Raw genomic sequence first — 72,089 nt, 5'->3', positions numbered from 1 at the left:
TTGTAACACCCCGGGCAAAAAGAATGCTCGAAAGACCCTGCTGAACCGAAACGGAGGATGGATTCCTAATTTGCCGTGGTTGTCTCGTGTGGTTGCCGGTCTGGCAAGCGCCCCGCAGTGATGACAGGCCCCTTTGTGTGTGCGACCAAGGACAGAGCCCTATCCACGAACTCTCCAACTGTAGCGGAGAACGCTTTCCGCGAACCAAACAGGACCCGCACGTTGCCGCCAGAGGAGGCAAGCCCGTGAAAACTCACCTGGGTTAGAAGGAATCCGCCGCTAATCCCCAACCAGACTCAGTGCATGTCACGTGACGTTGACGTGAGCAAGATCCCGCCTACAATTTTAGTGAGTCTATTGAAGGGGCCCCGCAATGTACTTTTTCAATTCAGTCATTCTCGTCTTTTCATCTTTCACCAACCATTGAATAAACAGTGCAGGTTTCGCACTAGAAATCGTCTCGTCCCTACCTGGTCGCCATGCTGTACCGGACGCCTGAAGGCCGTCGACAACGCCGCTACCCAATAGTAACGCCGATCGAGGTTCGAGAAACAGGCGTTGCAACAACGGGTTGGCAGCGACGGGATACGCTACCATGGAGACCCCAACTTTGGACGACATCTAAGAGATCGTCTCCTCTTCGTCCTGGTGATAACATTCGGAAGAAAGGTTTCAGGATTCATGACTGCATATGGTGGGTGCACGGCTTTTCTTCCCTAAGATATCACTTGGCTTTACGTATTCTTTTTGGGGGAAGTACAGAACGGTGATTTTTCTTTAACCGTGGACGGAAGTTTTGAGTACGGCGAGGTTGTTACACAGTGAAGAGTTAGCAGCACTAAGGGTAGCCATGAACTTGAAGGCACAAAAGAAGCCGGAATTGTTTAGCTTGGCCAGAGAATTGGGCCTCCAAATTGCCGGATCAAAGACAAAGCCGCAGATCATTGAGGCGATCGCAGCGAACGGGGCAGACGATGATGACCTGAAGGAATGCCTAAAGCACACTGCGGATGAGGAGGAAGAGCGTAAGCGTCTACACAAAAAAGAAGAGCGCGACCGTGTTGCACGCGACGCACTCTAAATGAGGCGCCTGGATATTGAGTTTCTGAAGGCTCAAAATACCAGACCTAGCAGAGAGGCACGAGAAAGTGAGCGCAGAATGACAGACTTGATGGCACCCTACACTATAGTAGGGGACATAGGTCTTTTTCTGGTGCAGCTTGAGCGCACGTGCGAGACGGCAAAATTCACGAGAAACACGTGGCCGCAACGCTTGCTTATGTTGCTGCCACGTGAGGTAGCTGATATCATTGACTGCATGGGGCAAGAAGAAGCAAAGGACTCGATAAAGTCAAAGTGAATCTGCTTAAAAAGTATAGATTGTCAGCAGAAGCATTCAGGCGAAAATTCAGGCAGGTCGAGGAGACCAAAAGTGAGTCATACTCAGATTTCGGATACACCTTGGAGGTAAACCTGAAAGAACGGCTCAGAGAAGAGGGTGCACACGGCGACGCCGAAAAGTCAATGCAGTGTGTTGCTTTAGAACAGTTCTACCACCGGCTACCAGAAAACATCAAGTATTGGGTTCAAGATAGGCCAGGCGGGGATACTATCACGAGAGCGGCCGATCTCTCTGAGGAGTACGTAACTCGCCGTCCGTTCAAAGGCAACGAAGCTCCTAAGAAGGAGATCAATAAATACAGACCCGGCAAGCCAGAACTATGGTGAAAGTCGAGTCAGTATAAATCTAAGGAAAGGACGGATTCGGTGAAAATTGGGGACAAGAACAGCAAGGAAAAGGGGCAGTCACCCGAACAGAGGGCGGAAAGGCAAAAGAAAAAACTTTCGAGGCAAAGAAACCAGTAGTTTGCTACAACTGCCAGCAAACGGGGCATATCTCCGTGGGGTGCAAAAATCCCAAACTAGTGTTGATGCCACTAACTAGTAACGAGGAAAATCTGAAATTGCTAGAGCCGTACCTTCGAGATCTCGTGGTAAACGGCAAACCGTGTCGGGCAGCCACAATGGACGTGGTGCACCCGTAATACGTAGATGAAGGCCAGTTCACGGGAGAATGTTCTTGGATAATGCAAGCCGTAGAGGCTTCCAGTGTTTGTCTCCCTGTGGCAAAGATTCGTATCGAAGGCCCTTTTGGAGTGCTGGACACTGAAGCCGTCGTCTTGTCACATCTCCCGCCACAGTATCCATAGTTGTTTTCTAACAAATCTCAGGATTTGCTCCGACGCAGGGGAATCTGGTTTAGTGAAGGAATAGTGCAAGCCTTAACTCGTTCCAAGGCAAAGGAGCTCGCGGGCAAGGTCGTACACGAATGTCCAGAGGTGGAGGAAACAGGTTTGACAGGATTCGTCAACTAGCGCCAAACAGGACAGCCTTATAGGGGATATTGCGGAAAGTACACTAGCTAATGAAAAGGTCAGAAAAGCACCGGAGCCTGAAATGTCTCCAGAGGCAGAATACAGAAGAAAGTTATTGAATGTAAGCCCTGCCACATTGATTGCTGAGCAGGAAAAAGTTTCCACCCTGCTTAACCATAAGGCCAGACGCGAAAAAAAGGTGTGGCCAAACAGAACGTAAAGTTCCTCAAGAAGGCAGGCGTCCTCTATAGAAATTACGCCAGTTTAAAGGGAGTGCAATTCGACCAACTCGTGGTGCCGCATCCCTATCGTGAGCAGCTCCTGCATCTGGTTCACGGGGGCTTTTGGACAGGGCATCTGGACATTTAGAAAACAAAAGACCGCTTACTGCAGGAATTTTACTGGCCCGGCTGCTTTCGAGAAGTAGACGTATTTGTAAGAAGCTGCGACACATGCCAACGGATAGGCAAGCCCGGAGATAAGGCTAAAACGCCAATGAGACTTGCTCCCATTATCACGGAGCCATTTCGCAGGCTCATAATAGACACAGTGGGACCACTTCCTGCAGCGCAGTCTGGCTATCGACATATTCTCACTGTACTATGACCCGCAACGAAATTTCCAGAGGCAGTGCCCCTCAAAGAACTAAGCTCGGTGGAGATCGTTGACGCGCTTTTGTCTATCTTCGCCCGAGTAGGTTTTCTCGCAGAAATCCAGTCAGATCATGGATCCGTCTTTACGAGCGCACTGACCTCGACGTTTCTGGAAAGCTGCGGTATTAAAATCATTCATAGCTCAGTGTACCACCCGCAGCCAAACGCGGTAGAGAAAGTCCACTCCGTCATGAAACGGCTTTTGCGAGCCCTTTGTTATGAGCCCAAAGCCGATTGGGAGGTTTGTTTGCCTGCGGCAATGTTCGCGCTTCGAACTGCACCGCACGAGTCAACAGGGTTTTCATCTTCAGAGCCCGTTTACGGTCGCTGTCTTCGGTCCCCTCTTCGTATTGTTCGAGAAGCCTGGGAAGGGCGGGCGGACGATCCCTCGGTTTTGGTATGCGTGCTAGAGCTGTTAGACTGACTGCACACATTTCAAAAATTAGCAGGGCAGGAAATGCGCAGGGCCCAAAGCAATGCTAAGCGATATTATGACAGGACCGCTCGAACGCGACGCTCTGAAGTTGGGGAAAAGGTAACGATTCTGAAACCCTAATTGAAAAACAATCTACGGTTTCAATGAAAAGGACTGGTTGACATAACTCAGAAATTATCTGAAACAAACTACGTAATCGTGGTACCCAGAAACTGAAGGACACCACAGGTGTATCACAGCTATCTACTTAAACCCTACCGGCAGAGGGAGGCCATTGTGAGCATGTCCCTTAACGAACCTGAGGAGATGCCTGCCAACTTTCCGGAGTTAACATCAATCATCATCATCGTCATCATCAGCCTGGCTACGCCCACTACAGGGCCAAGGTCTCTCCCATACTTCTCCAACTACCCCGGTCATGTGCCAATTGTGGCCATGTTGTCCCCGCAAACTTCTTAAGCTCATCCGGCCACCTAACTTCCTCCCGCCCCCTGCTACGCTTCCATTCTCTTGGAATCCACTCCGTAACCATTAATGACCATCGGTTATCTTCCCTCCTCATTACATGTCCTGCCCATGCCCTCATTTCTCTTTCTTGATTTCAACTAGGATGTCATTAACTCGCGTTTGTTCCCTCCCCCAATCTGCTATTTTCTTATCCCTTAACGTTACACCCATCATTCTTCTTTCCATAGCTCGTTGCGTCGTCCTCGGTTTAAGTAGAACCCTTTTCGTAAGTCCCCAGGTTTCTGCCCCGTAGGTGAGTACTGTAAGACACAGCTGTTATACACTTTTCTCTTGAGGGATAATGGCAACCTGCTGTTCATGAAGTGAGAATGCCTGCCAAACGCACCCCAGCCCATTCTTATTCTTCTGATTATCTCAGTCTCATGATCCGGATCCGCGGTCACTACCTGTCCTAAGTAGATGTATTCCCTTACCATTTCCAGTGCATCGCTACCTATCGTAAACTGCTGTTCTCTTCGGAGGCTGTTAAATATTACTTGAGTTTTCTGCAGATTAATTTTTAGACCCACCCTTCTACTTTGCCTGTCCAGGTCAGTGAGCATGCATTGCTATTGGTCCCCTGACTTACTAAGTAAGGCAACATCATCAGCGAATCGCAAGTTACCAAGGTGTTCTCCATTAACTCTTATCCCCAATTCTTCCCAATCCAGGTCTCTGAATGCCTCCTGTAAACACACTGTGAATAGCATTGGAGAGATCGTATCTCCCTGCCAGACGCCTTTGTTTATTGGGATTTTGTTGCTTTCTTTATGGAGGACTACGGTGGCTGTGGAGCCGCTATGGATATCTTTCAGTATTTTTACATAGGCCTTGCCTACACCCTGATTCCGTAATGCCCCCATGACTGGGGAGGTTTCGACTGAATCAAACACTTCTCAAAAAGCTATATCAATCAAAAAGCTATATATAAGGGTTGGTTATATTCAGCGCATTTCTCTATCAGCTGATTGATAGTGTGAATATGGTCTATTGCTGAGGACCTTTTACGAAATCCTGCCTAGTCCTTTGGTTGACAGAAGTCTAAGGTGTTCCTGATTCTATTTGCGATTACCTTAGTAAAACCTCTGTAGGCAACGGACAGTAAGCTGATCGGTCTATAATTTTTCAAGTCTTTGGCGTCCCCTTTCTTATGGATTAGGATTATGTTGGCGTTCTTCCAAGATTCCGGTACGCTCGAGGTCATGAGGCATTTCGTATACAAGGTGGCCAGTTTTTCTAGATCTATCTGCCCACCATCCTTCAACGAATCTGCTGTTACCTGATCCTCCCCAGCTGCCTTCCCCCTTTGCATAGCTCCCAAGGCGTTCTTTACTTCTTCCGGCATTACTTGAGGGATTTCAAATTCCTCTAGACTATTCTCTCTCACATTATCTTCGTGGGTGTCACTGGTACTGTATAAATCTCTATAGAACTCCTCAGCCACTTGAACTATATCATCCATATTAGTAATGATATTGCTGTCTTTGTCTCTTAACCCATACATCTGATTCTTGCCTGTTCCTAGTTTCTTCTTCACTGCTTTTAGGCTTCCTCCGTTCCTGAGAGCATGTTCAATTCTATCCATATTATACTTCCTTATGTCAGCTGTGTTACGCTTGTTGATTAACTTGGAAAGTTCTGCCAGTTCTGTTCTAGCTGTAGGGTTAGAGGCTTTCATACATTGGCGTTTCTTAATCAGATCTTTCCTCTCCTGCGTTTGCTTACTGGTATCCTGTCTAATGAAGTTACCACCGACTTCTATTGCACACTCCTTAATGATGCCCATAATATTGTCGTTCATTGCTTCAACACTAAGGTCCTCTCCCTGAGTTATAGCCGAATATCTGTTCTGTAGCTTGATCCGGGATTGCTCTATTTTCCCTCTTGCCGCTAACTCATTGATTGGCTTCGTATGTAACAATTTCTTCCGTTCCCTCCTCAAGTTTCGAGTTCTTACCATTATATGGTCACTGCAGCACACCTTGTCGAGCACGTCCACATCATGTATGTTGCCAGGGTTAGCGCAGAATATGAGGTCTATTTCATTTGTAGTCTCGCCATTCGGGCTCCTCCCCGTCCACTTTCGGCTAGCCCGCTTGCGGAAGAAGGTATTCATTATCCGCATATTATTCTGTTCCTCAAGCTCTACTAATAACTCTCCTCTGCTATTCCTAGAGCCTATGCCATATTTCCTCACCGACTTGTCTCCAACCTGCTTCTTGCCTACCCTGGCATTGAGGTCGCCCACCAGTATAGTGCATTTCGTTTTGACTTTACCCATCGCCGATTCCAAGTCTTCATAGAAGCTTTCGACTTCCTGGTCATCATGACTGGATGTAGGGGCGTAGACCTGGACGACCTTCAATTTGTAACTCTTATTAAGTTTCACAACAAGAACTGCCACCTTCTCGTTAATGCTATGGAATTCCTGTATGTTACCAGCTATATCCTTATTAATCAGGAATCCGACTCCTAGTTCTCGTCTCTCCGCTAAGCCCCGGTAGCACAGGACGTGCCCGCTTTTTAGCATTGTATATGCTTCTTTTGTCCTCCTAACCTCACTGAGCCCTAGTATATCCCACTTACTGAACGCTAATTCCTCCAATAGCACTGCTAGACTCGCCTCAATAGATAACGTTCTAGTGTTAAACGTTGCCAGGTTCAGATTCCAATGGCGGCCTGTCCGGACCCAGAGATTCTGAGCACCCTCTGCTGCGTCACACGTCTGACCACCGCCGTGGTCAGTTGCTTCGCAGCTGCTGGAGACTGAGGGCCGGGCTTTGATTGTTGTATTCATATAGGCGGTTGTGGCCAAGTACTGCACCAGGATGGCCAATCCCACTCTGGTGAGGAAGTGCGTCACCGGTTCTGGTCACCGGGATCAGGCCGCACTCCAGGCCTGTCTATGCAATTTTATCAACACGCGGAATTTTTTTATCCGGTGGAAAATTGCGCAGTACCGGTATTCCAACCACGGTTATCTTGCACGCGAGGCGCATGCTCTACGTCTACGCCACCGCTGCATGCCCTTAACATCAACAACAGGGGCAAAAGATATTCACGAGACCATTGACAAGCTAGTAGAGCAGGCATAGTTGAATCCCAATCAAAGGGCTGTACTGAGGGAACTCGTGTTTGAATTGAAAGACATATCTTCAGACACACCTGGCAGGACCACTGCGATCGTTCACGATATCGAGTTAACCTCATCGGACCCAGTTCGTTCGAAAGCTTATAGCGTTTCACCTCGTCAACGTCAAGTCATGGCCGCTGAAGTAGACAAGATATTAGAGCTAGGTGTAATCGAGCCAGGAGTGAGGGATTATACCTCGCCTCTTATCTTGGTTGAGGTCCTACGAAAGGAGCCGCGACCATGTATCGACTACCACCGGCTCAACTTAATCACGAAGGACCAGACCTACAGAATACAACATATCGAGGAAAGGCTTGAGAAAGTGAGCAGTGCTAATTTCAACTCTACGCTCGATTTAGTCAAGAGGGTAGTGGCAGATTCCTTTGACCGAGAGGGCAAGCAGGCTTGCGGCCTTTATTTCCCCGATGGGAACATTTTGGCCGAATGTCCTAAGCGTTGAAGTGAAGAATGCTCCCTATTGCTTCTCTAGCCTTATAGACCAGGTACTACGGGGAATGGAGGACTTTGCACTTCCGTATCTCGATGACGTGACAATCTTTTCTTCATCGTGGGCGTTGGGCTGCTGAGCACGAGGTCGCGGGATCGAATCCCGGCGACGGCGGCCGCATTTCGATGGGGGCGAAATGCGAAAACACCCGTGTACTTAGATTTAGGTGCACGTTAAAGAACCCCAGGTGGCCGAAATTTCCGGAGTCCTCCACTACGGCGTGCCTTATAATCAGAAAGTGGTTTTGGCACGTAAAACCCCATAATATTTTTTTCATCGTGGGCGGACCATATGCAACACCTGCGAACCGTTTGGTGTCGTCTACGGGAGGCCAACTTAACTGTCAAGGCTCACAAGTGCCAATTCGGGCGCGCGGAGGTAGCTTATCTAGGTCATGTAATAGGGCAAGGCCATCGTCGGCCTTCCGAGGTTAAACTGACCGCAATAGACAACTTCCCGCAATCACGCACCAAGTGGAACATCAGGTCATTCCTTGGCTTGGCAGGTTATTACCAAACATATATCCCGCGTTATTCCGAGATTGCAAGTTCTTTAACAGATGCTCTCAGAAATACAGAACCGCAAACGGTAAAGTGGGATGACTCAAAAGAAAAGGGTTTTAGTATGTTGAAGAAAGCACTAATGAGTCAGCCAGTGTTGAACGTGCCCGACTACTCTAAGCCATTCATTCTTCAGTGTGATGCCAGCGACAGGGATATGGGGATGGTGCTTTGCAAAAGAGAGATGATGAAACAAACACCCCGTACTGTACGCCAGTAGAAAGCTTTCAGTTCGTGAGGAAGCATACAGTGCATCAGAAAAGGAAAGCGCCTGCGTAGTATGGGCAGCTCACAAGCTAGCTTGCTATATCGCTGGTTCAAGGTTCACTATAGAGAGTGACCACTGTTGGCTCACATGGCTGCAGTCCATGCTTGGCTCTTCAACAGTGCACCTTCAATATTCGCTACAAGAAGGGTAAACTTGACGGCAATGCCGACGGTCTGAGTTGTTGCCCCTAGAGTAGCAAAAGCCTCATGCTCACTCTCGTTTCCGTGGCATTATTACGTTGGTATTTTTTCATACGTTTTCTTTATTATCGCTAAGTTGCTGTCGATTGTTAGCTCATTTTAGTAACCACGTCTTAACGCTTTCAAAAAATGGCTGGTTTCAGTGTTTAGGGGCCGAAGACGCGCGAATGGGATGGAAAAGCAATAGCGTGTTTTCTTCTTCTTTTTGTAAAGCCTGGTGTTCTTGGGGAAGGGTGGCCATGTGCTCGCTTACTTTGTGGCTGTGGGTCGGGCACTGTTCTGGAGTGATTGCTTGCCCAAACAGGAGACGAAAAGCTGCGAGACCGGTTTGCAAGTCCAGTTTCACCGGACCGGACCAGGGAGAAAAGGCACACGAGCGCCACGAGGACTGACGAACGACTCCCAGGAATCTACCAGCTACGAACCAAGGTTTCGTCACCCCTCAGGGAAATTCTGCTGCTGAAACGCCGATCTCTCGCCTAGTGGCTGCTGGCCCCTACGTGTCGGGATGTTCCCCCCCCGACCCCCCCCCCCCCGCCGGAGATGCTGTTAGGGTCGGCGTGTAACACCCCGGGCAAAAAGGATTCTCGAAAGACCCTGCTCAACCGAAACGGAGGATGTATTCCTAATTTGCCATGGCAGTCTCGTGTGGTTGCCGGTCTGGCAGGCGCCCCACAGTGATGACAGGCCCCTTTGTGTGTGCGACCAAGGGGAGAACCCCTTTCCACGAACTGTCCAACTCTAGGGGAGAACGCTTTCCGCGAACCAAACAGGACCCACGGGTTGCCACCAGAGGAGGCAAGCCCGTGAAACTGACCTAGAAGAAGGGGTCCGCCGCCTATAGTACATATCACATGACGTTGACGTGAGCAAGATCCCGCTTACAATTTTAGTGGGCCTATACAAGCGGCCCCCACAATGTACTTTTTCAATTCATTCACTCTCTTATTTTCATCTTTCACGAACCATTGAATAAACAGTGCAAGTTTCACACTAGAAATCGTCTCGTCCCTACCTGGTCGCCATGCTCCACCGGACGCCTGCAACCCACCGACAGCGCCACGCTACCCAAAAGAAACGCCGGTCCAGGTTCGAGAAACAGGCGTCGCAACACGTCCTTGAAGTTTATCAACAATGGCGCACAATAACGCTTCAAGCAAACACTTCTCGCTGGGTGTTGCGTGTACTACGCAGACAAACAGGAGTGGTGCCCGTAAGTTAACGCTTGACATCAACTCACCACTCTCGTACTGGACTAAACGCTGAAGAAATTAAACATTTGCTCTCAACATCACCGGTAATTATCATCAATCAAAGTAAACAGCGCAGAAAGCTTCGCTTACGTCTATTCTCACAGTGTGTGTGATCCGCATAAATTTGACTCGCTCCCCTCAATACACCACGAAATGATCCGGAAAACACGTTCTGCTTAAATCGCAATATGCTGTACACAGAGTCTTTTGAGGCTGGTCGCCGTATCTTGGAAGTCCACCACGAAGTATTATTGGTGATTGCGCTGGGCTACGAGTATATATAAGCTGGATTTCCGATGAGCGATGGGGAAAAGTATGCATAACGTTATTTATTTAGGCTTAATTCCAATGCTGCCAGTCTTACTTCGAGCTCATATGCGGATAATACATGATTGTTTAAGACATACACAGAAAGAAGAATACAGAAAGCTCGAAGTACACAAATATGTTGAAAAGAGACCGTATCCAATACAATGAACATAGAAATGCCAATTATGGCGTATTAATAATATGTCCGGTCCGCTTCAGGCTCGGTTTACATAAATCTGCACAAGGAATAATTTTGCCTGCTTTTCTGGTTGTTGGTGCTTTTCTGTTGTGTATCTAAGTCCCTGCTGCGCAGCAGGCAATATCAATACATTTCTTGCGCCAAATTCAACAGTGTTAAGCAAAATAAGTGTATAGTATAACAAAACACAATAAATTTGGCTATACAAGTATAAACTGAAAGTCTGGCTCAATACAGATGACCAACTATAGTTTTCTAATGAGTTCTTACATCTTCTAACAACGTAACTAGAGAAGGTTACGACACTGTGTTAGTTATTACGGCATCCAGATGGTTACACTCTCGAACTACACAAGAGAATAAAGAAAATTTTAAGGTACTTTGTTTTTTTGAAAACTCTTTCAAGGCATAGGAGTATCTGTGGCGTGCCATGCTGGATTAAGGAGGCAATTTGTGCTGATGCATTGATTTCACACCTTGCTGTGTAGTATTTTCAGTCCCGTGTTGTGCAGTTCTTATTTGGCAGGAATTTTAGGCAAGCTTCCTTTTCTCGAAGTGCTAAGTCCTGAGTGTGTTAGATGATGAAGATAGGTGAATATTTAATACGGCTATATATTTTGTGAATAAACCTAATGTCCTTTCCCTGAACGGTTTCCGGTTTTGCTTTGTTATCACTGTAAAAAATTTCCGTCACTACACGGAGGATTTCTGTCATTACACGGAAGAATCGCAGGTAAAAATACGGTAAGTATGTCGTATTTCCAAAATACGGCAAAAGCTGTCGTTAATATAAGGGAATGCTCCGCGTGTAAATTTTTAAGGGCATTTCACTATAATAATACAATGGCTACACTGTTTTGCACGAAGCAGGCAGAATTCCGTATTTTTGTTATGCGAACATCCGTATTTTTGCGAGGAAAACTATACACGCTGTCTGAATGAGCGCTTGTACTCACAAAGTTTCATCTAACAATATTTTATTAAACACGCAAACTGTACGTATTACGAAGATACGTACAACATATGAGCTAGCCTTCTACCAAAAGCTGCAATAACAGATTGTACAAATATATATATACGCATCCTCTATACCAGTCACAGTTTGCCGCGCATACGAGCCCTGTAACTCTGATCATATTCGCAGATATATGCGTGTGTTTCCAATGTTCTCAAATTAAGCGCTTTGTAGTTAATAATTCAGCCTATATGTCTAAGTGAACGAAGAGCAGTGGGCATACGTGCGAATTAATGTAAACAAACTTGCGGCACTCAGATGCTGGTGCACTGGAAATGGCATTGGGGCTCTACGCCAAAAATTGTGTGCACTATAAGTCAGTACCGAAACGCAGGGAGTGGTATAATGACCGTAACTGCGTTTACATTTAGCAACAAACGGTCTTGAAGGGAACTGGTGGCCTATAGATCCAAGTACAACGGCTGGATGAAATTTTCGAAGGCGGGAGCAATTAACCCAATAGTGAAAGGGCTTTGCTAATGTAGTTGGTTTAACTCATTCGCATAATGATTCCAGAATATCTCGTCTCTGTCAATAACTATCCATTCACTGAGACACAACGATTACACATAATCTTCCCTTTTCATGTGTTGTCAATTCTTGCGTTAAGATGTAATCGAAACATTTAGCGCTTCATCTTGAAACAAGTATGGACAGCTGGGCTAGTTGGTTATGATTAGCATTGTGAAACATAGTTCCAGCGCACAATTGAACAAGGACGAGGAGAGAAAGACAACACGAACGACAACATACGCCGTTTCTCGCACAAGCCAGCATGCAAGGCGTTTTTCGAGCGAACACGCGTGTTGCGCAAATATAGCGATCAGAAACACCGGGAAATATTTGAAGCGTGTTGTATCTCCAATGAAAACGATTACTGTGTCAGTGCTCCTTCTGTTGCACTAGGGACAAAAGAACTTGATTATCTCATGGCAAACGGGTGTGTCGAATCAGCTAGGTAGGGCGGGAGATGAACAAGATTGTACTGAGTGATTACTTTTTATTTTTATTTTTGTTTTGACACCTCTGATGACCTTTGCCTAGACCAAGGAAATATTTTTTAGTGGTCCTGCGCACTAGCAGTCCCCCACCCCCTCCCCTTGTGAACATAAAGCCCTGTTTCCCATGAATAAACCGGCGCTCGTGTTGTCTTTCTCTCCTCGTCCTTGTTCAATTGTGCGCTGGAACTATGTTTCACAATGCTAATCTTGAAACAAGACCGGTGTGCGCGCACCGTCTTGTACGGCAGAATAAAAATCGCGAACTTGCACCGACATGTGTGGAAACTACGGGAAGGTGACTGAAGATGAAGGACCTCGTACCGTGCTAGTACTGTGTGTACTGTCAAAAAGAAAAAAAAAAGGAAAGAAAGAACGCCCAGTGCCGAGTTTGCGTAATCATTCCAGCTTTATTTCTTTTTGACCCAGCATGCAACACCATTTGTTCCATGTGCTTTATCCATGGGTAAATGTTATGACATAACTCATGATTTACCCGTTCATTGCATGCACCAATCAGCCCAAATTGGCACTATACTAGAGCTTATTGACGCATCGCAGTGCACTGCTTTGCACTACATTGCAACACTGGGGTTTGCTATCCCAAGTACCAAACCGTCTGGTTGACCTCCCTGCCTTTCTTCTTCTTGGATTCTTTATCCCTTTGTATAAAATGCACTACCTAGTGGGAGAGAAAGCTCTCTCCTCTTTCAGAATTCAATTATTCGTCAAGCAATTATTTTGCTGTTCCAGCAACTAGAGCACAAATGCGAAACCGAAACCGATTCTGTTTTGTTCTTTGTGCTCACAGAGCGCGGCACCAGGAGGCAGAGTGCGCTGCGCTTGCGTAGTGTCCCTGTACATGTTCCTGCAGGGAGCAGAGTTGCTCATAAGTCCGCAATTACGTTCCAGCTATGGGGTGAAGCCGCTCCTCGCGCGCGCAGGAGGCAAATGCCGCGCGGGGTTCCATTTGCTTTTTTTTTTTCCTTCTGGTCGCGAGCTACATGCGGAAATTGTTCACAAGCGCTGAGCAAGATGAAAGTTTTTTAATGTAGGCTACGCTCGAACAATTTGCGTAGCCGAATGGGGGTAGGGGGCAGGGTTCAAACCCTAAGAAATTTTTAGTTTGTATGTGCATATCTACACGCACATATACAAACACACGCGGAACGTACGTATAGGGGGGTCCTCCCCCGAAATAAAATCCTGACTACACCCGTGGCTCGAATAGCTTAAAAGTTTGCGTGCAAACGCGCAGTACCTTGCAACAAAAAGCAGTGCAATGTTTTTCAGCATGCATATGAAGTTTTCTCGCCGAGGCTGGAAAGCAAGAAATGTTTTAAAGGGTGCTTAAAGAAAGTTTCACAGGCGTAAGGTGGACAATTATGTGAGGTTACTTTGGCTGTCAAAACCAGCCGATTTATGGTTAAGGCTATCGTGCCTGCAGTTATGTCAGTAACCGTTAAGAGAGCGTCGTTTATGACTAACCGTCGTTCACAGCAGCTGCACGTTTTCGGTATATGCGCTGCACACACGCAGATTTAAACGCACTTTATAGGTTCACATGCTCACATTTTACGCAAAGTTTATTTTATTATTCTTTAATACCGCAGACTAAACAGCTGCTGCGTACCAGCAAATATGCAAGTAGAAAAATATTCAAGATGCAGGAGCTCCTAGTTCAAATTTATTTCGTACAAGGGAATCGATGTCCGATGGCTTCTGGCAGCAGGACGAGAGTGTAGGTTCTTGGAGCCTCGGGGGGGGCAGAATTCAAGGCAACTTGAAAGGCAACAAGCTATTATGAGTAACAACAAGTTATTTTTATTGCACTAATCACATCAAGATGGGCAAACTTGCAAAGTAATTGGACATGCCATCAGAGCAGCGCAAGGACCCATGGATCTCTTCGCTTATTGACTTCCTGTCTAGCCAGTCGCCAGAGCCAATTTCTCGGACGCTCCGTCTTCAAGCCGCGCACTTCATCATTCAGGATAACCTGCTGTACCGCCGCAACTACAATTCGGGCGGTCGCAAGTGGTTGCTTGTTATACCCCGACACTTGCGCCCTGACATCTGCGCCACGTTCCACGACTATCCCCAATGCGGCCACGGTGGTGTCTTAAAGACATACTCTTGCCTCCAGCTTCGGTACTACTGGCGCGCTATGTACCGCTTCGTTCACCAGTACGTCCGGTCCTGCCTCATATGCCAACGACGCAAGACGCCACCTCAACGTGCCACCGGCCCCTTGCAACCTTTACCATGCCCCGCGCGCGCGTTCGACCGCGTCGGCATTGACCTATACGGTCCGCTTCCCAACACTCCAAGCGGCAACCGCTGGGTTATTGTTGCTATCGACCACCTCACGCGGTACGCCGAAACTTCAGCCCTAGCATCTGCCACAGCAAAAGACGTCGCCAGTTTTATCCTTCAAAACCTGATTTTACGCCATGGAGCACCTCGAGAATTACTGAGCGACCGCGGTCGCGTTTTTCTCTCAGACGTCATTTCAGCATTGCTAAAGGAGTGTCGCATCATTCACCGCACTACCACGGCATATCATTTACCAAAGCAAAACGTACATTTCCAGCTAGTTTGATTGAACCACAAGTTTTTGTTCCACTGGCTGATATTTACAGCTCACAAGCTAGCATACATACAATTCATGCCGCGGGCAAATTGTATCTGCTAGTACTTATTCTGTTTTGAACACACTTTTCTAGACCCACATAGTCAGACCAATCATACCAGCAAAACAACGAATTGGGCCAGTTGGTAACTTAACATTCTTGGCGTATATGTGCAGCGCGACACAGACGTGTCGTTCATTCATTGTACCGCGTCTTTGTCGCGCTGCACACATACGCCAAAGATCGTACAAGTGGACAACCTCTCTTACCAGGCGTACCCATCTCAACATTAACACGGGTGTTGCTCGAAATAAATGTTGCTTTACGCGTAAACAAGGCGAACTCGCCTATCATATCCTTGTCCCCTCTCGGAGCCTGCTGGTCTCGGCCCATACGCAATAGCCATACCAGTGACCGGCGCACGTCTGTCCGTCCAGATGCCACGGTGTAAAAAACCTTGCCACCTTACGTGCCGTTTCGTGCACTACACCCAGTCATACTGGAATGCATGTGTCAAATGATGTATTTGGTATCACTTCATCAAGGTCCTTGATTTAATAGCATCGAATACGTATCTGTAATCCGCAGTCCATGAATGAAACGCACGCTCGATGGTCCGCTGATTGCAATGTCGATGGCACTGACGGAAACGACGAGTCGGCGTCGTGCCCGTAAAGTTGGCTTCTCAGCGGTGCAGTTAAACATTTGACTTAATTTTGCACCACGTGATAGCGCTAGGCGCATAGCGGTGCGAGCGGCGCCGGAAAAGTTATGCACAACTCTGCTCCCTGCGGGAGCATATAGAGGAACACTACGCTTCTGATCTAAGGAGCTGCAGGCAAAGCTGCAGATGTGTAGTCAGCCAGCTTTTATCGTTTCATGTTGTAAAAATTGTTATTTTACCGTAAAAATGTCTTCATTTCTACTTAAGAGTGGAGCAAGGCCCAAAGGAAGAGAGATTGATGCATCGGGAACGAAGAACAGAGGCGATGGATGGTTACGCTGCTTGAGTCTCGGCATGTTCGAATTCGCAAAGTTTCGGATTTGTCGCTGTGTGGTACATGCTTGTGTGCTCTTCATGTGCCGTCATAGCGCGAGGATATTTGCGCTGAATGTGTTTCACTTTTTCTTCAAAGCCGCACGCATCGAAGAAGTTGTCCTGTGTTCAGGTACCACGTATGCGCTTGGACACGCGATAGCCTGCTCTCGAACTGATGTTCAACAGTCTACGCGGGCTCGTAACTTGCTCATGAGGTAAGCCCATTTTAATTTTATTTCGTTTGCCTTACGTGGGTGTTAAAATGATGCGTGGTAAGCCGTCGTCGCGAACCGAAATATTGTTTCAAAAGGCCACTAAGAAGTGCCTTAGGGCAAAAATGACGCATGAATGGGGAAAAAGATCACCTATCTTTTCAGATCGATTTCAATAGTAGCGCGATGGGCTCGCTCGATCGCGATCGAAATTTTCCGTGTGACACTTCTAACCTCTTGCTCTCTTGCGTTAAAGGCGTAGAATAAAACTGCATTCAGTTGCGCACTTGTATTGACACTTGTACTAGCTTGAGAAAATACTGTATCCGATACAGCAAGAACTTCTGTTAGAATAAGAAACTAAACGTTCGAGATAATAGTAGTGACTCACTTCGTGTGCTCTTTACTTTCTTGCTTGCATGTAAGCTTTTATTGTAGTGACCAAAAAAAAGGTTATTTGCTCTGGCTGCTCTGCTGTGTGTTTCCTTGGCGCAACTGCTCGCGGTGCAGCAAGACGTTTTGCTTCGAAAGATGTCTGGGCAGTCAAGGCGTTCGTGTCATAAGCAAGCTGTAAATGTTTTATCACTTGCAAAAAAATTTGGACATACAAGAAACGCGGATGCAATCGTCATAGACTGTATTTTACGAATAATTCAGTTCTATTACTACATCGGAGAATAGATATGCAGGGAAATCAGATTGTATTGATACTCAGCACGAACAAGGTAACTTATCATTACTATTGAATCATTTTGTTTTACTGAAAAACTAGTTGCTGTTGTCCTGCTGGAGCTGATAAGAGGTCTGTTGCCTGCAATTGGTCCATCTCTCTCATATTATCGCAGTATTGTTGCTCTCAAAGTGAGCGGATTTTTTTTCTTTCAGCATTTTGCTACTTGAATTATGACCATCTACTTAGCTGTGTAGGTGTTCACTGTTAGTGACATTGGAGTGCTGGTGGACAAGCACCCCTTCGCCATTGCAACACATATGACAGAGTGCAGCTGTGGCAGTATGCGAAGGTGTTGATATGTAAGCCAAATTAGGTTCTCTGAGTTAATGTGTCTATATATTGATGTCAATCGATTGTGGTCTAGCAGGCAAGAATGCTAAACAAGGAGAAGTAATTTTAATTTGCGCTTGTTAAGTTGTGCAAACAAATCAATTGAGCTGGCAAACATGAAATGGGACATTTCTACTACAATGGTGCAGTCCTGAATAGCTTTACAGTAAAGTGATAGCACTATAATTTTTCTATAAAGCATCCAGCAAGGTTCAGCATTGTAGGAAGCTGGCATAAACAGAGGTCGATTTGCTGTGAACTTCAAATGAGGTGTTCCTGTTGAGGTGACTACATAAAATTTGTGCTTTAGTTCTACTCTTGTATGAGGCAGACATAGATGGGAAAATTTATTTGTTTTGGACAATGGCAGAAATGCACGGGTAATACTTCTATACATAGACATTACATCGCTATTGTTTAACCAAGTGGTGCCCTGCGTGCTAAAATTTACAGGGCTCTGATTGAATAATGTCACCTTTTCTTGTAACATTAAGGCAGCGCCTTTTATGTTGTGAGAGATCACTTTATTGCGTACCATAATAGTGGGGTAGTTGCGCTAAATGTATTTGACTTCGTCTATAAAACCCTGCTCACTGGTGCATCATGAAAATTTATCATGTGAAACATGTCATGCAGCTTACCAATTTGCATGAATATAATGCAAGATTTCTTTTCGATATTTTCTGGCTTCGGAATGCACTTCACGTTATATTCTTCGCGACACGACTACAGTGCAGTTTTCTCTGTTTATATTTTCTGGTACTTCAAACTGCGGCGAGCTAAACAACTGGGCAGCAATACTGGAATCGCTACCGCGTGTAGAGCTGTATTCAAACACACACCAAGAAACACGGCTTTGCCTTGTTTGACTGTGTCACGGGCACTTCTGAAGTACTGTCTGTCCAATAACCTTGGTGGCATGAAAGCGCCGTCCACTTCTATTCGTTGCTTTCTGTTTCATTGTGGAATCACACAGCATTATAAACGTAATATACATGTTCTTTTTCTAAGAGGTCCATAGTCCACCTCTTGTGTTATATTTGCAGTCATTATTTATGTGCAGATGACCAGTGCTCCAAGTTCCATTTTATCGCAAAGTAAGCTACTAGTACCTACACAATTCTGTATAGCAGAAAACCAAAGGCGAACCGCCAAGCATTACCAAGCAGTAGCCTCAGTGCAGTGTCAAGTAGACAGATTTTATTGTTCATGCTGAGGCGCACAGCGTACCTCTTTATTACTTGCTGAACAATTAAGCTGTGTGAAAATGTACATTTATGTAGCTTCCACCATATGCTATTGGCCATTGCTCCTGCCCTCAGCAAATGTGGAAGATTATCACGGCTTTCTTTTTATAACTCATTTTTCTTATAGCAGTGGGATTATTGCATGTGTAAGTAGGAAGCTAATCACACAGGCAATCAAAAGCCAACAATGAGTAAATTTGGAACATTTATTGTGCAGTTTGATGACTAAGAATAAGTATAAATACACGATAAACAATTGACAATTAATTTTACTTGACACAGGGCTAAAGCATGCAGTAACCATACTGTATGCTCATACAGTGTCACGTAAATTTAAATTGTAGTGTAGCTTTCTAGTGTATGCTTATATTGTTGCATTCTGTCAGAGCGCTGGTAACATGTTTCACACGTTAGCAACAGTAGTAAAAATGTGCCAACTGTATTTTTTAAAATGATTTGATAGAATGTGTAGGCAGTCGCTTAGAAAAATAAAGCCACAGAATGAACGCAGAGTGATGCGACTTTCTCTGCATGTGTTGCACGTTCAAAAAAGTAAGGTGTAAGCTGTTGCTAAGGTTCCGACCAGAAAGGGAAGCCAGTATAAAAGGGTCCACACCACTGATCTCTACTACAGGAGGTGGATATCACGTAGAGCGCCTTCAACTGAAGCCAACTTTGTACCGGAAGTTGGCGCTTCATGACTGCAGCAGCACTTCGTCTGCATGGGTGTGTGGCATTCCTTCCCCCAAACTGCCTTCCTGTTGTGCTGTAACCTACCTAAGCAGGCCAGAGTCGTGTTTCGAGAAGACGTCCAGAATGTTTCCATTGCAGCGCCCACAGCGTCGCTAACATAAGGGGCGCGCACTGGAAACACTGGTAAATGAGAAAACACTTCATGTAGGAAAACACTATCGTACACGGTTTCAGATTGTCATAAAAGCGCTTACCAGACATGTAGAGACAACATCTCCTAAAATGCGGAAAACCACGAAGAAACTGTTTTACGGTAGCAATATTATCTGATCACACGCAATAGTTAATGCACCCTACGGCCGGCTTCCAGGACAATCCGGTGCAGGATACTGCGTTTCCACTGGCTTCACCTGCATCTGGCGCAGCGTGCTGCATCCAGCAAAACATATTAGAAAGGAGTGGTGCACAGTGTTTTGTGTCCTCGTTCTCGACCCCAAGTGAACACATGGTAAACTGTTTCCAAAGCAGAAAAACAGAGGGCAAATGCTCTGAACACACTGCATTTTAAAGTGGCTGGTACTGGGCAAAGGAAGTACTGTGGCATAGTAGATTTCCACGAGGCAAGCTAGGAGCCAGAAAGATGGCTGGTTTCTTGCAAATGGCCAACGTATTGTTAGCATGTTCAAGTTCTTTTTTTTATTCTTATCGCTTACTTGTGTAGTGTAGACAGCTTTCACAACTGGAGAAGAAGCCTTGGAAGCATGAAACCCTTCATGAAGCAAGCTTCAATATATAATGCGTCTGCACCACATAATTTCATGGCTGCGTGAGCTGACCCCATTGGTTAACATGTAAAAGTGTTTATGATGTTTGCCATGCATTATCCACTTTATCTGCAGGTCAACCCTATCTTGAGACTTAAGCTGATGTTGCCTTCAGAAAAATTGTGGCTGCGAGCTTGCTTTCTGAGAGCCGGCTTTTGAGAGTACAGAATGAGCTCAACACATTAAACGCGAGAAAAAGTTGTTGAGGATTTCATATCGAGAATCTTCAAAGCCCAATTCATTTAGTGGTGTTAATATTCTGCGGAAAGTTTTTGATTTTTACGTTCATATAGTGCCCAAACATTGCGGTGACAACTACTTCACTTGGAGTAGATAGCAAGGGTGTACTCCACATAAGCTGGTGGCTTTCTAATGCATTTTCAAAAACTGGTTTCTTTTTCAGTTGAGAATTTCAAATTTTGCATTGTTTATTAGGTGTTGTGTCCTGTTATCTTTTTCTACAGCTTCATAAACATCTCAACAGTGAACACAACTTGACCTTTTACTTGATTTTCTAGATTGCACACCCTTGCTGCAAAAGAGTTTAACTTCAAAACTGCTTTGCGCCTCACTGAAAGAATCATTTTGAAGCAGCCATAGCCTCCAATAACATGTACGACATGATTATGAAAATTGTAATATTGTGTTTTGATACACAGGGTGTCCCAACTATCATGTACCAAGATTTAGAAATATGTAAATGTCATGTAACTAGACAGAACCAAGGTAATGTTGTTTACCGTCGCTTGGAGATATTCAGAATATTTTTTTGCATTCTGCCTAAATGCCTAATTACTCTTAATTAGTTAATAAACTTCTCAAATAATTAGATGAAAAGTGTCAATGAGAAAATTGCAGAGCAATATGAAAGCCTCCTGATACAGCTTTCTGTTTCTCACTGTGTGCTACATAAAGTTTTTCCAAGAAAGAAGCCCGCAAATACACGTAATGTGCCTTGAGTGGCCAGTCATACGGCAATTTGTGTCGCAAAGCTTCGAATACAACTTAAATCCGTTCTTTTAACAAAAAGACGTATCTAAGAAAATCACCCTTTTTTATGCAGCCTGTAAAGACAAGGTTTCTTAGACATGGCCATGGCCCCCAAGAAAGATGCCGAGGCCACAACAGTTTACTGCAGAAGCCAATACCAAGCAGTTCCTCCAGTGAACGTGAAAACGTCCCCTGGGGCACAAGTGTAATTCGGTGCCACCACCTTTCTCCTGCAGCTTTTCTACCTACTTAGCTAACCAGGTGGGTCAAAGATGGCAAAAGGAAAAAGAATCAACAGCTTCAAACACAGAACTTGCTCAAGCGCAATGCAGTTTAAGCGTGAAATTCTTCCCTTATCATTTATAAAAAAAACGGGAAATAAGTAGATGGCATGGTCTTCATATGGACACCTCTTTCCCGCAGAGAATCAGCAGTGAAAAAGCAGCTTGTGAAGGCTTGAATATCGGCCAGGATGATTTCGCTTAGATAAGATAATGATTATCAACGTTTCTGGTGAAGGTAGTAGTAGTAGACTGAATAATCAATGAGTTTAGATATAAATTAAAAGAAAGATGTCATTCCACAGCCAGAACTTTTAATCATACGAATAACTCAATAATTATTGTTTGATAGTCTATGTGTGTCGAGCGACAGTGCTTCTTGATGCTTGCTTCTTGCTGACATCATTCTTATGCTGCATAATTCACCTGTTTAAATTCTGTTTCTCCCGTACAAGCAAATTTACATTCATCATAAGAAACCTTGTAGATGATTTCCGGAAACTTGCTGATGAGATTAGAGGGCTGGCTGTACCCAAGGCTTAGATATGCATTCAATAGCCTCGTATATTGCGAATGTTAAAGATATACTCCTGCTAAGCAAGTACTTGGTATCATCCACAATGTTATTCGCAAATATGAATTTGCCTAAATTGCGAAAACTGTCAATCTAAAACATGTCAAGCGATATCGCTGACAATCTATACACATTACAACTGAAATAAATAAAAATAAATATAGCAACAAATGCAAGTACCATTGGCATAATGCTTTTTTTTTTCAGTGGAATAAAATCTGTCTTCCGATCTAAATCTGGAATCCTTTATAATTCAGACTACTAAATGCCGAATGGGAGGGTTGCGATGTGAAATATACATGTTGTATTTATTCCTCTTTTCTTTACTGTAAGACCCGATGATGCTTAAACAGGAGTGAAAGAACTGAGATCACAGTACTTGATACTTTATATTGCTCCAGAAATCAATTTCTCTGCCGACCGCAGCATCCCGCACTAACAATTTTTGAAAGGGAATGAAGCTCATAGTGTGCATGTTATGGCCTTACGTGTCATTAACTTTACACATCAAAAAGGGGGGTTTTGCACTTTGCAAAACTGCATGGAGGTTTTTAATGTGTGCGGTTTAAATTAGAAACCTTCACAACTGATAATAAATGCACTCTCCACAGCTTTAGACTATACAGGTGCACTAGTTTACACAGAACACACTCTTCACCTCGTCACGGCCCAGGTGGCGATTCAGGTTCTTCAAAGGTGTTTCATTGTACGGGATGGCACATAGTGCTTCACTTATTTGCAGAATATTGCATTCCAATTGTATTATTTGAGATAAATTCATTAGAGAGCTTTAACTTACCCTAAATGTATTACAGCTGTGTACTGGTAAACTGGCAGCAGCTTGCAATAACTACAGCTTGTGGAAAAACAATTGTAACTGCCATATTTATGTAACTGCTAGTGCGCAGGCATTGGCAACAGCTATGGTTAGGGTGCGCTAGTTTCTTCTACTCTAGAGTATGCATCCTCCGCCAGAAAATAAAGTTTTTTTCTCCTCCTCTTCTACCAGACTGGAATGTGAAGCGGGGTGAAAATGTAGAGCATACTCTTGCATAAACATCATAAGCATTTCTCCTTGTCTGCGCCACAGATCATTGTTGCTGTGACTGTCAAAGCAGGGTGCATGTTTGCGGCACCCGTAGAGAATAGTCTGAATCTTTAACAAGCAGTAAACATAATAAATAATTGAATAATTTTTTTTGTAATTTTAAACAAATTTAGCACTATTTGCCTTCCACTGAGGTGTTTTTAAAACTCTAAGGTTGGCACTTCTCCACAAGGTTTGACTGCAGGATGTCATTTTGCATAAGAAGTGCACTTGTGCGCATAACTCCTCATCGGCAACGTTCTGCTGCACAGAATACAGGATATCATCAGCTTTCGTATGCATCGGTCACCATCTCACAAACCGGCGGCTCCTTTGTTAGTTGGAATGTAGCAATAATAAGAAATTTGATGTTCTAACAAAAAGAATTGTGCCCTTTGTTCCGTAATTCTCCTTACTTATGCCTAGTGTTATAATAGCATGATCGCCACCATAAGAGTAAGTGTGGCGTATAATTGTGTGTATGGTAGGGTGGGGGGGGGGTCAATAATTTTAGCAACTTTTACGGATGACTTGAATGACTATTGTGGACTGCTGTTTGTTTCTTTCACTCATTGTTACCAAACTTCACTTTGGTTGTGGCAACAAGTATAATGTAGTTTGCTAGCGCTCCTGCCAACATATATAACGTGTAGGCATCTGTGTTTAAAAAAAGACCAGCTAATGGTTTGCCGGGAGCTAAGGTCTATTTAGACCATTAAATTTTCAGCTTACACACGTGGCTATCAGCGCTGAATGAATGCCCACCCAGGAGAACAGCCCATAACATTTTCTTCCATTATAATAACGCTAAAGCTTTGAACAGCATTTGAGCTTAGAGCTTTAAAAAATGACCCATTTCCTTGTTCAAGTAAGACAAAAGTTCCACAGGAAGACAGAAACTTGAAGCCATCAGCAGTGGCATGAATATAAACAACGGTCAACGTTTCGCAATCTTGCACCTGGTTATGATATCGCCCATCCCATTTTTTTCACAGGCTGTTCTTTACTGTTTTATGGTCATACTCAGTTTAATTTTTATGTCCTTATTTTTTAATATTTGGTCAATATATTTTTTCGACATCGGCTTTCAACAAAATGTGTATTCATAATGTGCCTTCATTTACCATTTACATTGATCTTAACCAGATGCATCTTGATACAAAATTTATTTTTCTTAATTCTTCGTTGCTTTTTTTCCAAATGTGCAAACAGTTTATCTTAAGTCCTATTTTATTCCTATTTTGACTTCTGGGAAGACTAAGTTTACTGGATTAATGATTGCTTACATGTGTAGATCATTTTAGCAGTGCCCCTACCCGCTGCATCACGATCACCACAGCTAAGCACACCCTTCCTGCCTGTATTTTAACACTTTGGCTTCTCTTGACCTATTTTATGCACCAGCTGCTCCCCCGATGAGGGTAGGGGCCAGTGAGCTATGCACAAAAAAAACGCTGCCAAGGAAAACATTTGCTACCCTGATGACAAGCACCTTTGTTGAAATGTCGGCTACAGCAACATCCCTTGTTCCAACAATGCTGGTCTACGTACATGTTTTTCTAACACAGAAATTACTGCTTTGCTGTGTTCTGTGATTATCCTTTCTTTGCCGCTTTCCTTAGGATGGAAATTCACGAATACTATTTGTTTCTTCTAACAGCAGCAAGTTTATCCTTGCTAGGAGCTTGGGGTCAAGAACAACTTTCACCAGGAAAAATTGCAAGATGAGTGATTGAAGAAAATAAAGTTGCTTCTGTGATCTAAAGAACTTGAGGACTGAAATTTTGCACCTTTGTGTATATCTGCTATGCAAGGCATTCACATCACAAAGCGCGAAGTATTTCATCCTTTGAGCTACGTCAGTGTGTTGGCAAGACAAGTTTCTCAATGCTGACCTGCTGCTTTGGCTATGAGCTGCCTTCATGACATTTGCATTAAAGGGTATGTACTATCATGGACAAAAGTACCCTAGCAGTGCGAGCGTCGACGAAATTGCATCTCTGCTTTCAAGACCGCTGGAAACAGTGGGTCACGTATGCACACTCCTAACGCAGATGTTGGCGATGCTGATCCCAGCAGATTGCGCACCAATAAAACTCGGTCGACGCTCGTGCGTCCTGGGCAATTTTGTCCCCGATGATACATTCTCCAAACACTGGATATGGTCTGTAAGACGAAATACGGGTAGCACCTGTACTTTAACGGATATAGTACAGATTCAGCTTACAGTGTGTTACGTTTTCTGAATACGAGAAGCACGTGTACTTTAATAGTTATAGTACACTTTCAGCATACAGAGTGTTCCGTTTTCTAGATAAGAAAGCACTCGTATTTTGTATTACGGTCTCTTTTTTACGGCTGTCAATTCTACGGAAATGACCATTCTTTATTTACGAAAAGGCGTTCGGTCACACATTACCAGCAGATTTGCCGTAAAATGAGCAATTTTTTTTTCACAGTGTAGACCTGGTGCGCGGAAGTCATACAACGTTATCATACTAGGCCGCTTTCACAAATGACTTAAGAAGATGCTTTAGCTCGTGTGCTCCTATCTAAATACATGTAAAAGGAGAATTAGTTTTTCTCGGCAACCACTGTACAAAATTTGACGAGGTTTCTTGCATTTAAAAGAAAAATTTTAAATCTAGTGACTGTTGGCTTCGAATTCTTTAGTTAGGGCGCGAATTTTTTATTAAAAATCGGCTAAAATTGAACATTTTCAAAAAACGGAACTATCAATTATTTAACTCTGTAACTCAACAACAAAAAAGGATAATACAATTCTCTGAATTGCATCTAATAGTACATCTAAAGCGGACAAAATTGGTATGTTACACATGAATCTAAAGAAATTCAGTAGCATGGAAATACAGCTTTTGCAGAAACCTTCCAAACAACGTAACTAATTCACGTAAGATGTAAAATGACAGATTGAATTTGTCCGTTTTCAATTATCTAATGGATTCCGTTTACAGAACCGCGATATCTGTTCTTGCTGCAGAGCTATGAATTTGTAAACTTCGTGCTTCTATTTTCTTCAAACTTCCGAATTTTTGAAAATTCTTGTAACGAAATTGAGGCCCTAAATCGAAATTCCGCTTCAACAGTCACTAGAACTTAACTTTCTCTCTCAAATGCAGCAAATTTTATTAAAGTCGGTCCAGTGGTTATCTCAGAAAAACGTTTTTGCCGTTTATACGCATTTGAATAGGCCGCGTCGGAGTTGGGCCCGAACTAAAGCTTCCTCTTAAGTTCAGAAAATATACATTTACCATGGTTCTGAACGTCACGGTGCTTCTCGTACAACATTTTTCGACAATTCCCTATGCGTCAATTCGTTCAGTAACCTTGCTTTCTTGCTGATGACGAATAATTACGGTTTGTACTTATATGCGGAGAAAAATAAATTTTACAACAGTGTGTACTTATCGTCCTGACAGGCCTGTTATCTTTCGACATTTGAAAGTACGCCGCAGGAACAAGGCGCATTAGCAGATATCACGACGGTCTTCAACAGGTGAACAAATCCTATCGCTTGACGTGCGTACAGCGCTAACAAAAGCGCATTAGACCACGCTTCGAGGCATTTGTAGACATTATAGCTGCGCAGGCGTTATCTGTCTGTCATGTGAAAACTTTTGAGCGATTGCTTGCCAGCGAAGCGAGAGGCTGCAGAATATTGGCAGCTTTCACAGTTTGATCGCTCCTTAGGGGGTAAGTGCGGGAGAATTAATTCTGATAGGTTTTCTAGAATTTTAAATAACTTAACGACTTTTTTGAATTTACAAGAAACTTACAAGAAATTTACAAGAAGTTTACGCAGTGATAAAACATACAGAGGGCAACGTCGGGTTCTTCTCTCAATCCATTATGATTACAATGCTGATGATAATTGTCGGGCTGCCACCTAGCCATTTCACGGCAATGGACACTATCAGTAGAGGATGGATTATTATATTCCAATTAAAAAAAGAATCGGATGACTTTCTGACAGGGTAGAAAGACTGCTCAATTGTTTGAGCCTTTAGCACTTGCGGCTCTTCCGGAAGGCTCTCAGAGCGCTTACTAACGTGGCAATATATCTAAATTCACTAATCCGACAAAGTTCTCCATTTTCTGGCGTCATGCACCGTGGTGTAGGCCTTTGTTCTGCCTGCTGAAGCGGATGTGTGGATTAATTAAGCTAATTATACACACAGCGTGGCCGACGTGCTTTCTATAAAACTCGGAGAACTGCAGCGGGGTGCTGTAGTTCACCACCGTGACGGAAGTAATTTCTGCCATTAGTTCAGGCAGCCAAATTAGTACGCTTATTAGCCCGTCCAACTCATATCTCTTTACAGTTTTCTCCGGCAAAGGTTTACGGGAGCAAACACGCTATGGCTTTTCTTCTTTCTGCCCTGTGAGATTATTTTCCCATTCTGCAGTTTTCTTGATTTTTGCTGCAAGCCTTGCAAGTGAGCCCGTGGAGACAACAAGAGAGAGAGAGAAAGAGAGAGAGAGAGATTATGCATACGCTGTTCGATCAGGTTTGCTCACTTAGTCCCCTTAAATGCGATTCGCAGATATGAGGTGATCAGCGCGGGAAGGATATTTTCTGGCGTTCCACCCTTCACACAAAAAGCGACATTCCTGTTTTCATGCAGCTACGGGATAAACAATAACTTTTTTAACCCCGTCGATAATACCTGGTTGCCGTTACGTAGTGTCCGTCGACGTGGCCTCAAATATTTTCGCTCTTTGTCTATAAAAGACTAGTCCTCTCGAATTGTTTTTTTTTTTAAACTAGAAGTCGTGTTTTTTATAACGATTCGTTATTTTTGCCATCGTCAGGAGCTCGTACAAAGTCAGGAGCTCAAACCCATCATCGGGTTGCTGTCCTTGTGTAAACCGAGTGACGTGTGCTCGATTTCGCCCAACATCGCAGAAATTAAAAAAATCTTCTAACGGCCATTAGCGTTCTTAGGGTACTTCACGTACTTTCCGGGGCTATCTAGCTACGTTTGTATCTAACCGTTTTCCCACCTACCTGGGTCACTGGGTAGTTCATGGCCGAATGGGTAGGGCATCAAGCTACTGTGCTGAGGTAACAGGGTTCGAAACCAACTGTCGGACCAACTTGGTTCACTGAGTATGTGGCAGTGTGTACATACGTGCCGCTTTTCAGCGAACCTCTTTCACGCCGACATGGGTCACTGTATAGACGCGGGACTTGGTAAGTACCGCTGTTCTAAGAAACTCTTGGGGCTTCTTAGGGCAATTTGAAACCACAAACATCATGAGCCAGTGTGAAAAATTTTTGCGGTAGAACGCTCCCTATAGGACAGCAATGAACAACTTCTAGCGTATAACCAAAATGTATATGTGACCTGGAGAGGGGCCCTTTAAGGAATTGCTCTTGGTTAGGCACAAAGATAAAAAAAAAACCATGCGCGGCAAGAATAAAGCACCTGGACATCGCAGTTCGAGTAGATTTCACGCTGGGCTCGCTTTCGCAATCACCCGTGTGCATATCATCTCAACTGCGATAATTACTTCAGTGCTCAGCTTACTTGCTCAGCGCTGAGCGCATTTTTAGACGAGATGGGAATATAAGGACGAGTGGTAATCGAAAAACATGTTTTGGAATTTCTTCAGAACGAGACAATACAGCAAAATACAAGCGATATAGTTACAATGGCCGACAGCTAAAACAGGTTATGCAAATATATTGATACATGCATAATGCATGTTTCTTGTGTGGCATGCACACGGGCGCCCCGACGAAGACGGCCAACGCTCTCTGGCTCTCGAGCTGTCGGATTTTGAATTCACTTCCTGAACGCACAAGCACAGTCTGCCCGACTCTTGGCCGATCCCCGTGAGTGGGCATACGCCAAACTCAACAAGGACATCATCATCATCATCATCATCATCATCATCATCATCTGAACTGGCCAGCGCTGCAGTTATCCTTTGTAAATAGTCTCCAGTTCTTAATCCTTCGTTTGCGTAATCATACATATACATCATAGATTACACTGTAGATTCATAGATTACACTGTATTTTAGATCGTGCCTCCTGTGCCGACTGTGTATTTTTAGACTTTAGCAAAGCGTTCGACAAGGTTTGCCACAAACTGCTGCTATTCAAGCTGAGTCTATTAAACCTTGACAGTAACCTGCTAAAATGGATTGAGTGTTTTCTTACCAACCGTTATCCATTTGTTACTGCGAATAATTATGATTCATCATTGACTGAGGTTCGTTCTGGTGTGCCTCAGGGACCAGTACTAGGGCCCCTACTTTTCCTGATTTATATTAATGATCTACCTTCCTCATTGACATCTCACATTCACTTGTTTGCTGACGATTGCGTGATATATCGTGAAATAATTACTAACGACAACACTAATGCTCTTCATTCTGACTTGGACTATGTGATTGATTGGTGTAACACTTGGCTAATGGAACTTAATATTAATAAATGTAAAGTTATGCGCGTGCAGAGGAGCACCAGTACTCTTCCTACTTACTATCTAAATAAAATTCCTCTAGAACCCGTTAACTGGTACAAATACTTAGGACTTCATATAACAGAAAAACTAACCTAGAACCTTCACACTGAGCACATAATAAGTAAAGCTAATAGCATGCTCGGTTACTTGCGCCACAAGTTTTCCAAAGCACCACCATCCTTAACATTATTACTTTACCAGTCATTAGTGGGTCCTAAACTGGAATACGCTGCAGCTGTGTGGGACCTGTACCATGCAAACCTTATTTCCTCGCTGGAGTTTCTCCAAAATAATTCAGACCGATTCATATTTTCAAATTATGACCGTACCGCTAGCATAACATCAATGAAAGACGATCTATCTCTTCCATCACTTGCATCTCGCAGAACAATAGCACGTTTGACACTGTTTCACAAATTTTATTACCATTCCTCCCTTCACAGTAACTTCATTTCTCAACCTCATTACCTATCGAGCTGCATAGATCATCGCCATAAGGTCGGACTTCAAACAGGCAGCACTAACACCTTCAGTCAATCTTTTTTTTTTTTTCCAGATCACGGCAGTGGAACCACCTTCCTTGTGAAATGGTATCTATTGTCGACAACAAACTCTTTCGTAAGGCATTAGCTAACATCGTATAATTAGGAATTATTAACATGTTATTTCACTTGCTTGCCGTACTTACAAGCGACTAAGGATGACGCTGGTTAACATTGTACTAACAGGGGTTATCAAGATGTTATTCTGTTTACATTGTCTGTCGCACTTACAAACGTTAGGCAAGATATTACATAGTACTGCATAATTAGGAATTACTAACACGCAACATTGTTTATTTTCCGTACTTCATTGTTATTGCTTCCCGTTTTCCCATAGCCCTCTGTAATGCCTTCGGGCCTTGAGGGTACCATAAATAAATAAATAAATAAATAAATAAATAAATAAATAAATAAATAAATAAATTAATTAATTAATAAATAAATAACTAAATAAATAAATAAATAAATAAATGGCCACCCTGTACACGCAATGCCTCATGACCTCGAGCGTACCGGAATCTTCGAAACGCTAACATAATCCTAATCCATAAGAAAGGGGACGCCAAAGACTTGAAAAATTATAGACCGATCAGCTTACTGTCAGTTGCCTACAAACTATTTACTAAGTTAATCGCAGATATAATCAAGAACACCTTAGACTTCAGTCAAGCAAAGGACCAGGCAGGATTCCCTAAAGGCTACTCAACAATAGACCATATTCACGCGATCAATCAGGTGAGAGAAATGTGCGGAATATAACCAACCCTTATATATAGCTTTCATTGATTACGAGAAAGCGTTTGATTCTGTCGAAACCTCAGCAGTCATGGAGACATTACGGAATCAGGGTGCAGACGAGCCGTATGTAAAAATACTGAAAGATATATATAGCGGCTCCACAGCCACCGTAGTCCTCCATAAAGAAAGCAACAGAATCCCAATAAAGAAAGGCGTCAGGCAGGGAGATACGATCTCTCCAATGCTATTCACGGCGTGTTTACAGGAGGTATTCAGAGACCTGGATTGGGAAAAATTGGGGATAAAAGTTAATGGAGAATACCTTAGTAACTTGCGATTTGCTGATGATATTGCCTTGCTTAGTAACTCAGGAGACCAATTGCAATGCATGCTCACTGACCGGGAGAGGCAAAGCAGAAGAGTGGGACTAAAAATTAATCTGCAGAAAACTAAAGTAATGTTTGACAGCCTCGGAAGAGAACAGCAATTTACAATAGGTAGCGAGGCACTGGAAGTGGTAAGGGAATACATCTACTTAGGGCAGGTAGTGACGGCGGATCCGGATCATGAGACGGAAATAATCAGAAGAATAAGAATGGGCTGGGGTGCGTTTGGCAGGCATTCACAGATCGTGAACAGCAGGTTGCCATTATCCCTCAAGAGAAAAGTGTATAATAGCTGTATCTTACCAGTACTCACCTACGAGGCAGAAACCTGGAGGCTTACGAAAAGGGTTCTACGACGCAACGAGCTATGGAAAGAAGAATGATGGGTGTAACGTTAAGGGATAAGAAAAGAGCAGATTGGGAGGGAACAAACGCGAGTTAATGACATCTTTGTTGAAATCAAGAAAAAGAAATGGGCATGGGCAGGACATGTAATGATAAGGGAAGATAACCGATGGTCATTAAGGGTTACGGACTGGATTCCAAGGGAAGGGAAGCGTAGCACGGGGCGGCAGAAAGTTAGGTGGGCGGATGAGATTAAGAAGTTTGCAGGGACGAGATGGCCACAATTAGTGCATGACCGGGGTTGTTGGAGAAGTACGGGAGAGGCCTTTGCCCTGCAGTGGGCTTAACCAGGCTGATGATATATATATATATATATATATATATATATATATATATATATATATATATATATATATATATCGTCAGGCAAGCATAACGCGAGCATCCTTATCAAACCACAATCTCGCTTCGCTGCTTCATGCTGACCTGACTGTGAGGCGCCAACATTCCCATCACTCATGGACGCACTGGCTAAGGGCGTGAGAGTTGCGCTCTACGGCAGTTCAGTTTATGTTTTCGGAGCAGAATTGGCAAGAATTTAATCCCGTTGCAAAAACTAGCAGCGTTAACGCTTTTCCGTGTCGGGAACTAGTTATGAACTCCTCGTATGATGAGCTTCAAATGTTGCATTAGGAGTAATCATCCGACAATTTCGGTTAGGAATTAATTAGTTTTATTTTAATATTAACACGAAGCTTGCTTAGCGAATTCTACTGGATTTTTTTTCCTGGCCGTGGCTGTACCTGTCTTGCCGAATAGCTCAAACAAGAATTGCATGCCTCATGGAGAGGGGGGGGGGGAGGGACGAACCTCGGGCTTCCAGCCCAAGATCCCGATACTCTAATCATCACAATAGCCTGCATATTTCTCTCGGGTTAACGCGAATACCAGCACCAGTGTAATGCGCATTGGGTGCACGTTAAAGCACCCCACATGGTCAAAATCAATCCGGAGTCCTCCACTGCGGCGTGCCTCATAATCATATCGTAGTTTCGGCACGTAAAACTCGAGAATCTAATTTTTGAAAGGAATTATAGTTGCAACCTGTGTGGCGCCTAAACAACAACAACAACAACAAAATGGCACGATTACACATTGCACGTGATGACAATGTAGACAGTTGTAGACATCGCATTTAGTTCTGTAGCACTGAATTACCCGCTTCACGAGCGCTTTGCTTCGCATAGATTCCAATTTATGCGCGTTGGACCTGCATAATTTTTTTTACCTCTCTAATTACCACAACGAGTACATTTACAATTACAATAAATGCCTCTATCGGAAAAGAAGACTCAAGGAAATCGCTTTGATTGTCACACGTTCTCCAATTTTAGAGGAAGTGCAAACGCCTTTCTTCTGAAACACGTACCCTGTGCAATACCTACGGTGGCGCCCGAGTTTCCGTTCACATTCGCGTGTGATTGGTCACTCAATGCGCGCGAGCGCTGGAGCTGAATTGCGATTTTAGACGCGCCTGCGCCCCTATATACCGATCACCAAGGAGTGAGGAAAACTTCTGGCCCTTGCCAAAGATGGAAGGGCTACCCTTCACTGTCCGCTTCAGTTCTGATTCACTCGCGCTTCCCTTCGGCCCGCAGCTCTCATGTTGTCCGTTTCCCGAGTTGGTTGCGAGCGTGCGAAAGCGGTCGGTTGCCGCGCACATCAAGAAAACATCTTTTCTTTTTCTTGGTGCGAGAACTGCGCCTGTTTTAGGCGTTGTGGCGCTCCCACAGGGTACTTAGTCGGCGAGTGCAGAGAAAAAAATAATTGAAAAGAAATGCGAGCTTCCTTTAATTAGTGGCTGCTTAAAAACGAGGAGGAAAGATAAACTTTACGGTGGTATTAGTCACAACTGCCTCGGTTCTTTCAGGATGACTCAGAAGTGTCAGGCTGCGCACACTGAAAGTGTGGTAAATTAGCTGCGAATGAGCAGCACAGATTAAATATAACATGGGGCAGAGTACACCCGTAAAGATGAAGTGCCTGGAGGTGTGTCGAAGGCATCGCGACGACAAGCCTGTGAAAACAAAACAAAGCAAAGCAAGAGAGTTTAATTTCACGTATAGCGTCATTGTGCTTGTGCGGGGAGGTGCCCTCAGTCCAGGGCTCCTGCGGCTCTTGCTGTCTCCGGGCCTGCCGCACCAGTTGCTGCTGGTCGCGAGGGACCATTTTTTTGTTTGATAAATGTTCCTCCTCCTCCTCCTCCTCCTCCTCCTCCTCCTAACATAGCGTCATATTGCTACGCAGCCGGGAATGGGGCAATGTCTACATGCGGTCGCACATATACGACCATATGAAACAGGCAATAAAGCAAATGCAGGCATAGGGGAAATTATTTGTTTAGATGTAATCTATAAATAATAAGGAAAATGAGAAATAAAAGTGGTCGAAAAGACAACTTGACGCAGGTTCAGGTTAGAGCGGAACGCTCATCTATCGCATTATGTGAGCGGTTATTTATTAAGCTACCACGGCAGCTGTCCTACCGACCGCTTTCTTGGGTATTTTTGTATGAGTACAAAATAGGGGGCGGAGGCTGTTAGACAGCGCCACCCGAGGTGATGGCGGCAGATACAGAACTTCATTTCAACCGCAGGTGTCACGTGGTACGTGAACTTGGGAGCCGGCCGCCAACTTCATTTGTGTGATGGGTGTGTTGGCTATTGAGACGTTTGTTTTCACTTCTATATCGTTCGTAAAAAACACCTCCGCCACGGTCCATGGACAGCATTTCGATGGGGACGAAACGCTTAACTACTCTTGCATGGCGCGCACTTCGGGTGCAAGTTAAAGAAGCCGACGTGGTTGAAAATGATACAGGCACAATAATTAAAGATTAAATTAGTTGAAAAATTAATTCAAAAAGCTTTCGAGGTGCCTTTGCATGTAGGCTTAAAACGATGGTTAGGACGGCTGACGAGGCGCCACAACCTGCGAGTTGTGGATGGTAAGACATTGAGAACATCATACGTATTACCAGTGGCGTAGCAACAGGGGAGGCCGGGGGGCCGTGGGTCCCGGGTGCAAGGGGCCAGTGCAAGGGGAGGGGGGGTGTCATATAAGCCTGAAGACACCCCTCTTTCCGCCGGCTTGACTGGGCGCAAATTGCAAAGAATGCTCCGGTATCCAGTAGCCCGAGCTCATGCACCCGATGCGTTGCGCCGCAGAATTCTCGGCTACAGCTCTGTCAACACCCCACGAAATAATTGCACGAATGTGCGGGCTAAAGAATTTAATTCGCGAAATGGTCGCTCAACTACTCGCCTTAGCGGAACGTTTCATGTGGGGTGCGCTCGTGCTGTGCGTTCATGCTGGGAGCAGGAGTCGCTAAACATACAGTGAGGCGTTGTAAGGCGTTGGGGCTCTTGGGTCCCTCTTCCGTTCAGAGCGCGCAGCGAAGACGAACAAAGACAGCAGCAAGAGGGCGTTCAACCAGCGCGCCCGGCGCTCGCGTTTACGGCGAAGCGTTCGTTGAGAGCGACGTTGCATAAGACAAAAGTCGTGAATGGGATTCTCTGGATCGTCTTCAGACTCGGTTCGGCCGAAGAGTTTGGCGGCGTATGACTCGACAGGCTGTAGTCGCGGGCCCGCCGCGATGTCCGGCTCGCTTTTCTTCCCCTCTCCCGCTCGCTCCGAGAAGTCGCTACGAAACCTGCCGTTATGTTTCACGCTTTCCTTCTTACCCTCGAAAGTTTCAGAAAACTGTTGTTGTTGTGTGACTTCATGTCACAAGTACAGTGTCTGTATCAGCTGTACAGAATTTTATAAAAAAAAGGTGAATTTTGTAAGGATATTTCCCGATCGAGATTCTATGAAGTTATGTCTTTTTGTGATTACTAGGAACTCGGTAGCGCGAAAAATATGGCAGATAAGTAATAACTATATCCTTAATAATCCCGTAATTAGTTCTTATAGAGGAAGCACTTCAATTCGAGAATTGAGGACTCAAAATCATATTATTAACTCAACAAAAACTTCTTAAACAAAATTGTTTTGGGTGCTACAACCTACAGTATTTTGGCACTGCGGGCGGCGCCCAGTGTATGGCAGCAGCGAAAGAAATATAAAATAGTGGACCAGTGACGTTGATCCCTTAATCCTCTCCATTGCGAGTGCAGACCAACAGTAGTGCAAGCTTTCGCTGGCACGGGCTTCATCGCGGCCTTTTCTTTCTTTTTTTATGGTGACGCCAAGAATCGACGCGAAGCGTGCTCTATTCTGTTCCCAATCTTGCGGTGGTACCGCAGCTCATGGATAATCACGTTTGTCCGTATAGCAGCAAATGAAAACGAGGCTTTATTGATCAGAATGAAGAGAACTCGTAATTGTTATAGCATTGGCGCCCGCGCAGCGGGGAGGCAGGTAGCGTTTACTAATAGGGTTGGGAAATCAGCGTCACTGACAAACAATTTAATTTTTGTTTTCGTTCAGGGCTGCCCACAGACAAAATACTGCGTGCCATAGTACCCTACGACGATTTTTGTGAAGTTGTTGTTGGGCGAGATATGAATGTCGGGCTTCAATTTTGCAAATGCAATATTGCCGCTAAAATTGGTAATTAAAAATTTATTATAAAGATATTTTTTGTTACTTGTGACGTGAGTCATATTTTCCACGATGCCGCATTTGTATTGGCTGCCAAGCCTTACAATCTGACAGAAGATGTGCACATGGGCTTATCACACGTTATCAGTGCAGCACCCTGTGTTATTTGGCGCAGAAAAAACAGCGTGTATATTTGCTGCATTCGCGATCTCTGGGAAAGAAAGCGAACGAGAGGGGGACCCGGGGAACGTGCGCGGTATCCAAGGCGGCTGTACTGGTGCTGAAACCCGGAAATTGTCGATATCCTCGCCTTCCTCGACTACATAAAGGGGGGGGGGGGGGTGACAGAAGACCTATGGGCCCCGGGTGCCAGACGACCTAGCTACGCCACTGCGTATTACAAACCTTAGAAAGCAAATTGTTTGGTTTACTAAATGACCTACACAGAAAGGTTTTTATTTCAAACCACCTTTCATGTAAGGAATTACTTGCTCACTTTTTATTTTGTGACTGATTAGCAGTTCATATGCTTTTGTGAAGTTATGTATATGTTAATTATTTATATCGTGCTCTCTTTCTATGATGCTCTGTATACCACATCTAACACTTTTTTCTATTTGTGTCTAGAACACATCTGGGCACCAAATTATTGTTTTGGAGAGAAGTCTATATATTTCGCATTCTTAGCCTTTTCTTCGTAATTCCTTTTATTGCTTTCTTTTCCTTTTTATGAACATAATTTACGAGTGGCCCGCTGTTCATCGCCAAAGCGGGAACTCGCGGCTTGGTTAAGCTGCCGATTTGTTAGGCGGATTTTAATGCCTGCTTCCGCCATCATGTTCACGTGATTAGAAATTAAAATATTATGATTATTATTGAATACGAACTGTGCTTGCAATTCATGTATAGCTGATAATGCCCCTAATACATTGGCACGTTGTTTCAACACGAGCCAACTGAATAATTCTTGAGCAAACTAAGTGACATGCCAATCTCGAGCTGTCACAAACATTTAGAAAGAGCCAGGAACCAAAAATCATTGAGTTGCCCTAATAAAAGTACATAAATCAACGCTTTAAATCATTCAGTTGCAAGAAATGTTTTCCAGAAAGACATTGTCCCAGAGCGTACACTACGAGAGCCGTGTTGTTAACACGCGTTTCGCCTGTGGCTAGCTGCAATTGGCGTGCAACTGGAAAGACGAACCTCGCCTGAAATCGCGGAACGACTGCTCGCACGTGTTTAGCCAATTGCGGCTGCTTTTTCGTCGCTTTCAAACTGCCCGCCTCTTTAAAACGATATACAGCGGACCGCCGAGCGCGTTGTACGCCGGTTCGTTAGGATGCTTCAATGACCTTGTTGAAGGTCTTTAGTTAAGGAGAGGGAGGGGTGGAGGGTTAATGAATCACTGTAGAAATTATTGTAGAACTACGGTGCTTCAATTAAGCGTTCATCACGCTAAATAAGGGGGACACGGAGACCTTACAACGACGGAGAGAGGTCGTATGTCGAGGCGGCGTGTGCTCCAGCAAAAGCAGTGGCGATGCCTGGTGGCCGCCGCCTGAACTGCACTTGGAGGGAGAGACGATGGCCTCCGAGACATTCAATCTCGGCGCATCAGAGGAGGACCCGCTGCGCGCACCTGTTGCCCACCGGTGCGCGCTTGCGGCACGCTGCGCGCAACCACGGGAGCGCGACCGAAGGCATCACGCATGATGTGGCTCCTGCAGTGCGCCCCCCGCTCCAACACAGTGAAGGCCCTTGACAATGACCTCTAACACCGCCGTGCAAATGGGCGTTTGAAATCAAAGGTTACCACGCTTCTTGCAGGATAGCGGTGGTTATGTTGGTGCAATGTATCGTTCGGATTGACGATGAGAATTAACGAGCGTACAGACGGAAGTAAACTTACTTAGCCGCAAGACAACCTTTATAGTATCCATTCGGGAGCGTCCCCTCTATCCCTCTCTCTCTCTCGCTCGCTTAAAAGAAAAGGCGGCCCGTTGCGTAATACATACAATTAGAAACCGTTGCAGTACCTTGACAGCGCCGCTGATCTATTGCCACGCCGAAAGAGCTTCGTTCAAGACAGTACAAATCGCTGCATCGGGGCATGTTACGAGGTGAATCCCCGATGAATTCCGCGCCCTTATAGTAAATTTGCAAAATATTATTCTCTCTATTTAGCTCATTTTTCTTGCGCTTTCTTCCCGTCAAATTATAGCTGCATTCGTCTCCTTGCAAGTTTCTCCAGTGACTGTTGCACTCTAGCTGTCCCGAGGCGCTATACGCTGTTGTATCTGTAGGCACAAGCAACTCATAATGATTATCATTCACTACAACAACGACGACAACAGCAATAAATGAAGAAATGAAGACTTGTGTTGTAACTACAACGAAGATCATGTACAGCGACATGCAGTTGCGCTGCGACGTAGACAGCACCAGGACTGCACTTCCTTCCTTTCGCATCCTGGCGACATGTACATTCCGTTGGCATCACGAAACAAAAAAGAAAAATTATACTAGCTCAGCTTCAGCACGCGCATGCTTATTAGCGGATCGCAAACGTTGTAAAATATGCACTAAATATTCATAAAAGATGTTTTCAGCTCGGATCTCTCTCTTCGCCGCCCGCACCTTTCTCAGGCATTGCAGCAGAGAGAGAGAGAGAGAGAGAAGCACAAGCCGGGCAGAGTGCACGCCTATGAAACAGGAGATGGACAACGCCGAAGCGCTGTGAAGCGGGGATTAAGGGCAGTGGCGAAAGCAGTCGAGGACGGGGAGGGTCGGGCACTTGTTCCCACCGCGCGCGGCGGCGGCACAGGGCGTAGATCCGCGATGACGCCGCTCCCAGCCCCGAGCGCGCCCTAGCGTGTCCACGCAGCCGGGTTGATGCTCCGGCCCGCACTGTGGGAACAACCGCGGCGCCCGCGGGCTGCTGCTCGCGCCGCCTGCAAACGCTCGGACCGTTGAGTAAATAATGATGCGCTGAGATCAACGCTTCATCAGCATGCGTGGAAACGCGAGCGACAACACCGCGTGGGAGGGGTAGCCCCGGATGAATTCGGGGTCACCGCTTCGCCGGAACCTCGTCGCGTTACGGACGAATTCCGCTGCCGGGAAACGGCCCACGTTCCGGGTGCATTCGGGGCGTCTCACTGGTTCAGTGTAGCATGATTCGGCGAGAATTGATTGTGAGCGTTTACATGGAAGGGAAAGGAAAGGGGGGAGGGGAGAGGGGGGGTCGTTGTCTCCGGCGCCGCTGCTAGTCAGCACATCGCAGGATAAGCCAACAGACATGGCCTTCAAGATCGGGCAGTGCGCGGTTCGGAGGCCAGCTAATTAACACAAAACAATGTACCAGTATTTTCTCCTGTATTCGCGGCAATATAAAATTTTTCTTGCTGTTTATCCCCTGAGCTCTTAGCTGATGAGAAAATTGATTGCACTGAACCAAGCGAAACAGTACAGACCTCGTAATCAAAACGCGAATACAAATTTACAGAGTTCAGTGAACGTTGGCTACAGATGCGGGTCTTCACAAGTTGAAATACCATTACAGGAAGCGAATAAACCAATTATATGCATAAAGCGGAATATGCGTCGTAATGAAGACGTATACAAGTAACTGAACTGCGCGAAGCGGACAAACACGCAGAAAAAAGGAACGCCGAGGAATATAGTGTAGGGCTTGTCGTCCTCCGTGATGATTCTTTCCCCGTGCTTGTTAGCTTCGCGATTCCTTTGTTGTCACGAACCAACCGGCTGGTTGGTTCGTGACAACAAGACTTTATCGAAATGTACGCCCTGCCCGTCTCAATGGATAATGTGTGATTTTTCAAAGCAACACTTCTACGATGAGAGCCACTGCAGGTAATCGTTCCGGTTTGATTATATGACCGCCTGAGGTCCTCTAACATGCACCGCATTACGAGTACACTATAGCGTTTTGCGCTCCGCCCTCAGATACGAGTCCGGCCCCTGCGGCCAGTAATCGAGCCCGCTATTCCGAGCTCAGCAGCACAACACCATATATGACCCACCACGACCGCTACTGACCTCATCAAAAGCGAAAGTTTCTTTTATACACGGATTCTAAACCTCCAATCGCGTTATTTAAATGCAAGCATGTGTTTATTTGTTTATCGCTGGTTACATGTAAACCATGCCGCATCAACATGATGATACTCGAAGACACCTGTGGTAGATTATCTACCACAGGGTTAATCGTATGGATGCATTTGTTCTGTCACTTGGCTGTTCGGTCAAGTGCCAGAACATCTGCATGAGAAAAAAAAAAAGGAAATACATTCATCTCAGACTTATGCTCAGTCGGACTGCGGACGTGCGTCTTCTAACGTATATAGGTTACCCTCTAAGAACTTTGGCACTGTTTTAGAAGGCGTTTAAGAAGAATGGGTAGGTATGGTTCTATCATCTTAGCTCGGAAGTGATTAAACAGATACGTTGACTTCTTGCCTACAACCTCGTCGATTAACGCTGCAGCACTCTTGCTGTTTACATAATACAAACTATAAGTTCCGGAACGGGACCTAGGTTATGCTAGGTTGTGCTACAAGCTCTGTTTAGGGAGCATCAAGGAGCTTCGCGTGAGTAGTGAGTCGTCATGTTATTCCTCATTCAGCAGCCTTTTGAGACGATTTCCTGTTTCTCCGTGCACTTAGGGAGAATGCATTTTTCTACGAACGGGAAGCTTTTCTTAACCTGAAAAAGTTTACTCAGCTCAATCATTAGCATGCTAGAATGGTGTACTATCCTGTCTGCGCGTTGCTGCATGCCCTTACCGTTCTCACTATGCCGTGTCTCTTATGCTACGTTTTAGTGGAGGTGACCATAAATTAAAAATAAAGTTAAATAAAATAAAACGCAATCGTGGAACAATATTCAATGCTCTGTGAATAACCCGCACTGAGCGTGGTTGCGAAGCCATTTAAGTATGATTGTTTATTTATCTATTGATGCGAAAGCGTCGAATGGACTATTGAGCGAAAAAGCCGGCGGCGTCTGTGGAAGCGAAGCTTCCCACTGGCTGCGACGCCACTTCGCGAGGCACGCTGCCCTCGTGAAGCTCGGGCTTCGTGAAGCTTGTGGCTCGGGCTCCAACAGAGCAGAGAGGGTGAAAGGAAACACCTGCTGCCGTGGTATTGCGTGAGGGGGGAGGGTATCGCCGCGACGCCACGTCACCCTGGCTCTCGCTCTCGGAAGCCTGTGTTATCCGCGCATTCGTTGTCCGCGCAAGCTCTCACCTGCGTTCAAACTGCACCTCAGTAAGGCCAAATCAAAACGCGCCAAGCGTCTTAACGCCCTCACCCTCGGCTTAGGTGCTCTAAGATTCATTCATTCATTCATTCATTCATTCATTCATTCATTCATTCATTTAACCATCCACATAGGTGCTCCTATTTGGTATTAATAGGAGGGAGACGAGGTAGCCGAACGCGACAGCGCTTGAAATTGCAACAGGAATGAAAGGGAAAGAAATTAGCAAGTCATAAAGCAAGTAGTCAGTCACAACTGTTTCTGTCAAAATAGGTTCATTGCGCAAGGTGCCGATAAAAGGTAAGAGGAGACGCGAACTGTGTACTGTCGGCGTTAAAAGGTTATGGACCATTGCTTCTGAGGAAACGTTGAATTACCGAGCAGTTTATGACGGTAACCAGTAAAGCCGTTCAGCCATATGTTGCAAATAAGCGCACGCTTGCTGGAAATCCGAAGAGCTAGCCGCGTGCTCAGGTTGCGGAATTATTCAGCTTGATCTCACATCTCCCAGTTCGCGATCTTTTGACGCCGACTGCACTTTGAGTGTTCTTTCTTATTGGACGCTAATGTTTCAATAATAATCGATGTCATCTTTATATTAATTTCACAAAAGCATTACACAAAGTTCCCGGATCTAGTTTAATAACAAAACAAGACAGCATCAACATAATAGGAATGTTACAGACTGGATTATTAACTTCTTATGTACTCATTATTAATTAACCCTACTTTACTGACAGTGCATAAACCCGGAGTGTCGCAAGGCTCCGCACTGGGACCCGTTCTGTTTCCTAGTTCACATAAGCAACAACCTCAATTTTATACTGCCCGTTTATTTGCTCGCGACGATTTCATGTATGGACAGATTGTTAACTTTAACTGCACCATTTGACTATCGCTGACTTTATTTATGTCAGTCTACAATGAATCTGAACCAAATGAAAAGCTGCAGAAAGCAGCCTGAGAATGTGTAAAGTCCAAAAGAACCGCAGAAAAAAAATCCAACTTGCTTTAGGACGACATTCACGAAATCGCCACTTGGCGGAAATGCCAATTAACGATACTAAAACAAAATGAATAATTTTTGCCGCAGGTAACTGTGACCCAGCACTGTTGCCACTTCATTACGCCAATTGAAATTGTTTTCTCGCTGAAACCTTTACGCGTGCGCCTTTCTTCTGACCTTACACGGAGCAAAAACGCCAACGCAACAACTAATAAAGCAATCAAAACACTTGGTTTCATCTAGGGCCACTTGTACTAATTTAACTGGAACTTCAAACTTTCAGGATACACCACGTTCAAGTTGTTCAGGATGTGCTTCCAATCAGACCACTCGCGAACAGTGGGTACGCGTCATGTTCGAAGGGCGTAACGAAGTAGATAGAACTAAAAATTTCAGAGCCTTTTACTTCAGTAACAATCCACTTTCGACACCTCTGGGACGCTATTACGCAAAGCTATTTTAAACTTTTCTATTCCAATTCTGCGATCAGTCCTCCATGATTTGTCAAAAAATTGTTGGGCCACCCCTACTTCGCCTATCTTTCACGCGACGTCACGAAAACCGCGACAAACGCCCCATCTGATATGATGTGTGAACATTGATTATGCATGAGTACACCGAACAAAAGAAAAATAATTATTTCTGATTCGACGCCTTTTTCCACATAATCCTCTGCCATTGATAAAACGTTTTCTGGCTGCGCCCACTTGGCCTGTCTGTCACGCGACGTGAAAAAACCACGAAAACCCACATGTCAAAGAGACGTGTACGCGTTAAAGACGCATTAATATTGCGAACGAAAATGATTTTTTTTCTGAATAGCCGGAGACTGCCCCATTTCGAAAGGAATAGAAAATGGCTGCCCGCCGAATGCTCTGGCACTAGCTTCTCGGAGCGGCCGGGGAGCATGAACTTATTTGCGTATAATAAACATTTTTCCGTGGCAGTACAACATTATCGCGCCCTTTCGGCATACACAACATCACTTTGCCAACTATTATTTACTACGCATCCGTTCTGGTGGAATTTTAACATTTCGTAGCACGCCGCCGCGATTTTCGATCAGCCACTGCAAGCTAAGTAAGGGGAAGCGGACCAGTCGCAGACGCCGGCACCACCCTCCTTATCCGGTTATCTACTTTTACTGTGCTGAATCGGCCCTGCCGAACCTCTCTCCACTTGAGCGCGCTCCTGCCCCCTTTTCAGCCAATTCTATAAGAAAATCTGCTCAATGTAGGCAATGCTATTCGTTTTGAAAGAAAAAAAATGGAACTCCTATAAACGAGGAGCGCGTTCGATTGGGCTTTTCAAACAACGCTACGGGTTACCTACCGCGCGATGCTTGCGTCGGTGGTTACATAAGTTCTACGTCAGGGGATTGGAATAAAAACAGTTTGGAATAGTTTTACATTATAAGGCCCCTGGAGACCACTGTTGGAAAAATACCCCAAGTTGTAGGAAACCATTCAGGGAAAACCCCCTCTACCGCGTATGCTCAACTGCTGTTATGCTTTCGTTTAACCGAACAAACTCTGGACCGCGATGGTAGTGGCCGTAGGGCTTTGCTGCTAACGCGAGGTCGGGGATTTGATTCCAAGTTACTGCCGCCGCATTCTGATTGGCGCATAATATGAGCAATAGTTTAAGAACCGTTCCTTCTGAGGAAACGTTGAATTACCCAGTAGTTTGTGACCGCAGCCAGTAAAACTGTTCAGCCCTGTGTAGTAAATACGCACATACATGCTGGAAATCGAGAGTTTACTTGTTCATCAAACTATAGGTACGCGTTAAGGAATCTCAGGTGTTCAAAATTAATTCTGAGCCACTCATATCACTATTGTGGCTTTGGATCGCGCATGAAACCGCATAATTATATTAAAGTTCCAAATTTAACCTAAAGAGCGGATACCCTTCCAAGCGCATGGCTGTTTAGCTCAATTTCTATAACGTATATAAAGGTGTACAATTTTTACCTAGCTTTCACTTGCATATTTCAATCGAGTCAATGGAGGAACGTATGAAGGGTTCGCCGCCAAATAGGAATATTCTCAGGCCTTTATTTACCAATGTGGAAATGTCCAACAAGCGACACGAACTTGAACGGCAAGTTTCGAACGGACTTGTAACCCCTAGCAACGGCAGGGCATCACATCCAGCGTCAAAAGTGTGATGTATTACATGGTAAATCCGACAAAGCTCACGGAATGAAGTTGAGATTGGGGTACGCGATTTCCCAGATTTTGCCGTCAGCTGGCCTGGACAGCCTGTACAGTACCCCCTCCCCCACGATTACTTGTTTCCCAGGCGCCGCTTATACTTTGAGTACAGCGCGTGCGCGCAGTAATAAGCAAGCGCGTGGGGATGTCGCATGGTGGCGACATCGCGGGGAGCGCACTGCAGAGACGCGGTCGCTGCTTTTGACAGCGCGCGTTTTTGCGTCGCTGCGACTGATGACCAGCGCGGTTCCCGTGGAACCGCGCTGGCTTCCGAGTGCGCCGAGCAATATACGTAGAAGGCACGCGCTGCTCCCACCGCCGGGAATCACTGGGACTCCGTCCGGTTCCTTTCCCGCCGAGCGGTGATTGCGGCGGTGGCGTCTCCTGCAGGCCTCGATCGCGCGCGGGCTCCGCCGAGCCGTCGCCGCCGCAGCCCACGACGTGCCTTCAGACGCTGTTGTTCCCCGTGAGATCGGCGAGATTTTTTTTCGTGCGGTCGCAGATAGGAGCGAGTGTATGGCGCGCCGCCCTAATGATGCCCGCCGCGGTCACGGCACCGCTGTCGATTCGCTCTTGCATGAAAGAAAAGGCATCGCGACGCGTGTCCCCCGCGACTACATGTATAGAGCTACACGCATGTGCGATACGCCGACCAACCGGGCCCCCGGAAAGGCGCGGCCAGAGATACGCGGGGTCCCCCTTCATTCGGGTGGCCCTTGTTGCCATACCTGCGCTTGCGCCGTGACTGATGCGCGCTCGCTGCCAACGTCGAACACGCTAATGTTCTTTTCGACATGCACGGTCCCATGAGCACGTGCCAGATACCACCGCGCTCTGTGTCTCCCTTTCGGTGCGAATGGCTTCACAACGTTCCGCAATACTTGAATCGAACAGAAACGCCAGTCGAATTGTAAAAGGATACGGCAGAATGATGGGGGAAAAAAGAAGACGATAGTAAAGTGCTTCATCTTTCCATGCCCGTCGACAGAAGTCAGCTCTCGTTATGAACGCGCGTCCAATCATCTGCCGCATAAAGTGCGCAGCGGGGACACTGCGCACTTCACTTCTCCAGCGGCTCATAAGTTTAAGGACACTGAGGAATAAGACAGGACCACCCGCCACAGGAAGGCGAGTTCATTAATTGCCGGTAAGTGTTTATATTTGACACCAACTGACATGAGAATACGGTACGACTGACGCACGTTCTTTGTGCGTCAGCTGTACGGTAATGTATTTGAACTTTACAGTATATGTCTGGATACATAACACGCTACGACGCATCAAATGTGAGGCAATTCTTATCATTCGTTAAGAAACATAAGTCGGCACGAACATCTGTATTTCCAGAAGCGAAGTATTCGCCGTGTGAACAGTGCGCGAATAACAGCAGCCTCTTATCGCGGGTAAAATACTATTAAGCACGGAAAATTAAAAAAAAAAAAGGGAAGGCAGGGCGTGGTGGTTTCGGCCTCCCTACTTTTGGCATAATGTCCGAGGCGGTCACTGTGGCGAAATCATTGAGCTTGAATCTTCTGTGTAGCGCCCGTGTTGAAATGCTGAACGTTTCAAATTGCAGAGTCACGGAAGGCGCGGATGAACCTGTAGGCGCGTTCCTGCGTGACCTATGCCGATCAACAATCGACATTTACTTTAACAAAACAAAGGAAATGAGCAAAATACTTTGTCCGAGTAAAGAGTTGTTTATTTGCAGTGTCCACGCAGAGTCTTTCTATCATGAATTAAATAAGTTCTTTGTTTGCTTTTCTTTTGTAATTTCATTTCAGTCATCTATAAGAATTTCCACTTTCGCAATATAAGGGATAAAAATGAGAAGAAAAACAAGAATAAGGTCATGATTTGAAAGTAACTGCTCTATAACGTAATGTTATTCCAAAGTTTTCTATTCCATTTCTGCAACCAGCCCTCCACGATTAGTCAACATTTTGTCAGGCCACAACTTGTCTGCCAGGGACGTCAGGAAAATCGAGAAAAATGTTTATCTGATATGACGCGTCCACACTTATTATGCATGATCACACCGATCAAAATAAACATTATTATTTCAAATTCTACGCCTTTTTCGCCATCAGTTCTCTGCTATTGGTCAAAAGCTTTCGGGCTCTGCCCACTTCACATGTCTGTCACGCGACGTCACAAAACCTTGAAAACTCACCACGTAGAAGTGACGTATACGCACTAAAGAAACATTAATATGCCAAACAAAACTGTCATTCTCTTTTTTTTTTTGATAACCAGAAACTGCTCCGTTCCGAAATGAATAGATGACTGCCCGCCGACCAATCTGGCACCGGCTAGTCGGAGCTGCCGGGACAATGGGTTTATTTCCGTATAATATTACAAAAAAAAAAAAAAAAAATTCGCGGCGGCATAACGTTGTCGTGCCCTTTCGGCACGTATACGACTTCATTTTGCCAACTCTCCTTCGTTGAGAATTTGTTTTAGCGGTATTCGTTTAGCGGCTTCCGTTGCACAGCTCCGCGATATTCTACCAGTCACCGCAAGTTAAGCAAGGACAAGTGGGCTAATCGCCGACGTCGGCACTACCCTGCTCCTCTGGTTATCTGCTTTCAGTGCACTAGCCAGGCCCCACCAAACTGTCTACATTTCTGCACGCTCGTCACCTCTTGTCAGCCAATAAGCTAAGAAAAATATGTCAAGGTATTCAATGCTATTATCGATGATATTCGCTTTTGATATTCGCTTTCAAAGCAAAAAAAGTAGCCTCTTCTAAACGAGGAAAGCCTTTCACTGGCCTGTTAAGATAACGCCGCGGGTCACCGCCCGATGCCTGCGTCGGCGGTTACGTAAATTGGAATAGCTTAGGAATAGACTGGAATAGTTTTTGCGTTGTAGGGCCCGAACAAAACGATCACTACATGCGCGATGAGCATATTGTACAGCGGTGCAGCAAAACACGCTCGTGTGCGGGAGGGTTCTATAGGGTGTACTAGCTAACGTTAGCTAAGGTACTCACTAATATATATATATATATATATATATATATATATATATATATATATATATATATATATATATATATATATAGAGAGAGAGAGAGAGAGAGAGAGAGAGAGAGAGATAGATAGATACACAGTGCAAGATACGATTTTAAGACCTGCGGTGTACAGTCTTCAGACCTCTGACGACCAAACACCGTAGGTCTGATAATTATATGTTGCCCCGCGTTTTTGTAATTTTTCTTTTCTTTTTTGTTGAACAGCTTGGCTAACGTCAGCTGATACACACGGTATAATCGTGCTGACGGCGTGTGTGGACAGATATGCATTAGTATAGTGCGTTCTACGCTGAGAACCTGTATCAATGCTGACTTACGTGCTCGTGCACGTGGGTTGGAAATATGTTATTTTCTGTTGTCGCACTGTTCCGGAGCGCTGAGGGCATTTGAAGCAGTGATCATGAACTTTTTCTCGCGTTTCCTCCACTTTGTCCGATTAGGGACAAAATAACACAGAAAAAATAATAAGAAGAAAGCAGGATAAATATAAACTAGTTAACATATTACAACGCCCACACATCTGAGCGCTGTATACTGAATAATATGGTGCTGTTATGCTTTCTTTAGTTGCGCGTCCGTAGATACTCTCTTATTTATGACTGCGGTATGAAATCAACCTGCCAAACAGCAAATCGATTTGTAGCCTCGACTGCTGCTGCTGCCAGTGTGCGTAGTTTTTATTTGTCAACGCAAACCACCGTGGACTACGGTGGGTTAGGGAATGACTTCGATTACATGCGGTTCATTAACGCGTATTAAAAATGGCAAACAAGATTCTCTTCCCCTATTAATTAAGAGGAGTACGATCACGTAAAGGTTAATGTAATACAGATTAGTTGCTTGTACGCACTTTAGGGTTATATTGTAGTGCAGATGGAAGGGCAACTTTCAAAGTTTTACATTTGCAACTATAAACATTACCAAATTGACATTTCAGGTCCCGAGACCATGGTCCTGGATACACGAAATTGTTCTAACATGATGACGTTTATTAAAAGCCGGCACTGACCAATCTCTCGAGCGGCCAATACAAGAACGAAGGCGCTGGCCAAGGGGCAAACAATTTTCACGAACGCAAAATCTTCTGAATTTTGCCCCAGACACCCGACGTCGCTTGGTTTCGAAGCAATGTGCTTCACCACACTGCATGTAATGTGTGCTTCTCCTTTGGCTTGTAAGTTAAGCGGTAAAGACAAACTGCAGCTTTAAGTTGGATTGGTACAAAGGAAAAGCCACCCGCTTGGGCTGGGCACTTTATCAACAGGCTTTTCAAGTAGTCGATAATTGAACAAATCATAAATATTTTAACAAGCCGGTGGTTTAAAGCCCCATTAGCTATGTAGGCCCATCAAATTGGCAGATTTTCAAGATCGCACTAGTACATCGAGTGCAGTTACATACGTTGACTCGCGGTACGCCCATCGCATTCTACAATGCGATTGTGAAAGTTGCTAATTTAATGTAGCAGCAAATAAAGTGAATACACTGTTTTTTTTTTGTTAACGCGAGGTTCTGTGCAACTTAATTTTGAACTGCGCGGTAAATGTGACCTAATGCAAAATACGTGGTCCTATTCTTTCGGATTTTGAGCTCTTAACTGCTACAACAGTATAAATCTCAATACTGTTTTTTTCGTGTCCAACAGTCGGTTCGTTCCGTTACACTATCGTATTCAGGCCAAAAGTATTGGTTCACAGCTTCACCTGCACGGTGCTAAAGAAACGTTGCTTTTCTGACCACCCTATGGGGATCGAACCCATATCCCTAACTGCCAAGGTCTAGTTGGAAGCCACGTGCTGAATTATCACGCCACTTTTGCGCTTGGCAGTTTGTGCCGAGTTTTATGTACTTCGCTGACTCTGAGGGTTGTGGCATCTGCGCAGGCCGCAAAAGGGAACACCGTAACGGTGGCGGCGTTCGCTGTGACAGCCTGCTGCTGCGCAGTTCAGAGCTGAAGTTATCACTCAGTCCTGGTAAAATTTTTCAAGTGGCTCCAAACCTAAATCACCAAACCCAGTGAAAGACAGGAAATTAATCGAGTGAAATTTTGGTTTGTTCCATGGTAGCTATTGTACAGGGTGATAATTTGTAAGTTTTATGGATATCTTCTTTTTAATAGCCTGTTGTAGCTAACATAACCCTAGCCCAACAACTAGATTATTCGGAGAGGCAGTCATTGCTTGCACGAGAAATGGAAACACATATTCATCTAATTAACCAACACCCACTTTTAGTTCATTTAGTTAATGAGGTAATTTAGTTAAGTTTAGTCAATTAACAAATATTTTAGTTAATTAGTTTATGGCACATATTTTAACTTACGAATTGTAGCCGGTGAGATTGCAAGGTGTATCCACTTGGAATGAATTTTAAGAATGACGCCAGTTTGGAGATATGCGCCATCAAACTTGGCGTAAAAATGCACTGTTGTTCCACTTACTTTTTTTCAAAACGCTCTTTTATGCAATGAAGCACAAAAGTAACTAGAATGCCGCACTTTGGGAAATAATATATCGAAACTGGTGCGATCCTGCAAATTCATTTCAAGTGGATACGTCTTGCAAGCTGGAATATGTGCCTTAATTTTTTTATTCTGAGGTTAATTCGTTAAATTTTGTTAATTAGTTGAATATCTCTTTCGATTTCTCGTGCTTGTAACGTTCGCCTCTTCGAATAAGCCAGCTCAAGGAGAAGAATTACGCAATATGCCACAAGTGAGTTTTTAGAATTACGTAAAGCTGAAAAATGGTCACCCTGTATGTACACACAGTGTCCCACGTAACTTGAGCCACATTTTAAAAATATGTAAATGTCACAGTAGCTAGACAGAACACAAGCAATGTTATTTACCGTCGCTTGGGGATACTAAGATTATGTTTTGCACTCCGCCTAATAACATAATTAATCTTAATTAATTAATCAGTCAGCTTTTCAAACATTATAATTCGATGAAAACTGTCAATGAGAAAACTGTACAGCAACATGAAAAACTCCCGATACAACTTTTTCTTGCTCGATACGTGCTACATAAAGGTGTTTTTCCAAGCATGAAATAAGCCCGCGAATACGCGAAACATTGCCGCGCGACTGGCCGCTCAAGGCACTTTGCGTGTATTTAACAAACACACACTCACACATCCTTGGCAATCCGACACGATCATTTGTCGAAAAAAGCTCAAACGCCCGCAGCAGACGACAGAGCTCGTTCGTCATTGTCCTCGATTTGCCTGTGACACGACGTGCGGAGGTGCCGCGCTGCACTCGCACGACGATGTGAACTTGTGCGGCACCACGCACTGCCACTTCCTAAGAACTGGTTCAGAAAGTGTAGCCAAATCGAAGAGAAGTTGTACTTCCCCTTGGCGGAAGCCTCGCATATGCTTGCACGACCAGTTCCTGAAACGGACAGGTGCATACCATAGGCTTTCCAAACGAAAGCACCCAGGACTTCATCTGTCCTCCCTACCACACTCTGGACTGTTGTTTGCCCAGGTAAGCAAAATCACTACGGTCAGCGGCAACACGCCCGCTTCATACCCACGCGCGACAGTCTAGAAAGGAGCTGTTGTATTTCTGCGCCGACTAACGTTTGTGGGACTACGTTGTAAAAATTTTCGGCGCATTCATACTCGCGACATACAGCTCAATATATATGTAAGAACTTCGCAAACTAAAAGCAGCTGCGCTTAATTCCCATCGCAGGCAGCGTGCTTTCTTCGCAAATTGTATTTTTCTGCGCTCGGACATCTCTCCAAAATGTGACAATTTTCATAGACTTCCTTGTTTCGAAGTTTACACATGTATGTTTGAAAATAATATTGCCGCAAAACACACTATAAGACGCGCGAAAACGCATGTAAATCGCCACTGCATGCATTATGTGCGGACAGGTGCACACAACTGCACAGCGTAACCTGCGTCTCGCCGTACAATTACCAAATGCTAAACCATAATTAGTATGACCCCTCTGACTGGCTCGGCAGTATGTCTCGCCCAATATTCCTTAATGCTTTGCAAATGACGTATTAAAAAAAAAATGTTATTTCACTACGAAATTATTTCACTACGAAATAGGGCGAAGGAATCGCTAGACTCAATGTCAACAGGGCCGCTTTTCTTCTGCTACTCTTTGCTCGTTTGTTTTCTGCGCAATCGCCAGACTCCGAACAATCCCCTTCAAAACGCACACTATGCGTGTATGGCACATCCCGACGCCCCGGACTCCGCAACAATAGGCATCGAGAGCATCAGCCCGACGCAGCACGCGTGAATATTACACTGCGTCCGTTACGGTCAGACGCCTCGTTCGGATTTCCACGGTTTGTCTCAGGAGGGGAAAGGGGGGAGAAGGAGAAGGCGCAGTGAAGAGGGCCGCGAGCGTCGGCGCGCGTAGCAGGCAGCGCAAACGTCTCCTCGGACGGACTTGGGGCCGCCGCAGGGAGAGAGGAGGCTGCCTCTCGACAAGAAGTCGACGGCCACGTCGTTCCTGCGCCGTGTTTTCCACTGCGAAAGATCACCAGGGACAGTTCTCACCCCGCGGAGAAGTCCTGAGCGATGAAGCGAGCGGGCGCGCCCGGGCGAGGGTCTCTTCTTTTGTGACCGCCGCCGCAGTGCGTGCACGGGGGCCCCAGCCCCGGAGTGGCGAGAGGCTTCCCCTTTCCCACGTCGCGGGCGCTCTGCTGTCGCACACAGCGATGAGAGCGCGGCGTGTGATTCCACGAGCGCGCCGGTGTGAGAGTTTTCACACCGCGCGCAGCCGTGATTCGGTACAACTGCTTTTTTTTTTTTCAGTTATTTCCTTTACTGGCAACCTTTCAACGGGTCGCTCGCGGCGACGCGCGGCCGTTTGGCAGCGGTCGTGCGACCGCCGTCTCCACTTCGCGCGCACACCCGTCGTCGCCCAGCCACTTTACGGTATGGCCTGCACTCTCGCCTGTAGTGGCTCTGCTTGTTCGCGGGATCCCTCGCGGCTCGCCGTGTCTTTGTAGTGGGTGTGAGCAGGATTCTTTAACGTGTAAGGTCGCTCGTGCCCGACTCCTTTCTTTTTCATTTTTTTCATTCTTTTATTTCGGTGGTACGCGCGGCAGGCAAGACGTAGAGGTTTTACTAAAGAGACGCCTACATAATAAATGCCGCTGGCGGTATCACCCACCATGCTAATGTTGTTAAGGAAATTAAGTAGAAATAAAGGTGAGACAAAAGAACTACATCCGCGTTCCGGCGTCATTAACTACCGGTGCGAGAACTGGCTCCTGCAATGGCTTAATTCAGTTAGGATCCTTTTACCTCGTCTAAGTTTGACTTGCAAGCAGCCCGCTTGTGCATCTCAAGTGACAAGAACGCAAACTTGCTTGGAAGTGTAAAGCCCATCGGCCAAAAGTCGTGTTGCGTTCTGAGATGTCCTAAGGCAAAGGACGGCGCTGCACTCGACGGCGCTGCACTCGCTTACGGCGAAGCGCACTTTCATACGTCGTCCAGTTCATCTGGGGTAGCATGCATGCTATAGGGGAGCCCCCAGGCAAACAACTACAGATACCATGCGTCTCTCTCTGTCTGGCATGGTTGCTCGAACTGTCCTAATTAGAAACGCTATTACATCGTGACGTAGAGCGCGGTGCGCAGGCCACATATACTTAGTTCCGATGCACATCTCGACAACTACATAGTGCGGAGCGAGATGTGTGACATACGGGACAGTGCGCCAATAAGAAACAAGAGCGCACGCGAAAATACACACACCTATCGCCTGGGATAAGTCGTTTGCACGTGATGACAATGGCTTCCCCTCAATTTGTTTTTTTTTTTTTCTCAGCAAACATTGCTGCTCATCACCACTGACATGTTTAATTTCTGTGACAGAATTGAACGGCAAGAGATTAAACATAGAGAAGAAAGTGAGTTCACGACACGGGCTCATGGTCAGCTAACTGTTCTGAACATGAACCGTTCCTTTAAGTTAACCACGAGCCCCTCCCCATGCGTCCGTCATATCCCAGAAGCATCTCTGGAAAGTAAGACCCCGTTAATTACCATAGAGAGCAATATTATAATAAAATACTCCCTCCCCCTCTCCCGTCGGCTTTAAAATGAAGCATTGCATTGGTATGAGCCGATACAGCCTTGGAACTGATCGATAGTAAAACGCCGTACGCTTTCGGAAAAAAGTGAAGACTGAACTTGTTATCTCGTTTGAAGGGTGAAGGGAGAAAAAAAATTAACGCTGAAAACTTCATCAGCTTATTCCAGAAGCAGTGCTATGCACTCTGGGAATCTATTCATCATCATTCTCAATGGCCACTGTCAGCTGCCACTAAGCTCGCGCCTCCGTAAGCAAAGCTCTCAGCGCACGGTCATCGTCCAATCCCTGCGTTCATCTCCACCCCGTGCATTCCGAGGCGTTTATATGGCAGCCGGGAATAATGTCTCTTCCCACCCCAGTCGAGCACATCGGTCGCTCTACCACGGAGGCCACCACCTCATCTTCCCAGCGTGCCCTCTTGCTGTTAGGCGAGCTTTCCCTTCATAATAGGTATCGCCCAGTCCGTAACGCCCGCGCACGTCGAAACCAGCGGCGTGCCCGGCGATGGCGAGATAGTGGGCGCGCGCTTATACGTGCGCGTGTGGCGTGTCCCGTTGCGCCCGCACCGCGCGACCGCAGCGGCAGCGTGGGACTTCCCGGACCGCCGCAGCATCCGCCGCTGCGCGGGCCACGTGCCGCTCATCATCAGGCGCTCGCTTATTAGGCTAGGGCTCCTTGTTTGCGTTTTCTCGGCTACGAACACCTTGCGCGCCCCGCCCCGCCGGCAGTCGTGATCACGCGGCAGCACGCCACAGATGTCTCTCTCTCTCTTCTCTCTCTCTCTCTCGCTCTCTCTCGCTCTTACTCCCTCGCGGAACATTTTGATATTGGCGCTCGAGGAAGAGGATGGGGGGTAGCGTGGAGGGGGAGGCTGGCACAGATGATCCCCGTCGGGGTTGCATTGTGAGCGCCGAGCATCGTCCTGGGGGACGACGTTGGCCGACTTTCACATGGAGCCCCCCTTTGTGCGACGCTGCTGCCGTCGGTTACACGGTTACACGTTTTCGGCCCCGTTCAGTCGGCGTTCGAGTCGGCTGAGAAAGAAGGCGGTGCGCATAAAAGTGGCGCCGGAGGGGCCGGCTCCCGATGGGAAGCGCGGCCGGGACCTGCCTTCTTTTGTGTTACGCCGGGAAACGGGATACGGCGCTAACGACGACGCTTAAACGGAGGGCAGCGAGAGAGGAAGAAAAAGAAAACTCAGAGAAGCCCGACAGTGGAACGTGGAATTCCGGAAAGAGGGAGAGACCAGCGTGAAAAAGGAAACAGGAGAAGCGCACTCTGCGCGAAGTGTTGCAATCGGATGAATGGAAAAAGAAAAGAGAAAGGCTACTACGTACTACTACGAGGGTTGTGTCACGTGGGAAAGCTCATCTCCGGGCGCGGGATATGACAATGTTTTTGGTAAAAAATACCTCTTTTTTTTCTGGTCAGGATAAACGGAACGCAAAATCGCTCTCTGTAGTGTGTACCGAATACGTTCGTTTGTATGCATAATGATGGAATTCTGTCTACCGTATACGCGTGATTAGCTAACGTGGTCGCTAATTACAGTGACTGCTTGTTGGCTGCTATAGCGACAAGCCTCGCGGAAGGCGAAGAATAAATATTTGTTGAACCTCCGGAACGTGTTTGATTCGTTTGGTGCGTGACTATGTGTGGGCGCACATGCCGCGCAAAGACAAGAAAGACACAGCAAGAGCGATAGGAGAAGTGCGCTGTCATGTTGCTCTTGCTGCGCCTCGTCTTTGCTCTGTGAATCCGCAAGCATTTATTGAACTCCTCTCGCCGTGCTACCACGCACCAATTTTAGGACTAGCGAATCATTAAAGAAGGAAACGCAGGAGGACAATTGCCGTGGGAAAGTCGTCAATTAATTTTTTTATACACAACGGTGAGTCTGCAAGCTTTAAATATCATTTGTTCCTGGGATATCCGAAGAAGAAAATTATTGTAGGATGCGAGGGCAATCTGCGAATTACAGCTTATGCTTCATCGTTTTCTGTTCAAAGGGAAGCACAACTACAGATAGCACGTGGAGGCTCCAGTTCGACAGCCGCAAACGCAACTTCGCGGTTGGTCTACTTTACGGAGCCATGCGTAAACGTACAAATTGTTTCTGTGGACGTCGTACATAATTTGTAGCGCAGTCTGTTTGAGAGTTAGCGGCGGTATTTCAGCTTTCCTTTCCATACCTAGGAAAAGTAAGACGCAGTTGACGTTTATTCAGACAAAGCAGAAAAGGCAAAATGGTCTTGTGACAGGCGTAAAGTGCGCCAACAAGCCACGACGAACCGCGTACTTTACGCGGTGTAATGGTTGGGGTGGGGCACGACATAGATGGTAGCTGACCCATGGCGTCGTCCAACTTATCCACGCTGAGAACGTTGTTGAAAGGATGGACTTTTTCTCATGGAGAACGAGGAATATGGGTTTATTTACAGTATTTACATGAGAACGTTACAGTTCATCAGTCTCAAATGGCTGAAAGAGAAATGCACACTCAGCAGTCGAGCAACGGCTGCTTATAAACACTCTGTCCTCCCTAGATCCCTAGGTGAGAGAAAAACGGCCGTTCTACCAAACGGAGCGTCCAAAGACATCGTAGCCGACCCGCCTTTGAGGGGGAGGGTTTACGCACTGTCTTCTGCACAGGTTTCACAGACCACACCGAGGTGAGAAGGTTCTCGCAGACACAGGTCCTGCTCCGAGCAGGCGCCCCTTCATCCCAGTGTTGACCCTGCAGAAAATTGCCGCGGCGTCTGTCCATGACTTCTAAGCCCCGTGAGACGGCCACAAAGCATCTTCTCCCGTGATTTCCACCGCTTCAAGCAAGCCGTGACGGTGACGGCAAATCTATTAACAATATTTGGTCCGCCGACCGCGTTTAGTCATAGCGGCGCCGAGGGAGTGTTGATGCGGCACATCGTCGCCCCTATAAAGCGAGTCGCCGCCGCAGGTGGGGAATGGTTCCATGGTCGCTTCTGGGAAGCTCGCCACCCCCGCAGCAGCAGCTGGCTGGGAAAAGTTTGTAGGTCGGTACCCTTGCAGGCCGTTCGTAACAGTGGCCTGCGTCTAGAAAGCCAAGCAAGATGGTGAGTAAAAAGCCGGGGACAGTAGCCTAACGAGCCCTGTACTGGCGAAGACAACCATTACATGATGGAGACGGGATAGTTCTTGGGAATGACGACAAACGCTGCTATGAAGGTACACGTTGCAAGCAGGATATCTCCAGGACCTTTGGCGGTGCCAACAGGCATATGCAAGTGTTCGTCGTGCGCGATACCCGCCATAAAAATGCTTTGTTAGCGTGGGCAAAATTTACACTAGAAAAATAAACCAGGTGTACAGTTGCGGCCTAGATTACATTAATGCGCTCCATGGCGTTTCACCGAGCAATGCGAGAACGGGGTCAAGAGGCGGAGAGTCTGTCTCTTCAGGTACTCACCATGGGGGATCCGTGGCAAGTTGCTGATTACCGCTATAAAGCGGTGCGTGCTGCAGTAAAGAATTGTGCCACCATTGGTGTATATTAATGTATTGTGCCCGTGCATTATGCGCAAGCGGAACCAAGCAGAAATCCTAGTGAGAGATGCAGGTATTGGCTGGGAAGATATCAGTTATAGTTCTGGTCTTTCACATGAACTTAGGAGCTCGCCATACCACAAGTAAAAAAGAAAATATCGCCGCAGAAACGATGTGAAGCATTCAAGCTGACGAGAAAAAATACATATTTTTCCCTACACGCCTAAACAATGGCCCTGAGAGACACCACGAGAAAACCATAATGTTCTCAGGAGTGAGTGAGTGAGTGAGTGAGTGAGTGAGTGAGTGAGTGAGTGAGTGAGTGAGTGAGTGAGTGAGTGAGTGAGTGAGTGAGTGAGTGAGTGAGTGAGTGAGTGAGTGAGTGAAAAGTTTACTGAGTTCTAGTAATTATGTTTTTCTGCGGCTAGGGTGGATTCTTCAGGGGAGTCTTCTTCCTTGTGTCTCCCCCAGAGGTCTTCAGCCGCTGCTTCGTCCGTCCTCTATCGCAATGGTCCGCTGCCCTCAGTCCAGGGCTCCGCTGGTCTCTGCTGTCCGTCGTGCACGGAGCACTAGACATGGCTGGTCTTCGCAGCGGTCGCTGGATAGCAGTTCCTCCTATTGCTCCGCACTTGGGTGTGATATGATTGGGACTACGTTAGTTTGTTCACATGCCCATGTTATGTGATATAATGTGGGTTTCTCATTGCACCAAGAACATTTCTCCTTATATAATGTGGAGTGCATTTTACTTGGCACGTTGAGGTTAGGGTACGACCCTGTTTGTAGTTGTCGCCATGCGACAGCTTCTTCCCTGCTAAGGAATTTGTGCGCGGGGGTTATCGCTTCCTGCTGCCTCTGTAATTGTCTAAAATGGCCGAGTACTCTCGGGGTACAGGAGTGGGTTCCTCAAGGCTGTCGACGTAGGACGCTCGGTAATTAGTGTACTCTCGAGCTATCCTGTCCGCCTATTGTTTCCCTGCCACCCCCGTGTCTCCCGGTACTCATACGAGCTTGTGTGTGGTGACTTCATGTGGTTCTGTGCCTGTTTGCAGTTGTGTTTCACAGTCTACTGAGCAGAGTATGCGGAATGCTCGGCGACTGATTCTGCCATAAAAGTAGTTGCGGCAGGCTGTTTGCGAGTCCGAGAGTGATGTTAGCGACTGTCTGATCCGATAGGCCTCCGCTGCTGCTAGAACAATAGCCACTTCTTCAGCCTCGACTACCGTGTAGTCCCCTTGTAGCGAAATGCTAGTTCTCTTTCGTAGCGCCGAGTCGACCGTCGTTGCTACTGCATTCTTGCTTCCCTTTTTTCTAGTGTATATAGCTGCGTCCACATACACCGTTGTCTTTTAGGGTGATTAACTTTTCTGAAGATATTCGGCCCTTGCCTCCCTGCGACCTTTGTGGAGGTTGGGGTCCGTGTTCCTTGGTATTGGTGCTATATTAAGCGTGCTGCGGTACTCGTCGGGGATAGCTTCGGTCCTCGAGATTTTCCGTATCTGCTCAACGTAGCCGGGTCTATGGAGGAGCTCAGTGGCTATGGTGTTGGGCTGCTGAGCGCGAGGTCGCGGGATCGAATCCCGGCCACGGCGGCCGCATTTCAATGGGGGCGAAATGCGAAAACACCCGTGTGCTTAGATTTAGGTGCACGTTAAAGAACCCCAGGTGGTCAAAATTTCCGGAGTCCTCCACTACGGCGTGCCTCATAATCAGAAAGTGGTTTTGGCACGTAAAACCCCAAATATTATTATTATTATCTATGGAGGAGAGCTCGGCCTGTGGTTGTCTGCTGTAGTCTGCACATTTCGGCCGTGAGTTGTGGTTCTCTTAGTTCTGCGAACGTGTTCTGCAGTCCCAGGGCTAGGAGTTTTTCGGTTTAGGTGTTTTGGGGTAGTCGGAGCGCAGTTTTGAACTCCTTGCGCATTATCGAATCCGCTTGTTGGATTTCACTCTTGATGTGGCTGTGGTACGGGAGGCTGTATGTCATTCGGCTGACCACCAGATTTCTAACTAGGTTGAGTGTGTCTTCTTCTCGTGAGCAATGGTGTCTGTTCGAGACTCGCGTGATCATGCGTGCGACTTGAGTGTTTGATGCCTTTACTAGCGTAAGGGTGTGGGAACAGAGCTGGTTTGACTGTAGCCACATCCCTAGGATTCGTATGATTGTCTTTTCGGGTATCAGTGTTCCTTCCAGGTAGACTTAAAGCCACGAACATTAACTGGTCGGGACCATTCGTTTTTGTTTTCCTCTTCATACTCGTAGGAGCTCTGATTTTTCGGTCGAGCACGCTAGTCCTCTTTCTTTAACGTAGTTGTCTACACAGGTGGCCGCTTTCTGTAGCTTCTCTTCCTTTTCGCTGAGTGAGCCCGTGTTGGTCCCATATGGTGATGTCATCAGCATAAATTCCGCGTTGTATACCGCCAATTTTCCCTAGTCTTCGTGCCGGTCTGATCATTGCCACGTTGAATAGCGTGGGCGAGATGACCGACCCTTGCGGTGTTCCCTTGTTAGGTATTTCTCAGGAAACATTGGCCCAAGTTAAGTCAGGATTAGAATATTAATGCCTATGTATAAAGCGTAGAGCTGTAGATGGTATCGGAGTGACCGGTTCACGGGCCATGCTCAAGAAGCCCAAATTCTTCTTGACTCGGGCCCGGGTTACATGATCTTTTCGTTAAGTGGTCCTGTAACCGTGCAGATCCCAATGCTCATGTAAGGACGAAGATTTACGAAACTTGCTCTGCTTACCAAGAAAATTTTAGCAATTCCGCTCTACCGAGTGCACACAGGAAACGAAACTTCAGAGTTGAAGGACTTCTAATGCTGGAGCGTCGTACTTTGCCCGAAGCCATAATCCTTTCGACAACTTGCTCTTGCATGATAACTTGAAACCTGTGTACTGTATATTATGTAAGCCTTGTTGTGTGACCGTAGTTTGTAATTTAACATGGCAAATTAAATGTTATTAGCAAAAAAAAGTCTGCAAAACAACTACAGTTTCGATCGTAATGTTACACGGAACTTACGAAGTTCAGAGACTCCGCTTTCATGCTGTGGCAACAGCACGTTTCGAAACGACCAATACTTGTCCCGATATTGCTGTCTTAGGTCTTTATAACATGGTCACAGAGTAAAAAACAAAAATAAAGACATAAGCGTGTTGGTAAGTCAACACATGGATTGGGGGCATAGCCGAGCGGCTTGGACGAGCGGTGGTCAACCTCGTTGAAGAAATGAATGAGTTGGCGCGTTTCCTCTTCCTATTCCCCTTTCCCCCACCCCCCAGTGTAGTGTAGCAAACCGGATGCTCTTCTGGTTGACCTCCCTGCCTTTCCTGTCCTTGCTTTCTTTCTCTCTCTCTCGCTCGCTCTCTCTCTCTTGGCGCGTGGCGTGTTTTGTTCGCTGCAACTTGACTCAATTCGTTTATTGCTGCTCATCCACGATGGACTGCGTTATTGAATGCGCCATTGTAGGAATTTCTAGCATGGATGGATGAATGCTATGAGCGTCCCCTTTGAAATGGGGCGGTGGGTTGCGCAACCAAGCTCTTCTTCTTATTTGGCCTAATGTCTTACCTATCTTGTTATATTTGTAACAGACAAAAAAATTCCCAGCATTAAACATTCTGAACCATCCTGATCTCACTGTGAAAACAAAGAGCTTCTCTTTGAGTTATCATAAGTTGTTTCCTTCCTTATTTTATTTACCTCTCAAGTAGTTAATCATAGCCGGTTTATTTTCCGCTGCCTCCACCCAGGAGACGGTCTCAGCCTCTCTGATATTGCGTTTCACGTTCTTTGCTGGCATGTTGCTTACCATAGCGGTAGCATATCGGCCGCAGTGAGCACCATGGCTCACTGCGCGCAGCGTGGTTAGGCCAGCTTCGTGCAGATGTCCCAAATTTGAGAGTATGTCATCCCTCAGTCACTTAATAGCTGTAGAGAGGAAAGGACAGTTTCAGTGGCTCGCTGTCTTTCTTCAAATCGCCCTTCTCTAACTTGTTTACCGTTACGCTGAGTTAACGCGTATACGCCAAGCGCGCGCCTTAATTTTTACATAAATCACACGCTCACGCGGTGCACGAGCGCATGCACTCTGTTGTCTGTCCATTAATGATATTTTGAATCTCTTGAAGTCAGTATTTATTTATTTATTTATTTATTTATTTATTTATTTATTTATTTATTCATTTATTTATTTATTTATTTATTTATTTATTTATTTATTTATTTATTTATTTATTTATTTATTTAACATGTAGCGCCATACAGGCATCCTTGCAGCGGGAGGGGGATACATGTAATAAATACAATGAAAAACTACACCGTGATTTCTGCCTAAAATTATAGTACGCATTGCTATAAGGCCAGTATGAGAATTCATGCGAACATGCAAACACATAGTAACAAACATAAAATAAAAACAGTACATGCGAGAACTACACATCTAGTAAATGCGCATGTGCAATGTACTAGAGTAGCTACAAAGCACAATTAATACGATTGAGTGGGTGTCTCATTTTCACTTTATTAATTACTTCTCTCCCCCTTGCGGGTTTCCCAGGAACTATCACGTCAAACTTTTGCCTTTGCTTCGAGTTGTTGATAAGTTCGACTTCGCCCTGCCATCTGTTAGCCGCCTGGTTAGCTCAGATGGTATGAGCGGCTGCCTCGGAAGGGCGGTGGTCCCGGGCTCGAGACCCGGAACAGCACGAATTTTTCTTCAACTGCGAGGCTTTTCTTTCGAGGAACCCGTATGGGTTTCTTTGGTAGAAACTGTTACGATTCGGTGGATGTCTCATTTTCCCTTTATTAATTACTTCCCCCCACCTTGCGGGTTTCCGCAGAACTATTACATCAAACTAGGCTGTGTCCTGGTGCTGCTGTCAACTGTGGAAAGCTCTAGCCCAAGGCGCGTGTCTAAACTAAACGTATGTGCACTTTGGAACGGGGCGCCCTAACCACTGGGCTGTCGCGCGACGTTCGCGCTTGGTTATTCCCACAAAGTGTTGCGCCCAACACAGACTCTGAGAGTGGTAGAGTCTGTGCATGCATTTCAGAGGTGACAAGAGTCAATACTGCAGTGGACGAGGACAGTTTTGTGTGCGCATCACAAATGAGAAGTTGTTCTTCAGAAGATGGCGGTGCCAGAGCTGCAGTGAAAGCCTGCAGCTGTCGTTGTAAATGAGATTAGCGCCGGACAAAACGCTTTAAAAGTGGAAGCTATAGCTCGGAGGCTCCAAATTAAATGCATTGGAACGAAGAAATCGTTTCTTCCAGCAACCACTGCACCGAATTTGATGATGTTTCCTACATTTAAAAAGAAATGTTAAAAATCTAATGACTGTATGAAGTCCATCTTTTTTATTTAGGTCGTCGAATTATTTATAAATATTGTTGAAAATTGCAGAGTATAGAAAACGAAACTAAGTAGTTTGCAACTATAACTCACCTAAGCAAAATAAAATCACAATTCTGTAAACTGCCCCTGCTGATTCATCTAAAGCGAATAAAATTTCTATATTATACACCACATCGAAATATACCACTAATACGTGAGTGGTACTTTTGCACAAACCTCTTAAACATTGTAACAAATTCAAGAGAACTGTAAATTTATATGTCAAATTTTTCCGCTTTATATGCTTTAACGTGTGCAGTTTACAGAGCTGTGATATCCGTTCTTGATGCAGAGTTACGGATTTGTAAAGAAAGTGTTTCTAATTTTTTAAAATTTCCAATTTGAAGCAATCTTGCAGGATCTCAATTGAAACTCTGCTTCCTACAGTTGGCAGGATTAAACTTTCTCTTTCAATTGCAACCACTTTCATTAATATCCTTCCAGGGGTTGTCTCGTACAATCGTAAAAGAATTCATGCGTATTACATGCATTTTAGTAGGCGGCATCAGAGTTGGCCTCGAGCTAAAGCTTCCTCTGAAGTCTGCTGACTATTTGCTTCTTTCTTGCTTCATGCGTTTCATGACAGAAGAGAAGTGTTTTTGCGGTGTCACTGTTTTGCGGTGACCGCATTCCTCTAGGCATAAATTACTGTCATTGTTTCTTCTTTATAAAACATTACAAAAAGATATCGGCGCGCAAATACAGCGCCGGTTATCCGAACACGAACAAATAGTGCAGCACCCGAGTACTGACGCTATTTTAATGAAGGAAATCGATTTAGTCCTAAGTGAACTGGCTTAAAGCGTCGCCAAGCTGCTTGATTTCGTGAAGCAATGAGTAAAATAAGCTAGTCTAGCTTGCACTTCATACAGCGTATTCTGTACTGTCACCCCCGTGTGAAAGCAAGGTGCTTTCTCATTAGGAAGAAGCTACTAGTACGAAAACATCACACGCAATCGATCACATTCAGATTGCCGGTGGCTCTTCGTCTACACAATTGTGCCTGTATTCTGTGTAGAAAGAGCGAGGTTCTGGCAGTTAATGAGCAAGCAATGACATTACAACACAACAGTCAAAACAACACAACATGGCAAATCAGTTTTGCTGAAATCCTCAAGGTGCAGAAAATTTTCGTGTAAGAGAAAGCTTGTTATCTACCAGACAGCAGCACGAAGCTACTCAGAAAACACACGTGGGTTTATAAGGAAGAACCCCTCTATAGCCCGGAGATCGAACCCGGGACAAACACATTTCCATGGCGGTTTCTCTGTTTTCTGAGCTGCCCCATTTTACAATACGCAAGCCGCCTGATTAGCTCTATAGTTAGCTCAGAGGGAAGGGAAGTGGGTCGACCCATTCATGTTACATCTGAGTGAGATGTACGCGGTAGCATGGGTGGATTTCGCCCGCACTTTACTTTCGTGGCGCAATTCTTATGTGCCTCTCGATGGCGACACTGCCGCTTAGCTTCGGACACCGAAGCGAGGCACGCTCTTCATCTGAAGCGTTCTCTCTGCGTCGACGCTTCAAAAAGCGCGGCGCGTTGTTTGGGTGGCTCGGCTGCGACGACGGCGACTTGACGGCTACGACGTCATAACGACGGCACGACGATGAAAACGTCCATGACGAAAGACGGCGGCACGACGATTACAACGACGGGAAAATAACGACCTGACCACTACGACGGCGGGACGACAGCGATGGCGTGACAAAAAACGCGATGTAATCGACGACTACACAACGATGAGGATAACATGGCGACTACGATGGCGTGACGAAGACGACGATCACCACGTAGGCAACGACGACGACATGACGACCATGGCGTGAAGACTACGATGGCGGGAAGAAGACAAGAATTGCGACGTTGTCGTCGACCGACGACGGCATTACGATTACGAGGGCATGGAGGCGATGGCATGACTACTATGACGGCTTGACGAAGGCGATGATAGCGGCGACGACGACGACGGCTGCGGTTACATAGCGGCTACGGCGCTGGGTTTTGTTCCGTTACCTTCTCTTGCGCTCGGCGCGGTGGCAGCCGCGGATTTCTTCATATCCAGCTTTTCTGGACACGTACCAACCAGCGCCTCAAGCGGCCCCGGCACGAAGCTAGCACGTTTTCAATGGAACGAGCGGGTTTTGCGCGAATAACAAAAACTGCAGGTCGATTATTCAAAAAGGCAGGTGACAGACATCTTCTGGAAGACAATCCACACGAGCCACACACAGTGATCACACTGTCGCAAGCAAGAATCTTGTTCCCAGAGCGGTTGAAGATTCAGCAATAAAAGCCTATAGAAACGACGAAACTTTGTAATCGATTTTCGAGACAGAAACGGCAGCTGTGATAAAACTACGGCGTCTATCGTGATAGTTGCCTATCTCGACTCTCTTCACATGGCGTAACATTGTTCCCAAAAGCGATTTTTGAAACACAGTCGTGCAAGTTCACATAGCATATATAAAAACCCGAGCGGATCACTTGTGGAAACGTTGGAAGCCGCGGCCGAGTCGTTTAATCGCTCGCACCTATCGTTCGCGTCATGCTGGCAGCGGTTAGATGCTGTGCTGCGTGATGCCCTCCTTAGGGCTGAGATCGGCGGTCTCCCAACAGATGGCGGAAACACAAAACGCGACATTTGGTTTCAGTTTTTTCAGGACGGCTCTTCAAATATGATACTTTCTATGTTTACTTCCTAAAACGCAGGAATGGGTTGCTTTATTTGTTCAGTCATCGCTTTGATTATCAGATTTTATTCCTTGGACAACATAACAACAAGCATGCGCGTGTCTTTAAAATTAAATTATAGGGTTTTACGTGCCAAAGCCACTTTCTGATTATAAGGCACGCCGTAGTGGAGGACTCCGGAAATTTCGGCCACCTGGGGTTCTTTAACGTGCTCCTAAATCTAAGTACACTGGTGTTTTCGCATTTCGCCCCCCTTGAAATTCTAAATGCGGCCGCCGTGGCCGGGATTCGATCCCGCGACCTCGTGCTCAGCAGCCCAACACCATAGCCACTCAGCAACCACGGCGGGTCATGCGCATGTCTTTGTGTTAGGTTAAAGAAATACTATCGTGCCCTGTAGCATGGACATACTCAGGAATTCTGGACATTGAACCTTCACCATCCTGTGGAACTTCACGGCAATGCACATGCGTAAATGAATGAGAAAAATTTTAAACAATCTTATTTCTATATAATAGCCGAATATCAACAACTTTCAACTGTCTGCGCCAAGAAAGTAGTCCTTTGTAATAACATATACATTCATGGCACTTAGTCGGAACATTGGTGGTGCGTTAAAGCAGTGCTTGGGTCGGGGACAGGCGGCTGTGTTACACGACAGGAGCAAATGGTTTTGCACATTCTCAACAGAGGGAAAATTAACTTGAAAAAGCGCGAAATTTAAACTGTAAAGCGATTATTTACAGCTGCAGTTTTGAACGGTAATTGCATAGCGAGTGTCATTCAGTCTGTTTGCACGCGCATGTTTTTGTGAGGCAACAGGGAAGGAGAGGGAGTATGGGTGTGCACACCTTGAGCATGCGTGCGTGTGTACTTGTATTTGAGTGAGCGCGCGTGTTTGTGTCTCAGTATTTGAATATGCGTGCGCACGAGTGCGTGTATGCGTATGCGAGCACACGCGTGTTTGTGTGTGCCTGCAGTTCCGCGTGCGTGCGTACATTTTCGTGCTTGTGTGCATGCGTGGGCGCGTGTAAATGTGTATGCGGGCAAGCATGTGTCGCATCTGTGTGTGTGTTTGTTTGTGTAAGTGAGCGAGCTAGCGAGCATTTCGCCGTTTACACCTACTCTTGGGGTTGAATGGGATATAGAGTTTATTTAAACCAATATTTAAATCCACGAGACAAGAACGAATGTCATTGCATTTATAGCATTACCTATAAAAGCGAAATCACCCGCCGTGGTTGCTCAGTGGCTACGGTGTTTGGCTGCTGAGCACGAGGTTGTGGGATCGAATCCCGGCCACGGCGGCCGCATTTCGATGGGGGCGAAATGCGAAAACACCCGTGTGCTTAGATTTAGGTGCACGTTAAAGAACCCCAGGTGGTCAAAATTTCCGGAGTCCTCCACTACGGCGTGCCTCATAATCAGAAAGTGGTTTTGGCACGTAAAACCCCAAATATTATTATTATAAAAGCGAAATCAATGCAAAAAGAAAAGGAAAACAGTTCCCTTCCACTCTGTGAAGAAGTATGACCAGCGAAGCTGTGTATGTGGTTCCCTTAATGGTGAACTGCACCTCAGCCGCGGGGCGGCCTGGCATTCCACTATCGTCGGGATCGGCCCACGTATGGGAAGTGCTTACCGCCTGCTTCACCTCTGCCGAGGATCGGCCCGGTATTGAATATCTTTAGGGTCGGCCCACGCACGGGGAGTTCTTAACGCCTGCGTCCGCCGCGGATTCGAGATTTTGCTACTAGCTTCGGGATTTTGTTCTAAGCGCGGACAAGTAGCCCGCTTCGCTGTAAAAGAAAAAGAAAAAAAAAACGCCTTTAGGCTGTTTCACATGCTGCGACTGGAACGACGAAAATCGGTGCAGGCGCAGGCGTCGCAATGCGATTTTTGAAGGGCCCATTTCACATGATTGCGATTTGAACAATGCGACTCGTGCAACGCCCAGGGTTGCTTACTGCCACGTTTCAGGGCACACGCTGCATAAGTCATTTATTGTAATGAATAAAACGTTTACATTATAATATTGTTGACTTTTCTTTATTAGGAGCAAATAATATGTGTGTTTTGTGATTTAAAAACGTGTTGAAGTTAAGGTTTGCTTTGGAGTGCGCAGCGGCGGTTTCTGAAGTTCAGTGCGATGAGACACGTCGCAGGTACACAGCTGTTCGCAGCTGGTTCAGCGCTGTGTGTTGTCTCATCTGCCTTCTGTGACCGTTTCGTTCTGCCTGCGCTACAACAATCTACAAGATGACCTATCAACAGGTTCATATAGCTACCCTCACCGCATATGCAGTATTTGGAATTCGGCTGCCACGAAGTCGTCGTGTCAGCCAAACAAGATCCTCGCGCTACCCGTGCTCGGCGTCAGCTTCTGGAGAAATGATGTGTGCATATTGCTCGTGACTGCGAATATGCGGTGCCTGCTCCTAGCCATATTCTTGCACCGAACGCAACAAGCACCAACCCGAAAGCCCGTGTCTGCCCCTGAACGAAGCCGCAAATGATCTGTGTGATTACTGAACGGGGAATGAAAATTGTGTTGTGGAATTCAACCTTAGCGCTAGTCTGGTTCGTCCATCGATGTGCGTGTGCTGTGAATATATATATATATATATATATATATATATATATATATATATATATATATATATATATATATATATATATATATATATATATATATATATATATATATATATGGGAGTCCTCTCTAAATATTTCTAAAGGCGCAAAAGCCGACGCATAAAATTTTTTGAGAAGTTACCATCACTTTTGTAGAAACCTGTATATTGTATCATGTATACATATATCATATCATATACATATCATATCATATATCTGGGGACGAAGACGACGAAGTATGTTGTGTGGAACGCTGCTTTTCTGTCTCTGCTAATTTCAAGCTACTTTGTGGGAGACGCCGCTCCCTTCACTACGGCGATCGACGTGGAGTCACCTGGAGGGGTACTGGGTTCTTCCACGTCAACAGCGGCCCCTCCGAGAAACCGGTCTAGTCGCCCGAGTGACACCGACAGCGAGGACACTGTCATCTATTTAACGACCAGTGATGAAACCTTGGATGACAGTGACTTCGTGCCCGTAGCAAAGCGCAAAGCAAAGAAAAGACTCGTCAGGACATCTCCTTCCACAAGTAAGACAACTGTGGTCCCGAGGCGAAAGTCATCGGACCACACAATTTTATTCGTGCCTGTGGCTGCTAGCGACAATCTAAACCGGCTCAACCGCCAAGCTACATCTGTGTCGCTCGAGGCGCTTGTTCCGGGTCAGATCAAAGATATAAGGATCAACGCCCGAAAGAACATTCTCGCTATAGATGTCACAAACCGCAGCGCACTAGACGTTCTGAGTAACGTTAAGGTGCTGGATAGCGTCAACGTACGCTGCTACAAACAAGACGATCGTGACTCTACGGCCGGTGTGGTGTATGACGTCGACAATTCCATTAGCGATGATGACCTGCATATACTCATTAAGCCAGCGACAGAGGGAATTGCCATATTCCAAGCCCGTCGCCTGGGGAATTCACACTGTGTGAAGCTAACATTTAAAGGAGATAGCCTACCGCCACATCTCAAGGTCGGGCACTTCCGACACGTAGTGCGGCCTTTTGTTCCAAGGCCGCTTCAGTGCCGGAAGTGTCAAAAGATAGGGCACGTTAATAATAATAATAATAATATTTGGGGTTTTACGTGCCAAAACCACTTTCTGATTATGAGGCACGCCGTAGTGGAGGACTCCGGAAACTTTGACCACCTGGGGTTCTTTAACGTGCATCTAAATCTAAGCACACGGGTGTTTTCGCATTTCGCCCCCATCGAAATGCGGCCGCCGTGGCCGGGATCCAGGGCACGTTAGTGCTGCTTGCACAAATGGTGCCGTGTGCTCACGATGCTCTGGGTCGCACTGCTCCGATGCATGTCGTGCAGAAAACCAAAAGTACGCCAATTGTCAAGGCTCTCACGATGCATCTTCAAAATATTGCCCACGTGTGAAAAATGAACTTAAAGTCTTGAGGCAAATAAATGGTCAGAGATGGTTCGTCACACAGGGAGGCTGCCGTCACACAGGGAGGACGTCGCGTTCACATCGCCGGAGATCTAGGAAAGCCACTGCTATTGCTAAGGATGCACTGCGTCCACTGACAGTCCACAAACTCCCACAGAAAACTAGCAATACTAGCAACGAGGCTCCTAAGCAGAAAGTCTCTAATAAGATTGCCTCATGCGAGGAGTGGCCGCCGTTGCCAAGGCTAGAAGAACCAGCGGAGCAGCAAGATGTAGCACGCTCGCCTAATTATGCTTCACTTTCTGGCAGCAGCCCAGACGATGACAAACAAGTCGTCACCATGATACGGGCCCTTATGAACACGCTACGAGTACTACTGACTGCCATACACACTCCGGCGGCTCGGCGTGCATTTGAAATACTGAATGCTCTGAATCCGGCACTGTCCCGTCTTGAGAAGCACCATGGCTGCTCCTCAACACTCCTTCGTTAAAGAAGTCAAGGAAGCGTTCCTCTTCCAGTGGAATGCCAGAGCCTTAAATCCCGCATTTCGGACTTTCGTCCCTTTGTTTTCAAGCACAAATTTCCAATCATTGTCATTTGTGAGCCAAACACTGAGAGCGCCTTCCGCCTATCAGGATATGAAGCTTTCATGTCTGCCACCTATACCGACCGCACCAAAGTCATCGTCTACGTCAGATGTGATTTCACTTATCTTTTACACCCAGTGGCACCTGATGACGACAATTAGTACGTATGTTTGACTATAAAATGCAAGAACGTTTCACTCACGCTGGTAGGTGCCTACATTTCACCTTCGAGTCGATTTGACAACGCAAGACTTAGTACAATTTTAACAGCTACACCTGGACCATGGATTCTTACCGGCGATTTCAATGCGCATCACCCACTATGGGGAAGCTTGAAGATGGATTGTCGAGGAAGACATGTACTATCCTTCGCGTCGGACCATGAACTCTGCTGCCTAAATGATGGCAGTCCCACTTTTCTGCGGGGATTTACATACAGTAGCTGCCTGGACTTAACTTTTGTTTCAAGATGCCTCAGTGCCAGTGTGAAATGGTTTCCGGACAACGAAACACATGGTAGTAACCACGTTCCAACGTACGTTAAAATCGATAACATACGCAAGTCACACTCTACCACAGTTCTTCAACGCATCGACTGGCCTAAATACACGTTGCTCATGGGGAAGAATTGCCAAAAGATCCAACAATGTCCACCTGGCAACATCGAGGAGCTCATTAACGACGCTGCTCGAGAAGCCACAAGAGTTTTTAGGCCTATTCCTAAATTTTCTGAATTCGAAGCAGAATTGGAGCGGCTTCGAGCAATTCGCCGTCGCGCGGAACGACGGTACAGGCGCACCATGTCCATCTACGACCTAAGAGAGGCGAGACGCATACAGAAGAAATTCCAACGTCGGATCAACTCCCTGCAGTCTGTAAGATGGAAAACCTTCTGTGATTTCCTTGATCCGCATAAACCCCTATCACATACATGGAGAACGGTGCGCGGTCTTCGAACATCACCACAACAACGCCACCCCTTCAAATGCCTGGCTCTCAGTCAAGGTCGCCGAGAGATTGACGTAGCGGAGGATTTCTGTTTAAGGTTAGCGGGTCTACCATCCTTGTTTCCCGTACATGCACCCCTTGACGTTCCGATCTCGCGGGATTCTCGTATGGACAATCTGTTTTCCATGGAAGAGTTACAAGCGGCGTTGGCAGCGTGTAGACGTTCCTCATCGCCTGGGCCTGACGGGGTGACTTACGCAGCTCTTGACAACCTCGGTCAACAGCCCGGCATGCTCTTCTAGAGGTGTACAACAATTCATGGCGTGAAGGAGTGGTTCCAGCTGCATGGAAGTCCAGCCGCCTTGTGCCTCTGCTCAAACCAGGTAAATCCCCCCAAGATGTGGCGTCTTACCGTCCCATTGCTCTGGCCAGTTGTCTAGGAAAAGTGATTGAGAGGATGGTGCTGACACGTCTAGAGTGGTATCTAGAACACTACAAGATATACCCTGACGCTATGGCAGGCTTTCGACGCGGACGCTCTTCAGTAGACAACGTCATAGATCTTGTCTCGTCTGTTCAACACGAAAAAAGCCTAAGGAGACGGTCAGCGGCGATGTTCCTGGACGTTAAAGGCGCTTATGACAACGTAACACATCGAGCCATCCTGGACGCCTTGGGCGATGTCGGCTTAGGGGGACTTGTGTTTCGATGGATATTAAGCTACTTGACAGACAGGTCATTCTTTGTGCAAACAGAGGATGGTGCATCATCACAACACAACAGCTACCGCGGAGTACCACAAGGTGGAGTCTTGAGCCCCACTCTATTTAACCTCGTGCTCATCGACCTGGTTCACACCCTTCCACAATCCGTCCATGTGTCGATCTATGCAGACGATATATACATTTGGTCATGCATCAGGTGCGCGCCAGACTGCAAAAAGCGGCCACACTAGTATCCAGCTATCTTCGAGCACGAGGTTTGGAGGTGTCGTCCCAGAAGTGCTCTATGGTCGCTTTCACGCGCAAAGCAATGAGACAATACGTTGCTAGAATTAATGGACAGCCTATTGCCTACGAGAAGACGCACCGTTTTCTAGGAGTA

This window comes from Dermacentor variabilis, chromosome 1 (assembly GCF_050947875.1).
Source record: "Dermacentor variabilis isolate Ectoservices chromosome 1, ASM5094787v1, whole genome shotgun sequence".
Lineage (NCBI taxonomy): Eukaryota > Metazoa > Arthropoda > Arachnida > Ixodida > Ixodidae > Dermacentor > Dermacentor variabilis.
This window is presented reverse-complemented; position numbering follows the sequence as displayed.